At 41.4% G+C, this 54,100-nt stretch overlaps 2 protein-coding genes across 2 annotated transcripts; both read left to right on the top strand.

The window, feature by feature from the left end:
* The first annotated feature begins 18,980 nt into the window (after nt 1-18,980).
* Nucleotides 18,981-25,010, top strand: LOC148116272 (vomeronasal type-2 receptor 26-like). Its single transcript, XM_087883575.1, has 5 exons — nt 18,981-19,059; nt 19,327-19,622; nt 21,758-21,976; nt 23,210-23,252; nt 24,099-25,010. The coding sequence occupies exons 1-5, from the start codon at nt 18,981-18,983 to the stop codon at nt 25,001-25,003; spliced, it is 1,542 nt and encodes a 513-aa protein (XP_087739701.1). The 3' UTR covers nt 25,004-25,010.
* Nucleotides 25,011-33,559: 8,549 nt separating this feature from the next.
* LOC132712114 (vomeronasal type-2 receptor 116-like) lies at nt 33,560-53,379 on the top strand. Its single transcript, XM_087883574.1, has 5 exons — nt 33,560-33,676; nt 33,972-34,061; nt 36,553-36,771; nt 51,222-51,440; nt 52,357-53,379. The coding sequence occupies exons 1-5, from the start codon at nt 33,560-33,562 to the stop codon at nt 53,377-53,379; spliced, it is 1,668 nt and encodes a 555-aa protein (XP_087739700.1).
* Nucleotides 53,380-54,100: the final 721 nt, after the last annotated feature.

Here is a 54,100-nt window from a genome sequence, read left to right as displayed (position 1 = left end):
TTCAAGCTCTTGTTCTTCTAATTCTTGCTTTGACTTAAGTTCACCCCTTTCATTTAATAATTCACCATATCTAACAATTTGTTCCTTCCTAAATGTTATTGCATGTGAGACTGCTTCAATAGGTGATAACCAGACTGGAATTTTTAAATAGTAACATTGTTTGATCTTCTCCCAGTTTAATAACAAAAACTCTCATATCATATGTCTTCTGAAATAACTCTGTACTTTGGTACTTTTATACCACATAAAAGTGTGCCAACCCAACAGTAAATCATGTCCTTCTAAGGCCAGCAGCACACATTTTATTGAGCTTTTCAACCCCCAGTAGGCCAACCATGGATAAATCCAAGAGAAGAAAAAAGTTTCAGAATAAAACAAAATGTTTAATTCAACTACACAGGCTAGTTTTGTGGCCACTCAAGAAATAGTCAGGCACGGGAAGGGTTTTGTGGCTCCCGGTGTTTTCTTTTCTGTGGGAAATGGGTCCAAATGGCTCTTTGAGTGTTTAAGGTTGCAGACCCCTGGACCAGGGGAAGCAGGAGACCCACCACAGAATCCGTGGTGGTATTCAGCCGGTTTGGGCAAACCAGTAGTGGCAACCTGCGGGTGGGCCTGGCCACCCGCCCTGATGCTATGCCGTCCTATTTAGCCACATTTTCTAAGCTGTGCATATGCGTGCAAGCCACGCACGCGAGCAAAGTGTGTGCTCACATTTTTGGTGTGCGGTGAACTGGTGGTAAAATTATGTGACACCCACCTCTGTACAGAACGATCACCAACCAACTTAGCAGTTCCATAAAAATATCAGGATAGCGGGTATTAGAGGATGACAGATGAAAGGAAGTGGTGAAGGCAGGGGTGAAATCTACTTACCTTCTTTGCCAGTTTGGAAGTGTATGCGCCCTGCATGCGTGCGCACTTCACTCGTGTGCGTCACATGTGCGCAGACCCTATGCGCATGCAAAAAACCTTCTGCGCATGTGCAGAGGGTAAAAAACACATTAATCCTGGTTAAAACCAGGAAGTAACAACAACTGGGCGGGTGGGCAGAGCCTCGCACCACCATCGCTATCGGTTCTCTGAACCACCCGCCACGATCGCTACCGGATGTCAGCACTCCAAACTACATTTGTTCCAGTGCTGACATAAGGAGGAGAAGAGGGGGCAGCTGGCAAGAGGACGCTTGATTTTTCACCTACTTATTTTCCCTGAAGATAATATCCCCTAGGAGATGGGATGGGAGGGGGGACATTCCTGGGAGCTGAAGTAGTAGATATGGGGAGAGTGATTTGGAAGATGTCCAATGAGATGCAGAGAATTGGGGAACGGAAAGGGAAGGTTTGGGGTCAGGAAGCCAGTGTTGGCTGCGACGGAGTCGGGGACAGATTGTCGTGCTTAATAAATGAAAGATTTCATCAAAGACTATTTGTTTGGAAATGCAATTTATTTGAGACAACACCGAAACCTGACACCAGATTGGCTGAACTGATCCAAACCAGGAGCATTTCACCCCTGGGTGAAGGTCTTTACAATTAGAAGTGCCCTCATGACTACTTTTTCTTACCTTTCTTTCTTTTTTCCCTTCTTTTTTTCTTCACTGTGCTGATTATTTGGTCCTTGAATTCATGGAACAGGCTGTTCGCAACCTGGGAGAATCAGCTTTCTGATCCCTTACACTGGGGGCTCCATAACCTCTGGGCCGGAGCCCAGTGGTAGACTATGGCCGATTCAGAAGTGAGCCACAGAAGGGGTGGTTGAACAGTCATGTGTGCACACATGCAGCTGCATTTCTGAAACTAGTGCATGCATGAAACAATCCCTTCCCCCATCCATGAGCAACCACTACCATCTCCACTGGTCTGCCGAGTTGGAAAAGTTGGAGACTATGCCTTACACCTTCAACCACTCCAGTGGTGGGTTGCTACCGGTTCGCCCGGTTTTGTTGTGACTCCATTGCCTGAGCCTGGGCTATCGACAGATGCAGACTCTGAGAGTGAGGGAGAGGAGTTAGCAAGGCCTCCCTCTCCAGGACCCTCCTCTCTGGCAATGCCTCCAGAGGACACCGAAGGCCAAAAGATAGGCTCAGAGCCAAGCACGTCCCCGCAGCCACAGGTGGACAGCGACGAAGGAGATAAGTGCTGGCTGGACCCTCAGCAGAGGCGCAGGGAGAAGTGTGCGCAGCAGAGGGGAAGGCGTGCCAGAGATTAGCTGAGTCACTGGACCACACCCCACAGGGTATAAATGTGGGTGTGGTGGCCGGTTCAGTTTGTGACGAGCAAAAACTAGAAATAATCCATGATCTCTGCGTTACTGGACTTCTGCCTGCCTTGTCGGACTGCATTTGGACTAATCCTTGTATTGCTGAAACTTTGCCTGCTTTATCGGAATGCTTGCAGTCTAATCTTTTTTTGTGTGTGAGTAAAGTCTGAATTGGCAGCTAGCCACTGGGTTGCTGCCAGCTTTATCTTCAAAGATTTTGTCGTGTGGCTTATTAACTCCGGGCCGTCTGTGGGGGTGTGGGGGTGGGACGGGGACAGAACAGATTTAGGGGAACTGGAGCAGCAGCAGTGGGAGGCTCCGCCCACCTGCCTGGACATCATCAAATGCGCTCTGTGCATGCACAGAAGTGGCGCACGAGCGAACCAATTACAATCCCTCCCTGCCTAAAAGCAACTGAGGCCACTTCATTCAGTGAGACAATAGAAAAAAGGGGTTTAAACAGAATCACGGGGTTACTTTATGATTGACACCAAAGAGTCACACTCATCCCTCCAATAGAGCAATGGACAATTTTGAAATCATAGTTACCATATTTTCTGCAAAGGAATTTGGAAGTTTTTTCCCTTGCTATTCATTTTTATTTTTCCTTTCTGCACTTTTTATTTTTCTTTCTTTGCTTCTCTTTGTAATTAGTGTGTCAGGGTTCTGATAGATACCCTAATTAAATCATGAGCCTCGAGCCAAGCTTCAAAAGGAGCCTGAGTGGCGTAGAAGGCTAATGCCTCCTAAGGCAGCATTTAACATCCAGCTGCCTGCAATTACTGCGAGTTCAATTCTCACCAGGCTCAAGGTTGACTCAGCCTTCCATCCTTTCTAAGGTGGGTAAAATGAGGACCCGGTTTGTGGGGGCAATAAGCTGACTTTATATAAATATACAAAAGTATGAAGGCTTTGCTTAGCACATTGTAAGCTGCCGTGAGTCTCCGGAGAAGGGCGGCATATAAATCAAATTAAAAAAAAAAAAAGAAATCCAGTGATTTATTAGGAGCTTCATGGTGGCACATTCCAAGTGAAGCCAATTCTGACCCCATGTAATTTATGGCCCAGGCTTGACCCTGTTTCCCCCCCTCCCCCCAGGGTGTGTTATCAATCACATTCACCAAAAGAGCAATTTTGCGGGTTGTAGAGATCACTCCCCTCCGGCCGCTGTGGGTAACCCTGGGAGACACCCTTGAGAGAGATATGTCTGGAATATGCTTTTGTTTTTGGCTGCCATGCTGCTTCACCGTTTTCCCATCCCCCTTGCCTATGGCAACTCGAGAGCAGGCCAGGGATGTTTTGTGAGTTGACATAGTGTGTGCATTTATGAGTTGTTTGGTTTTTTTTTGCAAAACTTTTAATAGAAATATTTTTTTAAAAAATAGAGGTCAAACAAGGCAAGGAAACTAGAGGAAGAGCTGGAAAAAGAATACACAAGGTAGAGCTAATTGTTTCTGATTGGCAGGGATCCCTCCACCAATCAGATGTCCATCCCAACCAGGGGGAAGAGAAACATCTTGGAGGGAAAGATAAGGATGACAACAGGGTGCCACAGTTTTTTTTTCCCCCACCAAGGGATTTCCTATTAAGATATGTAAAGAGCTCATTTGATACAGTGGTGAAAGCACCAGACTAGAAACTGAAAGTCCAAGAATTTATAATTTGGCTCAGGCAAACTTTGGGCCTGTCGCTCTCAGTCTAGACAAGGAGAAATCACTTCTGAAAACACTTGCCTTGGAAACTACAGGGACCAGCAGTTGCCAGGAGTCAGCACTGTCTCCTGGCAACAGACAAGAGTCATAATAATAGATGCACGATGAGACTAGCCTGAATATGTCATAATTCTATGAAGCCAGGAGAGTTTTCATCTGGGCCTACTTGGTTGCAAAAGTTCAGTGACTTACTATATCACCTGCCACCTTTGCAATTAATAAATCATAATTTTGTTTCTCTCTGGTTATTGTCTCTGTTAAGTGAGCTTTTTTTTATTACACCACGATGGAAACTAGGAGTTCATTCTGCATTGAGATCCCCAGATCCCCAGAGACATCAGGTTCAACATCTGACAGCTGTGGCTACAAACTCCCTTGGCTGCCTTGGTTAGATGAAAGAGTTTGGATCTCTGCCAAAAGTAGGAATAAACATGATTAGCTCAGTCCGTAAGCGAGAGTTGGCCGCAGGTGCAGTTGCTCATAATAACTTTTTCTCCTGTTGTGTGTCAGAGGAGCTTGGAACTGTGCCAGGATTTCTCACCTCTATAATTAAAACACCGCTCAGGTGTTTTTGCTGCTGTAAGTTTGGCCAGGTGGCACCGAAGGGACTAAAGTAGAGAACCAAACTTTCTTTGCTCTCTTCCAGGCTGTCAACAACCAATTTCTCTGCATCCTCTCGATTAATACTTTGAATCCCAGTGTAATTATGCTTTAGGAAAATTCTTCAGGGAAAAAAAAAGTTCACTAAACTGAGATGAACTCATTCACAGATTCTGCCCAGAACTTTTTAGGAAGGGATTTTTGCATTTATCAAAGTTTGAGCTCTGCCTTATAGCTGTACTTTCTGTTTAAGATTTAATGATCCTTCCTTTATATGATTTTATTCTTATGTAAGGTTTTTGAATGCAGCTCAGAATCTGATAAATCCAATGAAATATGAGGCAACTGATTATCAGCTTTTATTGCTAGCTAGAAAGCAAAACTGTGTGATGCTTTCAGTCTCCCACCTTAAACAGCAGGCAGAAAGAAAAGCAAGTGCGCGCAAAAAAACATTTACTGAAACCTCTTATAGTTTACACAGCTTGGATAGATCATCATTGTATAGAAACATAATTTCATATCATGCAAACCTCATGATTTTTCTCAGCGCCCTGAAAACAATGGACCTTAGAACGGGAAAGAAATACATTTTCTGGCATACAGTAAAACCCAGAGCTTTGTCAGGGAATGCTATCTCACATTAGGTTCCTGAGAATATACATTTTAAGTCACAGCAAACAGGCAGAATTCACATTTTGCATTTCACAAGAAGTTACTTTAGCTAGGCTAAGCTTGGCAATTTGCCTAGAGGCTTTATCTTTGCAGTTGGCACATTAGGTTACAATGGAGCTCCTCTCAGCAGCAATTAACAAAAGCTGAATTAGGTTATACTCTGTGTATGCTCTAAGCCTTTCACTTCTTTTTGCAGAGGAGCTAAAGGGAGCATTCATAGCAGGGGTGGGTTCTACTTACCTTTATTACCGGTTCACATCGGGAGCGTGCGCTCATGCACAGATCACCTATGATGACGTCTGGTTCGGTGGGCGGAGCCTCCTGCTGGTTTTACTGCCGGTTCTTGCGAACTGGTCCAAACCGGGGGCAACCCACCACTGATTCATAGGGTTCCTTTCTTTCTTCATTCTCTTTGCCCTAGGACTCTAGGGCACTTTGTGTGGCGCTTTGTGTTGAGTGGAGTGACTAGTCCAAAATCACCTTGACAGCTTCCATAACTTAAGGGTACAGAAGAATACAGAGGAATTCATATTTAAAGATCACAAACTTGGCAAAAAAAAAATATCTCCTTAGGTCTCAGTATTGCGATATGATCAGGTTAACCAGTCTGAATAACATTGTAAAAGAACTTACTGCCTATAGTTCTGTAGAAAGTCAACACCCACCCCCTCCTAGAAGAATGAAATATTTTGAGAATATTAAAATAAATAAACTAGCTCATAGCATAGTTCAGCTCCCATTTTCCTCTCTTCTTTGTTAGAAGGGAGATTTTGCCAAATCTTGCTGGCTCCAGGGGATTATAAATGCTTCGTTGGGTGAGGGTGACTTCCCCGCCGCCTTGAAAGAGGTGGTGGTGAGGCCTCTCCTCAAGAAGCCTTCCCTGGACCCGGCAGTGTTGGCTAATTATCGTCCGGTCTCCAACCTTCGTTTTGTTGCGAAGGTTGTTGAGAGTGTGGTTGCGCAACAGCTTCCCCAGCACCTGGATGAAACGATGTATCTGGATCTGTTCCAGTCGGGCTTCAGGCCTGGGTACAGCATGGAAATGGCATTGGTCGCGTTGGTTGATGATCTCTGGAGGGCTTGGGACAGGGGGTGCTCCTCTGTCCTGGTCCTATTAGACCTCTCAACAGCTTTTGATACCATCGACCATAGTATCATGCTGCACCGGTTGGAAGAGTTAGGGGTGGGGGGCACTGTATTATGGTGGTTCTCCTCCTTTCTCTCCGACCGGTTGCAGTCTGTGTTGGCAGGGGGGCAGAGGTCGACCCTGAGGCCCCTTATATGTGGGGTGCCACAAGAGTCGGTCCTCTCGCCCCTTTTGTTCAACATTTATGTAAAGCTGCTGGGCGAGATCATCCGTGGTTTTGGGGTGAAGTACCACCAGTACGCTGATGACACCCAGCTGTACATCTCCACCCCGGACCATCCCAACAATGCCCTTGAAGTGATGTCCCGGTGTCTGGAGGCCGTGCGGATCTGGATGGGGAGGAACAGGCTCAGACTCAACCCATCCAAGACTGAGTGGCTGTGGTTTCCGACATCCCGATATAGTCAGTTGACGCCATCGCTGACTATTGGAGGCGAATCGCTGGCCCCCACGGAGAGGGCTCGCAACTTGGGTGTCCTCCTGGATTCACGGCTGTCTTTAGAAGAGCACTTGACGGTCGTGACCGGGAGGATTTTTCATCAGGTTCACCTGATTCGCCAGTTGCGTCCCTTTCTGGATCGGGACTCCCTACACACAGTCACTCATGCCCTCGTCACTTCCCGCCTGGACTACTGCAATGCTCTCTACATGGGGTCCCCCTTGAGGAGCACCCGGAGGCTCCAACTGGCGCAGAGTGAGGCCGTGCAGGTGGTTATGGGAGCAACATGGCGCTCCCGTGTGACACCTCTCCTGTGTGAGCTGCACTGGCTCCCGGTGGTCTTCTGGGTGCGCTTCAAGGTTTTGGTTACTACCTTTAGAGCGCTCCATGGCTTAGGACCTGGTTATTTACGGGACCGCCTACTACCACAAGCAGCCTCCCACCGGCCGGTATGGTCTCATAGAGAGGGGCTCCTCCGGGTGCCGTCAGCTAAACAATGTCGACTGGCAGCCCCCAGCGGGAGGGCCTTCTCTGTGGGGGCACCCACTATCTGGAACGAGCTCCCCCCAGAGATACGGAGGATCCCAGATCTATGCACTTTCCGCCGTGCTCTTAAGACCCTCCTATTCCAGCAAGCCGGCCTGACCTAATTTTCTCCCCTGTTTTAAAATTCTTTTAAATCGAAATTTTAATCTGTTTTAAATTATTGGGATTTTTTAATTGTCTCGGGCTAAATTATTTAATCTGGTTTTAATTATGTCTTTTAACTTTTGTATCTATGTATTTTATTTTGTGCCTGTTCACCGCCCTGAGTCCTTCAGGAGTAGGGCGGTATATAAATCTAATAAAACAAACAAAATAAAACAAACAAATAGTTTGCTGGAGTCAAGGTACACAATCAGCAGTGGGTTTCACATTATGTTACTACCAGTTTGCCGTGCATGCTACATTTTAGGAAGGACATTGATAAATTTTACCCAATGCATTTCTAAATTAGGAAATTATGCATGCATGAAATCTTTATGGCTGCTCACCTTGCATAGAGCAACTTTGGGGAGGTGACAAAATGCAAAACAAAAGAGCCAAGAAATATCAAATCCACAAAACCACAGCAGAATACAACACAGCCAAGGCCAAATCACAATCATATTAATTTTCCCCAAAATTATTCTCAATGCTGTAACCCATGGGTGTCAAACTCAATCGCATCATGAGCTGTCTCGGGATGTATCATGACATTTTTGCCTTTTCAAAGCTGGGGTGGGCATGATCTGCATGTGAAGCATCTGGACGTTGGGCCATCAGTTTGACAGGTGTGCTCTAGCCCAAGGAGTGGGTGAGGGAGAGGTGTTCAGGGGTTTCCCAAAGGCCTCTCAATTCAAAAGGTTGGGACCATTTGAATCTTTGAGAGTAAGTTGTTCCAAAGGGTAGGTGCCTCCAGACAGAAGACATAATTCTTGGGTCCCTCTAAGTGGTCCTTTTTCCTAGAAGGTATCCAAAACATGTCCATCTGACACAGGACAAGGTAAATCCTTGTCTATCTGGACAAGGTAAATATTATTGGAGCTATTTTGTGGTCTATTTTGTGGAGGACAAAAATATAGCCTATTGATCTATTGGATTCAATAAGGCCTATGTGGATGATAGCAGGCCCCAGGATAGAGACATGAACCAAAGTCTCCAGCTAGGATGATTTCATAATGTAATAGAAATATTTGTAATTTGCTAAGCAGTTGCAATTTGTGTAATATGATTTAGAAAAGTAGGAGGTTTCATGCAGGGGTGAAATCTACTTACCTTCCCAACCGGTTCAGAAGTTCACGTGCCGTACATGTGCACTCACTTCACTCACACACACATGTGCATCCTGTGCGCACTTGGACCCTCTGCGCATGTGCAGAGAGTAAAAAACAAGTTACTTCTTAGTTAAAACCAGGAAGTAACAATGACCGGGTGGGCGGGTGGGCGGAGCCTCATGCTGCCATCGCTACTGGTTCTCCGAACCACCGGATGCCATCACTACTGGTTCAGTTGAACCGGTCCGAACCAGGAGCATTTCACCCCTGATTTCATGGGTATATTTGAAACTAGAAAGATGAAACCGTGAGAAATAAGGAACTGAAAGTAACAGATGGATAGAGGTTTCAGATATACATGGTTGTATGTGGAGACTGATAGTCAGCAAGAAAGAACAAGGAAATAGGTTAGGTTAGAAAGTGATCATTTGTGGGTGTCCCTTAGAAGAAAGGTATAAAAAGTGGAGCCTGAAATCAGCTCGGGGCCACTGGTCTATAGCTGTCTTTACTGGACCAGCTATGTCAGTGGACCTCATTGCAATGATGTTGCATTGATGTAACTTGTGTTATGATGGTTGTTTATGTTCCAAATTATTACTGAAACAAACCTCTGAATTTCAAAGTAAGGATTATTGATTTGTGTTGATGTCTTCTGTTTCTTTGATTGGATTTTTCCATGACATCACCAGAAAGAAACTGCGGGTGCTTCTGGGATCACACTTTCCCACCTTGCTATATATATATGTGTGTATGTGTGTGTGTATAGAAAGATGATAGAGAAGATACATTAGACGATAGAGACAGACAGACAGAGAAATTATAGATAGTGATTAGAGATTAGATAGATAGATAGATAGATAGATAGATAGATAGATAGATAGATAGATAGATAGTGTTGTGGCTCCGTTACCTGAGCCTGTGTCATCGGCAGGAGAGGACTCCAAGAGTGAAGGAGAGGAGTTGGCAAGGCCTCCCTCTCCAGGGCCCTCCTCTCTGGTAATGCCTTCGGTGTCCGCCGAAGGGCAAGAGATAGGGCCGGGGCCAAGCATGTCCACGCAGCCACAGGTGGACAGTGATAAGGGAAATGAGTCTTGGCTGGATCCTTGGCAGCATCACAGAGATAAGCGCGTGCAACAGAAGAAAAGGCGTGCCAGAGATTAAGCTGAGTCACTGGACCACACCCTACAGGGTATAAAAGGGGGTGAGGTGGCCATTCAGACTCTGTGACAGACAAAACTACTATCGAGTCACATTGCATCTTTGAAAACAACATTATCTGCCTTGGATTTATTTTACGAACTGGACAATGCTTGAACTGTGTGTATTTTGTTTATGAGTAAAGTTCTTGGCAAGCAGCTACTGGGTTGCTGCCAAGCCTTTTATCAGAAGAATTGGTTGTCTGCCAGCATATTTATCCCCGGCTGTCTATTTGTGTGCGTGTGTGAGATGGGGACAGAATAGATAGATAGATAGATAGATAGATAGATAGGTAGGTAGGTAGGTAGGTAGGTAGGTAGGTAGGTAGGTAGGTAGATACTATGTTTTCCCGAAAATAAGACCCTGGCTTATATTTTTTTGAACCCTGAAATAAGCGCTTGGCCTTATTGCCATGCACTCAAAAGCCCGATTGGGCTTATTATCAGGGGATGTCTTATTTTGGGGAAAACAGGGTAGAGAATAGAATAGAACAGAACAGAACAGAACAGAACAGAACAGAACAGAACAGAACAGAATAGAATAGAATAGAATAACAGAGTTGGAAGGGACCTTGGAGGTCTTCTAGTCCAACACCCTGCCCAGGCAGGAAACCCTACACCACTTCAGACAAATGGTTATCTAACATCTTCTTAAAAACTTCCAGTGTTGGACCATTCACAACTTCTGGAGGCAAGTTTTTCCACTGATTAATTGTTCTCACTGTCAGGAAATTTCTCCTTAGTTCTAAGTTGCTTCTCTCCTTGATTAGTTTCCACCCATTGCGTCTTATCCTGCTTTCTGATGCTTTGGAGAATAGCTTGACATCCTCTTCTTTGTGGCAGCCCCTGAGATATTGGAACACTGCTATCCTGTCTCCCCTAGTCCTTCTTTTCATTAAACTAGACATACCCAGTTCCTGCAACTGTTCTTCATATATTTTAGCCTCCAGTCCCCTAATCATCTTCGTTTCTCTGAATATTCTGAATATTTCCAACACTCTTCACCAAGAAGAAAAATAAATTAATAAATAAATACAAAGTGAGAAAGGACAATTCATTAGAAATTGTGCTAGCCTTGAAAGAATGCAGACAAGAGCAACAAAGATAATCAGGGGAGACACGATAGCAGTCTTCCAATATTTGAGGGGCTGTCACAGAGAGGAGGGAGTCTACCTATTTGCAAAAGCATCTGAAGGCCAGACAAGGAATAATGGACGGAAAGTGATCAAGGAGAGATTCAACCTGGAAATAAATATTTTCTGACAGTAAGAACAAGCAATGGAATAGCTTGCCTTCGGAAGTTGTGGGGGCTCCATCATTGGAAGCTTTTAAGAAGAGATTGGACTGCCATTTGTCAAAAATGGTGTAGGGTCTCCTGCTTGGGCAGGGATTTGGACTAAATGACCTACAAGGCCCCTTCCAACTCTGTTATTCTGTTCTAATCAAGAAGAGGCAGTCTAGATCTAAATTGAAATTTCCCGTCAGAGAGAACAATTAATCCATGCAAAAGCTTGCTTCCAGAAGTTGTGGGTGCTCCAACACTGAAGCTTTTAAAAAAGAGACTGCCCACCACTTGTCTGAAATGACATAGGATCTTTTGCTTGAACAGGGAGTTGAACTAAAAGACCTCTAAGGTCCCTTCCAGCTCTATTCTGATTGATTGATTGATTGATTGATTGATTGATTGATTGATACGTTGCTGTCCAGTAACACCGTGTTAACTTCATCAGAATACATGAACTTTCCTGTAATGTTTCTGAATGCTTTTTTTCACTCTAGTTTTATACCGAAGAACTACCAGAATTTCATGGCCTTGGTGTTTTCAGTCAAAGAGGTGAACAAAGATTTTGTTCTTCTCCCAAACATTACATTTGGCTTCCACATTTATAGCAATGACCAGGATGATTGATCCGTTTCCTCAAACAGCCTTTATCTGCTGTCCACACGAGGCCGCATGGTTCCAGGTTATAAATGTGACAAGCATCATAAGGTTATAAATGTGATCTCACTTCACATTTCTCATGGCTAATGGCCTCCATCTTCGGTGTCTTCAAGGTCCCACAGGTAAGGGGATTGCCCTGGATATACTATGGAGTGGGAAAACAGCAGGAACACGTACAGAAGCTAAAAAGATGAAACTAGAGGTATTTAGGGAGGTAGATCCTGAGTATGTGACTTTGAGAATGAGTGTGTAAAAACTTCATTTTTATATTTTATCTGTCAAGATAAAATGTTAGGTAACCCCCAAAGAAATTGGGTAATGAGATGATTCTGAAATTAACTGCATCTGCAAAAAGGAATTCCTTTTTCAGTGCAGAGTTTAAATTAGCCTTATATCGTGAATATCCCACTCCCTATTTGTAAGAGGTATAAGAGAAATGAGCTTTGATATCATCCCTAACCATGTAAGAATCAACAAAACACTTCTTCTACAAACACCTGCATTATTGACCACTTTTACAAGACTTCATCACCATGCTTAGCCCTATATGAAAAAAAAAAAAATAGGCATAGGCCACACTCCATCTTGGGTGCAGTTGCTCAGGGGTTTCAGATAGGCCAGATGATCTGTCCCCGTCCCCATCCACACACACACACAAACACAGCCAGCCGAGGGTTAAGGAAACACTTTGGAACGCACCCAGTTTCTTTATCTCCGACTTGGCAGCGATAGACACACCGTCTGCCAAGTGCCTTTATTTTCACAGAAAAACAGACAGATAAAATACTCAGCTTCCAAATGTCCGACAACAATAATTATTTCTCTCCGCAGTTCCGAACGAGGCTTTAGTGACTATCCAAGGTTAGTTTTGTTCGTCACAAGGATCACTGACCACTACCCTCTATTATATAGTCTCTGGGGTTTGGTCCAGTGACTCAGTTCTAATCCCTAGCACGCCTCCTAAGCTGCTGCAATCGTTTATCACGCCTTCGGAGGCGTGCGTCCAGGAATGATGTTTCTTCGTCACTCTGATCCGAGCCACCTGTCTCCCTGCTAATCTCCTCTCCCTCGGCCGGCACCTGAGACAATGCCAGAGGGGAGGGGCCTGGAGAGGGAGGCCTGGCTGACTCCTCTTCCTCATGCTCAGAGCTTTCTTCCTCCGATGGGACAGGCTCAGAGGGCGGGGCCACAACACCAAATCCCACCTGGACCCTGACCCTCAATTCCATCTGCTTGAAGAACAAGAGACACCAATATGTTTTTCCCCTTCTGGTACATGTAGGAAAGCTATTGCTAAGTGGGTAGGATGTTAGTCTTCCTTGCAATTATCAGAAGTACACTAATTCTTAATGTATCCCCCATAGATTTTTACCCACAAAAGTCTTCCAAGGTAAAACCTGTCTAGATGAAATAAAGTCTGAGCTCTCCCAAGAAGAACTGAACATTTCACCTCAGTTTTTTTTGCAAACAAGTAATTTCTTGCGATCCATGAAACTGAACTGGGCTCAATTTTGTCTTCAGTGACAACTTTTGCAAGCCAACAAGAAAGACACAGACTCAGAGGATGATTAGAACTTCAGGAAAAACAATTGCTACCAACCTGCCTTCCCTTGAGGACCTGTATACTGCTTGAGTCGAAAAGAGGACTGTGAAAATACTGAGAGACCCCTCACATCCTAGACATAAACTGTTTCAACTTCTACCCTCAAAACGATGCTATTGAGCACTGCACACCAGAACAACTAGACACAAGAACAGTTTTTTCCTGAATGCCATCACTCTGCTAAACAAATAATTCTGTCAACACTGTCAAACTATTTACTAAATCTGCACTATTATTAATCTTCTCATCGTTCCTATCAGCCATCTCCTTCCACTTATGACTGTATGACTGTTACCTTGTTGCTGGTTTCTTTATGATTCATATTGATTGTTTCCTAATATGTTTTGATAGCTTATTTATTCCCTATGACTATCATTAAGTGTTGTACCTTATGATTCTTGACGAATGTATCTTTTCTTTTTATGTACACCGAGAGCGTATGCACTAAGACAAATTCCTTGTGTGTCCAATCACACTTGGCCAATAAAGAATTCTTTTCTATTCTATTCTAACTCAAACTAGGTAAGAGAAAGCACCCTTGATATTAATTAGCCTTAAGGCCACCCATGTGGCACAGCCTGTTTCTTCTCTTCTAAAGCCTTGGTGGGATTTTGTGGAAGTCACCTGCAGTTCAGCTTCTCAACCAACTTTGATATATGGTCTAAAAAGGAAGTGAGAAGTATGAATAGGCTTGCTGTCCTGCTCCTTCTCTTTTGGATCCTGCCTTCAACAAGGCATAAGATTTTGCAAACTGTATGTGTAGCGAGGAACCCTCTGCGAACTGTGGAGGACTATTACAAGCCTGGAGATCTCATTATTGGGGGGAATTTGCTCCTGGAAAAGTTTGCTCCCTTTAGAATGATAGAGTTTAACCATCAGCCATCAAAGACAAGAATTACAAAAAGGTATGTTTTACTCAGAAGGAAATAGATTCAAAGAGTTTCTGCAATTTGGGGATTCAGAAGATGCTTTTCATAAATTAATATTCTTTTTTTCCCCATGTTTTATTTGTTTTAATTATATAACACTCAATTTTCATCAAACAGTGTGTATTCTGGGTACAGTTATATTATGATAGTCATATTTATACATCTTCGTTATGTTTGGTCATCACCATCATATTAATAATATAATAACATTATGATATAATAACCTTAATAATTAACATTTAATATCATCTTCTTCTTTTTTTCCCCAGCGGGTTTTTTTTAAATTTCTTCTTCTTTGCAGTAAGTACTTGGTGTTTAATTACTTGACTTTTACATGGTTCAATCTCAGAGACCTCACTAACTTGCTGAGTCTTTAGGTGTATTGTTTATATATATATATATATATATATATATATATATATATATATATATATATATATATATATATATATATATATATATAAATTTTTTATTTTCAAAAAAACCAAAACAAAACACAATATAAAAACCATTATCATTCCATACAATCAAAGACAGTGTAACAGTCGGTGACATTTTTTGTGCTCCTCCTTTCTTCAATTTATCACTAAACATTTTAACTTATTTTCAAAAAATTTCAACATCGATTTGTATCATAATTATCTCTAATTCTTATTCTCTATCCTTTGGTAAAATAAATCCCATATCAAATAATATTGTCTATCTTCCTGTTCTCTTATTTCAGATGTCAATTTGCTCATTTCAGCACCATCCATCATTTTCTTAATAATTTCTTCATCATTAGGTAACTTTTCTCCTTTCCAGTTTTTAGCAAATACAATTCTAGCTGTTGTCAAGAGATTCATGATTAAATATTGCAGTTCTTTATTGTATATCTCCAGTACGATCCCTAATAAAAATATCTCTGGTTTAAAATCAATATGTCTCTTTATCATTTTTTCCAACCACATGTGTATCTTAGTCCAATATCTCCTTGCTTCTATGCATGTCCACCATATGTGGTAGTAGGATCCTGGGGTCTGATGACATTTCCAACATTTCTCCGATTTATTCTGGAACATTCTGGCTATTCTCGAGGGGATAAATGCCACTTGTAAAACATCTTATACAAATTCTCTTTTTATGCTGTAGACATTGTCATTTTTTAATTATGTGACCACAATTTTTGCTATTTCTCTAAATCAATACCATAGCCAAAATTCTTCCCCCATGCTATCATTGATTCTTTAACTTGTTCTTCCTCCAATTTAACTTCTAGCATATAACCATATAGCTTTTTAATTACATGATCATCAGAACCTGTCAAAATCTTATCCAAATTAGTCAATACATTATAAAACCCTTCTTGTTTAAGATCTTCTCGATATCTAGAAAGTATTTGCATATATGTAAACCAATCCATTTTATACCCTTGATCTTCTATATCTTGCTTTAATTTAAGTTCACCCTTTTCATCCAATAGTTCCTTATGATTTGTTTCCATTTAAACGTCCTTGGATATGAAAATGCTTCAATTGTAGATACCCAGACTGGTATCTTCAAATAGTGTCCTTTTTTTATCTTCTCCCAGTTCAACCATAAGGCTTCACGTATTTTATGTCTTCTAAAATACCCCTGTATTTTAGTTCCTTTATACCACAAAAAGGCATGCCATCCCAACAAATCATGTCCCTCCAAATTTAACAAACTACTATTTCCTAATGATATCCATTCTTTAATCCACATTAAACTAGCTACTTGGTAATAAAATTCAAAGTTAGGTAAGCCAAAACCACCCCTCATTTTAGCATCTTGTAACAGCTTCATTTCTATTCTTGCCTTTTCCCCCTGCCAAATATATTTCAGTATCATTTTATTCAAATCTATAAAAAATTCCTTGTCCAGCTTTATCTGAATCATTTGGAATAAATATAGAATTCTAAGCAAAATGTTTATCTTAATGGTTGCAATTCTCCCAATTATAGTTGCAAATTTCCCCATTTTTCCAAAACTTGTCCTATCTGTCGCTTAATATAGTTATCTTCTTTGAGAGAGCTACATGTTGCTGTTAATTGTATACCCAGATATTTTACCTTATTCGTAATCTGGATACTTGAAATCTCCATCAGTTCTTCTTTTTGCTTTTTCAGCATATTTTTAGTCAATATCTTTGTCTTTTCTTTATTAATTTTTAGACCAGCCACTTCTCTGAACTCTCCAATTCTTTCTAGCAATTTATTTATTCATGTTAAAGTTTCTTCCATAATGAAAACCAAATTGTCTGCAAAAGCTTGTAACTTATATTCCTCTTGCTGAATTTTCATACCTTTTATCTCCTAAACTAATGGCTGCTGCTCCACTGCTGGAAAAAGGGCTTTCCTGGCTCAACCAGGGACTTAGTGATGTCCCTGGGACCCTCAGGACGTGCCCTCTACTAACACAGTCAAAACGAGACTGTGTGGTCCAGTTTGGACTGTCCAACAGCGGAGTTTCTCAGCGAAGTTCCAGGAGCCCTAGAAACCCTGCGCGTCTCGCTGCAGCACCAACTTCCCTTTCTCATCACCATCATATTAATAATATAATAACATTATGATATAATAACCTTAATACTTAACATTTAACATTGTCTTCTTTTTAATGACTCTCCTCTGTACCATTTCCTCCCTTTATATCTCTTCCTTTCTAACTTCTGTTTCTATTACCAAGCCATTGATTAAATGTGTCCCATATCAAAAAATATTCTGTTTCTTCTTTATCCTTAATAGCAAGTGTTAATCTATCCATTTCTGCACAATCTAAGAATATCACATGTGGTGTTCATGCCCAAGAGCTAGAAAACATTGGATAAAAATACAGACATGGCTGGAAAAAAATGATAAAACTACATATAGATCTGAAACCAGAGATATTTTTGCTGGGTCTTCTACCAAAAAAATATCATAAAAAGACTGCATATTTGATTTTACATATATTAACGGCAGCCAGAATTTATTTGCACAACAATGGAAAAGTGATGAGACCCTGTCTGAGGAGAATGTAGTTAAAAAACATAAATTATTATTCTACTGAGGCTTGCAGGTTCTGCTGTAGTTCAGAAGCCTTGGTGCTTTCCTGGATAAAGAAACCTTCTTATAGAATAGGGTAGAATGTTCCAGTTTCTTCAGGAAGATGATAAACAGCACAATAAGTGAGGAAGGGTATACGTGTCAGAAACTGTGCTGGCTTAGTGAGAAAGGCCATTTCTATTATTCGTTTGGACAAAAAAGTCATGCTGGAAAATTCAGAGAAAAGACAAATCTATTTACAATGGATAGCTAATCAATCTTGTTGCCTTCAGTGGAATATTCTGAACAGAGTGGTTCCCAGAGCTGAAATACCGTATTTTTCAGAGTATAAGACACACTTTTGCCCCCTAAAAGAGGGTGAAAATTTGGGTGCATCTTATACACTGAATGTAGCCTCACCCACCCACCGGCCCCCAATCTTTGGCCTCTGTGCATCCTCTCAAACGGAGCTTTTGGATGCTGCAAATGTAGCCTCTCAAACAGAATTTTTTCCCTTATTTTCTTCCCCTCAAAACAAGGTGTTTCTTATACTGTGGAGCTTCTGAAAAATACGGTACCCTTCAAAGGGATCATCAAACTGCTAAATCTATTAAAGATATTTCTCATGTGGATGAGTCATGGCTGTTTAGGATTGTAAATCTGTAAACGACTCAGCCCCTCTCTACATGGACCATGGTTTCACGAGGATGGTCCATCCACATAATCTTCTTAATCACATTTTCTTGTCCAAGGACACACAACAAATATATTCACCACCTCAAAGTCCGGGAGATCACCCCTACAAATACACTTAAGGAAAGCCAACCTCCCTTAGCACCCAAAATGTTCTCTCTAATATTTCCCAATGTTTTCTCATTACAGCATTGAATTCAAGAATTATCCGCTAATTCTGGCCTTGGTACATGCAATCACAAAAATCAACAAGGATTTGGTTCTGCTGCCCAACATCACTCTTGGCTTCCATATTTATGACAATAAGGAGACTGTTAGGAGGATTTCCTGGAACAGCCTCTCTCTTCTGTCCACACCAGGCCGAATGGTTCCATCTTACAAATGTGACAAGCAGGATACATTGCTCTCTGTTGTTGGAGATGTCAATTCCCAATACTCAAGGCAGATGGCCTCCATCTTCAGCATCTTCAAGGTCCCACAGGTAAAGGGGTTATATAGGGGACCTACATAAAAATAAAAAATATATTTATTAGTGCTTAAGCAAAGTACACTTGTAGAATAAACCAATCTCGTGTATACATAGCAAAGAAAAAGCATTCAGCTGCATGATTTTCACACAACATTTGAAATTGGAATTTTTAATTGTAACTAGAAGCCTTTCACTCCATTCGAAGTGAATCAATTGAACAAGCAGGGCAGAAAGGTACTGATACTGACCCTTAACATGAGTATATAATATTGTTATAAAAATTATGACAAGACGCTCCTTTTCTGCAGCTAGGTTTCCACTTCCTCAAGTTCACTCAGGAAGACAGAACTGTGTTTCCTTCCTTTTTCCGGATCAGCCCCAATGAACTTCCTCAGTATGAGGGTTTAGTCCGGCTGCTCCTGCATTTCCAGTGGAACTGGGTTGGGCTTGTGGCCCCTAAAAATGACAATGGAGAACTTTTCATCTCAACTCTGAGGCCGATGCTCGAGGAGAAGGAGATCTGCCTGGCCTTCACTCACCTGTTGGAATCTGTATCTGCTATCTTTTCAACGGAAAAGTGTATGTCTTTAATCCCAACGTGGAATAAAGCTAAGGTGATTATTGTATTTGGAGAATCCAAGTGTATTAAAACTATATATGCATCTCTGCATTATTTTAAAAAATCCAGTAATTCTGCAGTTAAAATTGTTTGGATCCTGACTTCCCATTGGGAGATAAGCGCATCTCACCAAATGCTGACATTTCTAAAGCCTTTCCATGGTGCTTTGCATTTCAGGGATCATAGTTATGATATCTCTGAATTCAGGCATGTTCTTCTATCTTTAGACCCCTTGAACCCCCAAGAAGACCCCTTTCTCCCTCTGTGGTGGGAAAGCATGTTTGGCTGCAAGATCCAGAAACCAGGAGAGAGACTTAAAAAGGGGAAAAAACAATGTACGGGAAAGGAGAATTTAAAGGATGTGCCATCTTACATGTTTGAACCAAGCATGACAGGTCAAAGTTACAACATCTACAATGCCATTTATGCTGTGGCACACGCTTTACATACCATGCATGGATCAGGAACACAACCAGCCATGATAAGGCTTGGAAAAAGGATCACAAATGTCTGGTCATGGCAGGTAATTTCTTTGAATTTTACCCTGTCCACAGATCCTTAGAACTTCCCATAGACATTTCTTCCTGAAATTAGAATAGAATAGAATAGAATAGAATAGAATAGAATTGAATTGAATTGAATTGAATTGAATTTGATAATAAATTTGATAATAAATAATAATAAAATAAATAGAATTCTTTATTGGCCAAGTGTGATTGGATACACAAAGAATTTGTCTTTGGTGCATAGGCTCTCAGTGCACATAAAAAGACAAGATACATTTGTCAAGAATCATAAGGTACAACACTTAATGATAGTCATAGGTACAATCAAATCATACGAGGAAACAATCAATATAAATCGTAAGGGTACAGCAACAAGTTACAGTCACACAGTCTTACGTGGGAGGAGATGGTAGCCTTGGTAGTACAGTGGTTTAATGCACCCTGTTATTAACACAGCTGCCTGCAATTTCCGCAGGTTCGAATCTCACCAGGCTCTAGGTTGACTCAGCCTTCCATCCTTTCTAAGGTAGGTTAAATGAGGACCCAGTTTGTGGGGGCAATAAGCTGACTTTGTATAAATATACAAAAGTATGAAGGCTATTGCTTAACGCATTGTAAGCCGCCCTGAGTCTCTGAAGAAGGGCGGCATATAAATCAAATTTAAAAAAAATGGGTGATAGGAAGGATGAGAAGATTAATAGTAATGCAGACTTACTTAATAGTTTGACACTGTTGAGGGAATTATTTGTTTAGCAGAGTGATGGCGTTTGGGAAGAAAATGTTCTTCTGTCTAGTTGTTCTGTTGTGCAGTGCTCTATAGCATCTTTTTAAGGGTAGAAGTTTAACAGTTTATGTCCAAGATGCAAGGGGTCTGTAGATATTTTCACAGCCCTCTTTTTGACTCGTGCAGTATACAGGTCCTGGAAGGCAAGTTGGTAGTAATTGTTTTTTCTGCAGTTAATTTATGAAATATGTCCATGTTACTCATCTAATCATATCTGAAAATAAACTAAAGTATAAAATAGCAAACAGCAAACAAAGAACCATTATTAAAATATGATAAAATAACTATAATGATTTGATTAAAAAGACAACGCATAACTAAAGCAGTTTTCAATAAGATCCTCGAAGAAAAATTCTTCCTATAAGGTCCTGAAAGATCTTGAATGGTTATCTGATTTTCATGGGATGAAACCCTATTCCAGGTAGGAGGTGTCAACCCCCAGACCAAGAGAGGTAAGATCTGGTTTCCTTAATGCAAGATGTTTCAAAAGGCCAGTGGAAGTCCTGGCCACATTTGAAGAACCACCAAAGTTTCTTTTTGCATGCTGCCTGCATCCAACTAACCTGTAATAAGATGCTAGGCTTAATTTATTTTGACCTGCTTTGTTTTTAATGGCTTACTATCCTGGGTGAACATGGTCCATTTGTTTAGCTGCTTTCTTTGTGCTGCTCAGCTTACTGTGTGAAGGGAGCCCCTGTGAATCTCAGCACTCACCGAAGGGCTCCAATGCAAAGTGATCAAAAGATCTCCTTTTTCTTTTGAGATTTGTCTGGCTGTTCTGCAATTAAGGCTTATTAGCAATAGAATTAGCATTTAGACTTATGTACAGCTTCACTATGAGTTACAGCCCTCTCTAAGTGGTTTACAGAGTCAATATATAGCCCCCAACAATCTGTGTCTTTGTTTTACCTACCTCAGAAGGATGGAAGGCTGAGTTAACCTTGAGCCGGTGAGAATTGAACTGTCAAACTGCTAGCAATCAGCAATCAGGAGAAGTAGCCTGCAATGCTGCATTCTAACCACTGTGCCACCAAGGCTCATTAATCTAGGTTCCCTTTTCAATACATCAGAATAGAGCTGGAAGGGACCTTCCTTAGAGGTCTTCTAGAAAACCTCTAGTAATGAAGCACCCACAACTTCTGAAGGCAAACTGTTCCATTGGTTAATTAGCCTCACTGTTAGGGGTGAAGATTCATCTCTAATTCTCCAATACGAGATTCCTATGATTTCACGCTTTTCCCGATCACTCAGTTATACCCCAATCTAACATTAAAGATTGGCAATTATCTCCAATCTGGCAGAGAATGATAGAATCCGTGATGTCTCATTTTTAATTACTCCACTTTCCAAGGGTCTCTTTTCTTTCAGCTTCTTGCCTATTTGAAGAATGTCAGGTTCAATAACAGTGCTGGAAATGAAGTCTCGTTCTTAGAAAATGGACCCATGTCTGCTCGCTATGATCTTTTCAACTGGATTTTCCTCCCCAATCAATCTTTTGTCCACATGAAAGTCGGGCAAATGGATCCCGGGGTTTCCCAAGGCCAGGATTTTACCATCAACTCCAACGCAATCATCTGGGCCAAAAAGGTGGGCTGGAAGGAAATGTCCTGAATTCAGAAAAAGGTTCATGTTCTCCTGGACATGCATAGAGCTTTCTTCCCAAGGTCACTCATGGTGGTTTATTCCTTGTGAAAAAGCCTCACGTAGACCACAGTTTCCTCCCAAATGGCCTGGCTGGGCTTGCTTCCTCAGGAGAAAAAATATGGTGCAGGTCAGCTGAGGGAGCAGATAATTGCAGGCACTTAAACTGCAGGGTGATGATGGTGGATGCAGTTGGGTCTTTGCACCATGACTTTGGCTGGGATGACTGGGGGCTTTACGCTTTGAGGCTATGCTGGAGCAGCAGGGGCTTCATGCTTTGCTACAATGCTGGGACATCTAAAGCTTTCTGCTACACTGTGGCTCAAGGGTTAGTGCCTCAATTCGGTTCAATAAGTGGGGACTACCTTTAGCAATAGCAATAGCATTTAGGCTTATATACCACTTCATAGTATATACCACTTATATACCACTTCATAGTGCTTTACAGACATCTCTAAGCTGTTTACAGAGTCAGCATATTGCCCCCAACAATGTGGGTCCTCAGTTGGATGCAAGGATGGAAGGCTAAGTAACTTTGAACAGGGGAGAATTGAACTGTTGTCAGTTGGAAGAATTAGCCTGAAAAGTTGCACTCTAACCACTGTGCCATCAAGGCTTTTAAAGAATAGGATGGGATAGGATAGGATAGGATAGGATAGGATAGGATAGGATAGGATAGGATAGGATAGGGGAGAGGAGGGAAGGGAAGGGAAGGGAAGGGAAGGGAAGGGAAGAGAAGAGAAGAGAAGAGAAGAGAAGAGAAGAGAAGAGAAGAGAAGAGAAGAGAAGAGAAGAGAAGAGAAGAGAAATTTCTCCTTAGTTCTAAGTTGCTTCTCTCATTGATTAGTTTCCACCCACTGCTTCTTGTCCTGCCTTCAGGTGCTTTGGAGAATAAATTGACTCCCCCTTCTTTGTGGCAGCTCCTGAGATATTGGAACACTGCTAACATGTGACCCCTAGTCCTTCCTTTCATCATGAGATAAGTGCCAGTCCCAAACATCAATTGGTTAGCTGGTTGTGCCACTGGTTTCAAATCTCCAGGAACTCTTCTGGTTGATGTTTCAGGATGGTGAACCTGTTCTTCTAAAGACCTTTTGAAGATGGAGCTCTCAAGGGGGAAATTAAATGATGTATGACCATCAAATAGGCCATCTCAATCTTTTCTCTTTTCTCTCTCAGAAAGTGCCCTTTTCCAGGTGTGGCAGGAAGAGGTGCCAGGCAGGTGAGAAGAGAACTGTTCCAGAGGGTGAGCAGGTTTGCTGCTACAAATGTGACCCTTGTCCAGAAGGCACCATTTCTAATCAGACAGGTAGAGCAACCTTCAAATGTAGATCTTTCACGTTCAGGGAAACCATTCAATATATTAAAATATTAAGAGATTTTGGTGATTTGTGGTAGGTCTGACATGCTTCACAATAGAGATGCAAATTGTTGTGCCCCCACCAGCCTAATTTCCCATTTCTGAGGAACTAGGATTGGCAAGATTGCTCTCTTCCCCAAATTTACAAGGTGCATTCAAGACAAATATTTGCTGATTTCTTGCTCTCTTTTCCATTCCTCTTATCACATACCAATAGGAAAAGCAACTATGATCATTTCCCTGAATGTATAGTACAACGTGGTTGGGTGTTCCAATTTTGTATTATTTCACCCCTGGTTTGTGTGCATTTGTGTGTTACCTTATGATTTTATAACACTCCGAATGATGATGAAGCTAAGCAGCAAAAAGCAGGATTCCTGATGGAGAGAGCAGTCAATCTTCTTAGGCTTCCATTACAAAGTGGAGGGAAAATCAAGTGCCAACCCTCCTCTCCCTCGGAAAAAAGTTGCAAAATTTGGTACAGGTGATTACAGAGACAGAGATCTCAATATCTGAACAATTGATCCTCCAGGCTTATTTTGAACAAAAAACGAGTTGATTTTTACAGGGCAGGATAAGCTGCCCAGGGTGTCCTTTCTTATTGAATTGACAGATGTGGAAAGGAGTCATATCTGAGATGTGTGGCAGGAGGTATAATTCTTACTATGCTTGCTCCAGAAATATTTAGATGAAGACTCTTCATTTCAGATGCAGCTCGCTGTGACTCCTGCCCAGAAGACCAATATCCCAACATGGACAAGGACCAATGCATTGCGAAGAAGATCCACTTCCTTGCCTATCAAGACACCCTGGGATACTCTTTAGCATCTCTCGCTCTTTCTCTCTCTTTGATCACATTGACAGTCCTAGTAATTTTCCATAAGCATCGTGACACACCGATCGTCAAGGCCAACAATCGAGATCTGACATATATCCTCCTGGTCTCCCTCCTGCTCTGCTTCCTCTGCTCCTTCCTCTTCATTGGACAACCAAGGAAGCTTACCTGTCTCTTACGGCAAACTGCCTTTGCCATTCTCTTTTCCCTTGCAGTTTCCTCTGTCTTGGCAAAAACTGTCATGGTGGTTCTGGCCTTCATGGCCACCAAGCCAGGGAACAAGACGAGGAAACTCTTAGGAAAACCTCTGACGAATTCCATTGTCTTAGCCTGTCCCCTGGTCCAAGCTCTTCTTTGTGCCACCTGGCTGGCAACTTCTCCCCCATTTCCCAGGTTGGATTTCCATTCCTTGGGAGGAGAGACAATCTTGGAATGTAATGAAGGCTCAGCTTCAATGTTTTATGCTGTCCTTGCCTTCCTGGGTTTTTTGGCCCTTGTCTGTTTCACTGTGGCCTTTCTGGCTAGGAAATTGCCTGATAGTTTTAATGAAGCCAAGTTCATTACCTTCAGCATGCTGGTCTTTTGCAGTGTTTGGATCACCTTCCTCCCTACCTACCTGAGCACCAAAGGGAAGTCCATGGTGGCTGTGGAGATCTTCTCCATTTTGGCCTCTGGGGCTGGTCTCTTGGCTTGTATCTTTTTCCCCAAATGCTACATTATCCTCTTTAAACCCAATCTCAATAGTAGAGAGAATATAATGAGGCACAAGAATCTTTAATTCATGCAGCCATAGGAAACATGCATATTTATCTTGTTGACATACTTACAATATGATGACATTTTAAAAACATGAAAACAGAAGAGGAACATGTTCATTAAATAATGCCTTTTAAAATGCTTCAACTGGTTACAGTAAGACTCTCTTTGTTGAGTGCAGCAGATATAAAAATTGAATGAACGAATGGATGGATGAACAGATGCATGATGGATGTTCCTATTGTGTTAATTACTAAATTGGAAATGGGTCTTTTCAACAGAATAGTGGAAGACATACCTCTGCAGATAAGGAGACAATGTGATGCATTCATTTCAAAAATTAAGAGAAAATGACATAAGAAAGGAGAGTTGATTGGCTATGAAAATGCTCCCACACATTGGTTTAATCCTTCCATCAGGTACTATGGAGAATAAATTGATGCCCTTTTCCCTGTTACAGTCCTTCAAGTGTTGGAGGACTGCTATCATATCACCGCTAATCCTTCTCATCATTAGAATAGGCATACCTAATTCCTTCGATTGTGCATCATATGATTTAGCCTTCAGACCCTGAGTGGGTAGATGTGGCCAGCTCAATATCCTGCAGCCCTCTGCCAGTGAAAATGGAGCCCAGGAGGGCTGCCTGTGGCCCTTCTTGGCTTCTTTTTTGGGTGTAACAACCTCCTGCAGCTGGTCTCTTGGCTTGTATCTTTTCCCCCAAATGCTACATTATCCTACTGAGGCCCCGTCTGAATTGTAGAGAGAATATGATGAGGCACAAGAATGTCTGTTTTATGCAGGGTTTGAGAACTTTTATTTTGATTTGAGGGCTTTTTGTATTTGATCTGATTTCTAGAATGTCATGAAATGAGACATGAGCTTCTTCATTAAAGCACTGGAGATTTTGTCATGTGACTAACCAAAAAGTATCTGTTCATTTCCTGCTCTGTGAGCCTTACTACTGATTTATTCTTTCCAACTATTGGGCAGGTGAGGAAGGAATGTGTGATGAGGTCTACTCATTACTGAATAGGGAGGAAAACACTTTTATATATAGATGACGTTATGTTGTTTAAGGACTCAAATATTTGGGGTCAAATGTTCCCTAATCAATATATATATTCATTGTGAACATGTATTTGAGTAGATAGATCAATCAATCAGAATACAGCTGGAAGAGACCTTGGAGGTCCCCTGATCAAGCAGGAGACCAATGGGGGGTTGCTACCAGTTCGGTCTGGTTCTACCAAATAGGTAGTAACTTTAGAAACTAGTTCTCTGAGTTGGTAGTAACAGCAGCCTGGCCATGCCCCTGAACTGGTCCCCCAGTCGCTGCTCGCTCGCCCACCCAATGCGTCCTTCGGACGGTAAGCTGACCAGAGCAAAGAAGCCTCTCAGCTGCCTGGCTGCAGGGCACTGAAAAGTCCTTCAGCTGGTGAGAAGAAAGCTGTGCATGCATGAAGATGGCGGCAGTGACCAGAAGTCTTTCTGGGTGGAAAAGAAGCCTCTCAGCTTTCAAGTTCAGCAGCAGGCTCAGTCCCTTCAGAGGGTCGCTTTTCTCCTCGCCCAAGAAAGATAAAAAGGCGCAGAGCAGCTTTTCATGACAAAGTCGGTGTGGCTGCCTAGACGAAGTAAAAGAAAACAAACCACTGAGGGAAGGAGCCGAAGCTGCCAGTGTTGCAGCAGCCCCCACCTCCCCGCAGCTTGGAGTTCCAAGCAGAAGAGGTCCTCAGCTGTTGTGAAGAAGCAGCACTCTGGGTGCTCCACACCCACTTCTTTCTCTTTGACAGTTGCTTTGCAAACAAGGTGCAAAGTGGCTCTTAAAGAGAATGAAGCAGGTGTGACCCACCCAGAGCTGCCACTTCTTCATGACAGCCGAGGATGGAAGAGTTCACTCAGGAGCGACGCCAGCAAGGAAGGCAGCTGGGTCAGAGGGAGGCATAGCACGAGCTCTCTGGGACAGGTAAACAAGTGTGGGGAGGTGAAGAGAAGCAGATTCAGCCTCTCATGTGTTGCACCCCCCTCCCTGCCTTTGCCAGTGCCTCCATGCTACCAGCATCTCCCAAAGCCGCCACCATTGGAGCCGTGACAGGGATGGGGGCAGCTCAGTAACCTGGGTGCTCAAAAATGGCATGGAGTGGGTTGCTCCGGCTGCAATCACGAAGAAGTGATTCTCACCGTCAGAGGTGAGAAGGGGCAGTTTTCGACCAGGAGGGGAACAGAGGAAAAGCCGAGATGACCACCGCCACCCCACTGCATCCTGACCTGGAAATGGGGCCAGAGTGTCAAAAAAAAAGTGTCAAAAAGTCCCAAAAATTTTAGCCACCTTTTCGGTGGGTGCGGCTTAGGGGGAGTCATGTGACTGAGTGCATGAGTGATGTCATGTTGGCCACGCCCAATCAGTCACGCCTCCCCCTAGCCACACCCACAGAACTGGTAGTAAAAAATTTTAGAACCCACCACTGCAGGAGACCTATACCATTTCAGACAAGTGACTGTCTAGTCTCTTCTTAGAAAACCCCCAGTGATGAAATACCCACAACGACTGAAAGCAAACTGTTCCACTGGCTAATTGTCCTCACTGTTAGGATGTTCCTCCCTAGTTACAGGTTGCTTCTCTCCTTGATTAGCTTCCATCCATTGTTTCTTTTCCTGCCTTCTTGTTCTGTCCCCGTCTCACACACGCACATCCATAGTCGGCCAAGAGTTAAATAAACCAGCAGACAAGAATTCCTTTGATAACAGGATTGGCAGCAACCCACTGGCTGCCTGCCAACAGTCTTTACTTACAAAGGGAGTTTTTTCTCCTCCGTCCGAAACATCAAAGCAAATCCACAGAAGCTAATAGATTAGTCAAATTCAGTCCAAAAGGTCAATCCAAGCAGGGCATATACAAAGTTCCAGCCACACAGAAAGACTTCCTAGCTTTTCAATTTTGTTCGTCACAAGGCTTGAATGGCCACTACACCCCCTTTTATCCCCTGTGGGGTGTGGTCCAGTGACTCAGCTTATGGCATGCCTCTTCCTCTGCTGCGAATGCTTATCTTTGCGGCGCTGTCAGGGGTCCAGCCAAGACTCATCTTCATCACTGCCCAACTGTGGCTGCTCGGAAGTGCTTGGCCCCTGGCCTATCTCTTGGCCTTCGGAGGACACCTGAGGCATTGCCAGAGAGGACAGTCCTGGAGAGGGAGGCCTTGCCAACTCCTCTCCTTCACTCCTTCAAATACTTCAAATACTGGAATACTGCTATCATGTCCCCACTAGTCCTTCTTTCCTCAATTCACACTTGTAATGGAATTGATACAGTCAATTGTCTATGGGGCCTATATAGGGCTATCATTATAGGGCCATCAAAATTGATTGCTTATGTCTATGGAGATTCTCAGACATCCAGGTCCCAAAGTTCTTGTTGGTTGTTGTTTTTTAAGAGCAACTGGACTTTTTGAAGATGTTGCACTTCCAGTCCAAGAAGCTTCTAAAGTACTGACTGAATGCTGGAAAATGGAAGAATTTATATTCCTTTCACTCATCTGGTTGTAAGTACTCTTTCACAGAGTCGTTGAGGCAACTTGGAGGTTTATCTGATTCTTCAGGGTCATCTGAATAGTGCAAATTGGTGTGGAATCTTCTTGGAACTGCTGAAAGGGTTGGTTGTTTATAAACTATCAAGTCAGTGTCAATTCTTAGTGGCCACAAAGATTGATTTTCTAACGTAGCATCTGTCCTCAGTCTGGTCGCGAAGCTCTTCCAATGAAGTGAAACATCTTCAAAGAAAAACCAGAAAGTCCAGTTGTCTCTTGAAAAAGTATCTTTGGGACAACCTTGACCTGGTTGACTGAGAATCTCCCTAGATATTTAGCTATGCACTTTGGGATGAACACTCTTTGAATGTTGTGGGAGCATGAACGGACTTCCAGAAAAATTGCAGACTTACAGGAACCATTTGCTCTTCCGTTTGAGATGCAGAAAAGACGGACTCATCACCAAGAGCCTGTGTCTGTCTTCAACAGTGAAGGGACACAGGGCAGAAAAACTGCATCCTGTAGCCAAGAAGGCTCCACACCCTTTTGCACCCCTCAGGTGATCCTGACAACACAAATAAACTGCCAAGTGGCCTCAATGACTCTTTAAAAGAATGCAAATGACCAGCGGTCTGTAAGGAATATAAATCCTTGCATTCCCCACCATCCAGTCAGATCTGAGGAAGATTATTGGATGAGAAGTGAAACATCTTCAAAGAAAAACAGGAAAGTCCAGTTGCCTCCTGAAAAAGCACCTTTGGGACAACCATGACCTGGATGACTGAGAATGTCCACAGACACTTCCGGTGCAGAGTTTAAATTAGCCTTGTATCTTGAATACCCCCTCACTGTTTGTAAGAGGTATAAGAGAAATGAGCTTCTATATCATCCCTAACCATGTAAGAATCAATAAAACACTTCTTCTACCAACACCTGCATTATTGACCACTTTTACAAGGCTACAATTCATTACCATGCTTAGCCCTATATGAAAAAAAAAAATCAGGCATAGGCCACACTCCATCTTGGGTGCAATTGCTCAGGGGTTTCAGGTAGGCCAAATCCCACCTGGACCCTGACCCTCAATTCCATCTGCTTGAAGAACAAGAGACACCAATATGTTTTTCCCCTTCTGGTACATGTAGGAAAGTAATTGCTAAGAAGGTAGGATGTTACTCTTCCCTGCAATTATCAGAAGTACAGTAATTCTTAATGTATCCCCCATAGATTTTTACCCACAAAAGTCTTCCAAGGTAAAACCTGTCTAAATGAAATAAGGTCTGAGCTCTCCCAAGAAGAACTGGACATTTCACCTCAGGTTCTAATTTCTTGCAATCCATGAAACTGAACTGGGCTCAATTTTGTCTTCTGTGACAACTTCTGCAACCCAGCAAGAAAGACACAGACTCAGAGGAAATTTTAGAACTACAGAAAAAACAATGGCTACCAACCTGCCTTCCATTGAGGACCTGTATACTGCATGAGTCGAAAAGAGGGCTATGACAATATTGCCAGACCCCTCACGTCCTGGACGTAAACTGTTTCTATTCCTACCTTCAAAATGATGCTTTAGAGCACTGCACACCAGAACAACTAGACACAAGGACAGTTTTTTCCTGAACGCCATCACTCTGCTAAACAAATAATTCCCTCAACACTGTCAAACTATTTACTAAGTCTGCACTACTATTAATCTTCTCATCGTTCTTATCAGCCATCTCCTTCCACTTATGACTGTATGACTGTAACCTTGTTGCTGGTTTCTTTATGATTCATATTGACTGTTTCCTAATATGTTTTGATAGCTTATTTGCTCCCTATGACTATCATTAAGTGTTGTACCTTATGATTCTTGACGAATGTATCTTTTCTTTTTATATACACCGAAAACATATGCACCAAGACAAATTCCTTGTGTGTCCAATCACACTTGGCCAATAAAGAATTCTATTCTATTCTATTCTATTCTAACTCAAACTAGGTAAGGGAAAGCACCCTTGATATGAATTAGCCTCAATGCCACCCATGTAGCACAGCCTGTTTCTTCTCTCCTAAAGTCTTGGTGGAATTTTTTGGAAGTCACCTGCAGTTCAGCTTCTCAATGAACTTTGATATATGGTCTAAGAAGGAAGTGAGAAGTATGAATGGGCTGGCTGTCCTGCTCCTTCTCTTTTGGCTCCTGCCTTCAACAGCTCATAAAATTATGCAAACTGGATGTGTAGTGAGGAACCCTCTGCGAACTGTGGAGGACTATTACAAACCTGGAGATCTCATTATTGGGGGGAATTTGATCCTGGAAAAGTTTGCTCTCTTTGAAATGATGGAGTTTGACCGTCAGCCATCAAAGACAAGAATTACAAAAAGGTATGTTTTACTCAGAAGGAAATAGATTCGAAGAGTTTCTGCATTTTGGAGATTCAGGAGATTCATTTCATAAATAAATATTCTTGTTTTCCCCATGTTTTATTTGTTTTATTTTATGTTATAATATATTATTGTATAACATTATAACACTAAATTTTCATTAAAGTGTGTCTTCTGGGTTAAAATATATTTTGATAGTCATATTTATACATCTTCATTATATTTAGTCATCACCATCATATTAATAATATAATAACATTATGTTATAATAACCTTAATACTTAACATTTAACATCATCTTCTTAATGACTTTCCTCTGTACCATTTCCTCTCTTTATATCTCTTTCTTTCTGTTTCTATTATCTAGCCATTGATAAAATGTGTCCTATATCAAAAAATATTCTGTTTCTTCTTTATCCTTAATAGCAAGTGTTAATCTATCCATTTCTGCACAATCTAATAATATCACATACCCAAGAGCTAGAAAACATTGGATAAAAATACAGACATGGCTGGAAAAAATGATAAAACTACATATAGATCTGAAACTAGAGATATTTTTGCTGGGCATTCTACCAGAAAAATATGATAAAAAGACTGCATATTTGATTTTGCATATATTAACGGCAGCCAGAATTGTATTTGCACAACAATGGAAAAGTGATGAGACCCCTTTCTGAGGAGAATGTAATTAAAAAAACATAAATGTTTATTCTACTGAGGCTTGCAGGTTCTGCTGTAGTTCAGAAGCCTTGGTGCTTTCCTGGATAAAGAAACCTTCTTATCGAATAGGGTAGAATGTTCCAGTTTCTTCAGGAAGATGATAAACAGCACAATAAGTGAGGAAGGGTATACATGTCAGAAACTGTGCTGGCTTAGTGAAAAAGGTCATTTCTATTATTTATTTGGACAAAAAAGTCATGCTGGAAAACTCAAAGAAAAGGCAAATCTAGTTACAATGGATAGCTAATCAATCTAATCAATCAATCAAGACCGAGTGGCTGTGGTTTCCGACGTCCCAATATAGTCAGTTGGTGCCATCACTGACTATTGGGGATGAGTCATTGCCCCCCACGGAGAGGGTTCGCAACTTAGGCGTCCTCTTGGACTCACGGCTGTCTTTAGAAGAACACTTGACGGCTGTGGCCGGGAGGTCTTTTTATCAGGTTCGCCTGATTCGCCAGTTGCGTCCCTTTCTGGATCGGGACTCATTAAATACGGTCACTCATGCCCTCATCACTTCACGCCTGGACTACTGTAATGCTCTCTACATGGGGCTCCCCTTGAGGAGCACCTGGAAGCTCCAGCTGGTCCAGAATGCGGCTGTGTGGGTAGTTATGGGAGCAGCATGGCGCTCCCATATGGCTCCCCTCCTGTGCGAGCTGCACTGGCTCCCTGTGGTCTTCTGGGTGCGCTTCAAGGTCTTAGTTACCACCTTTAGAGCGCTCCATGGCTTAGGACTGGGGTACTTACGAGACCGCCTTCTGCCACCAATAGCCTCTCACCGCCCAGTACGCTCTCATAGAGAGGGGCTTCTCAGGGTGCCGTCAGCCAAACAGAGTCGACTGGCGGCCCCCAGGGGGAGAGCCCTTTCTGTGAGGGCACCCACCATCTGGAACGAGCTCCCTCCAGAGATACAGAAGATTCCAGATCTGCGCACTTTCTGCCGTGCCTCAAAACATTCCTGTTTCAGCAGGCCGGCCTGGTCTAACTTTCCCTTTATATTGCTTTTGATTTTATTTTAAACGGGGATGTCTTGAATTATCTAGGACCAGAGTGTTTAATATATTTTAATTGGTTTTTTTAACGTTTGTATTACATGTATTTTTATCGTTCGCTGTTCACCGCCCTGAGTCTCTCGGGAATAGGGCAGTATATAAATTTAATAAATAAGCAAATAAATAAATCTTGTGGCCTTCAGTGGAGTATTGTGAACAGAGTGGTTCCCAGAGCTGAAATACTGTATTTTTCAGAGTATAAAACAGACTTTTCCCCCCTAAAAGAGGATGAACATTTGGGTGTGTCTTATACACTCAATGTAGCCCCACACAACCACCAGCCCCCAACCTTTGGCCTCTGCAAGTCCTCTCAAACGGAGCTTTTGGATGCTGCAAACGCAGCCTCTCAAACAGAATTTTTTTCCTTATTTTCCTCCCTCCAAAATAAGGTGTGTTTTATACTCCGGACCATCTTATACTCAAAAAAATACGGTACTCTTTAAAGGGATAATCAAACTGCTAAATCTATTAAAGATATTTCTCATGTGGATGAGTCATGGTTGCTTAGGGTTGTAAATGTGTAAATGTCTCAGCCGCTCTCTACATGGACCATGGTTTCATGAGGATGGTCCATCCACACAATCTTCTTAATCACATTTTCTTGTCCAAGGACACACAACAAATATATTCACCACCTCAAAGTCTGGGAGAGCACCCCTACAAACACACTTAAGGAAAGGCAACCTCCCTTAGCACCCAAAATGTTCTCTCTAATATTTCCCAATGTTTTCTCATTTCAGCATTGAATTCAAGAATTATCCACTAATTCTGGCCTTGGTACATGCAGTCACAAAAATCAACAAGGATTTGGTTCTGCTGCCCAACATCACACTCGGCTTCCATATTTATGACAATAAGGAGACTGTTAGGAGGATTTCTTGGAACAGCCTCTCTCTTCTGTCCACACGAGGCCAAATGGTTCCAGATTACAAATGTGACAAGCAGGATACATTGCTCTCTGTTGTTGGAGATGTCAACTCTCAATACTCAAGGCAGTTGGCCTCCATCTTCAGCATCTTCAAGGTCCCACAGGTAAAGGGGTCATGTAGGGTCCCTACATAAAAATAAAAATTATATTTATTAGTGCTTAAGCAAAGTACACTTGTAGAATAAACCAATCTCGTGTATACATAGCAAAGAAAAAGCATTCAGCTGCATGATTTTCACACAACATTTGAAATTGGAATTTTTAATTGTAACTAGAAGCCTTTCACTCCATTCGAAGTGAATCGATCGAATTGGGAGGAGAAAAAACTACTAATACTGAACCTTAACATGAAGATATAATAACGTCATAAAAAACTGTGACAACTCTCCTTTTCTGCAGCTCGGTTTCCACTTCCTCAAGTTCACTCAGGAAGACAGAACTGTGTTCCCTTCCTTTTTCCGGATCAGCCCCAATGAACTTCCTCAGTATGTGGGTTTAGTCCGGCTGCTCCTGCATTTCCAGTGGAACTGGGTTGGGCTGGTGGCCCCTGAAAATGACAATGGAGAACTTTTCATCTCAACTCTGAGGCCGATGCTCCAGGAGAAGGAGATCTGCCTGGCCTTCACTCACCTGTTAGAATCTGTATCTGTTGCCTTTTCAGTGAACAAATGTCGTTCTTTAATCCCAACGTGGAATAAAGCTGAGGTGATTATTGTATTTGGAGAATCCAAGTGTATTAAAACTATATATGCATCTCTGCATTATTTTAAAAAATCCAGTAATTCTGCAGTTAAAATTGTTTGGATCCTGACTTCCCATTGGGAGATAAGTGCATCTCACCAAATGTTGAATTATCTAAAGCCTTTCCATGGTGCTTTGCATTTCAGGGATCACAGCCATGATATCCCAGAATTCAGGCATGTTCTTCTATCTTTAGACCCCTTGAACCCTCAAGGAGATGTCTTTCTCCCGCTATGGTGGGAAAGGATTTTTGGCTGCAAGATCCATAAACCAGGAGTGAGACTTAAAAAGGGGGGAAAACAATGTACGGGAAAGGAGAATTTAAAGGATGTGCCATCTTACATGTTTGAAACAAGCATGACAGGCGAAAGTTACAATATCTACAATGCTGTTTATGCTGTGGCACATGCTTTACATACCATGCGTGGATCAGGAGCACAATCAGCCATGATGAGGCTTGGAAAAAGGATCACAAATGTCCAGTCATGGCAGGTAATTTCTCTAAATTTTACCCAGTCCACAGATCCTTATAATGTCCCATGGACATTTCTTCCTGGAATAGAATAGAATAGAATAGAATAGAATAGAATAGAATAGAATAGAATAGAATAGAATAGAATAGAATAGAATAGAATAGAATAGAATTCTTTATTGGCCAAGTATGATTGAACATACAAAGAATTTGTCTTTGGTGCATATGCTCTCAGTGCACATCAAAAGACAAGATACATTTGTCAAGAATCATAAGGTACAACACTTAATGATAGTCATAGGGTACAATCAAATCATACTAGGAAACAATCAATATAAATCATAAGGATACAGCAACAAGTTACAGTCTCACACAGTCTTAAGTGGGAGGAGATGGGTGATAGGAAGGATGAGAAGATTAATAGTAATGCAGACTTACTTAATAGTTTGACACAGTTGAGGGAATTATTTGTTTAGCAGAGTGATGGCGTTCGGAGAAAAACTGTTCTTTTGTCTAGTTGTTCTGGTGTGCAGTGCTCTATGGAATTGTTTTGAGGATAGGAGTTGAAACAATTTATGTCCAGGATGCAAAGGGTCTGTAGATATTTTCACAGCCCTCTTTTTGACTCATGCAATATACAGTTCCTGGAAGGCAAGTTGGTAGTAATTGTTTTTTTCTGCAGTTAATTTATGAAATATGTCCATGTTGCCCATCTAACCATAGCTGAAAATAAACTAAAGTATAAAATAGCAAACAGCAAACAAATAACCATTATTAAAATATGATAAAATAACTATAATGATTTGATTAAAAAGACAATGCATAACTTAACCAGTTTTCAATAAGATCCATAAAGAAACATTCTTCCTATAAGGTCCTGAAAGATCTTGAATGGTTATCTGATTTTCATGGGATGAAACCCTATTCCAGGTAGGAGATGTCAATCCCCAGACCAAGGGAGGCAAGATCTGGTTTCCTTAATGCAAGATGTTTCAAAAGGCCAGTGGAAGTCCTGGCCACATTTAAAGAACCACCAAAGTTTCTTTTTGCATGCTGCCTGCATCCAACTAACCTGTAATAAGATGCTAGGCTTAATTTATTTTGACCTGTTTTGTTTTTAATGGCTTACTATCCTGGGTGAACATGGTCCATTTGTTTAGCTGCTTTCTTTGTGCTGCTCAGCTTACTGTGTGACGGGAACCCCTGTGAATCTCAGCACTCACCGAAGGGCTCCAATGCAAAGTGAATCAAAGATCTCCTTTTTTTTCTTTTGAGATTTGTCTGGCTGTTCTGCAATTAAGGCTTATTAGCAATAGAATTAGCATTTAGACTTATGTACTAATTCACTATGAGTTACAGCCCTCTCTAAGTGGTTTACAGAGTCAATATATAGCCCCCAACAATCTGTGTCTTTGTTTTACCTACCTCAGAAGGATGAAAGGCTGAGTTAACCTTGAGCCGGTGAGAATCGAACTGTCAAACTGCTGGCAATCAGCAATCGGGAGAAATAGCCTGCAATACTGCATTCTAACCACTGGGCCACCACGGCTCATTAATCTGTTAGGGCGGGGGATCCATCTCTAATTCTCCAATATGAGATTCACATGATTTCATGATGTTCTCGATCACTCAGTTATCCATCAAGCTAACATGTAAAGCTTTAAAGATTTGTAATTATCTCCTAAAATGATGGTCAGCAGAGAATGATAGAATCCATGATGTCTCATTTTTAATTACTCCACTATCCAAGAGTCTCTTTTCTTTCAGCTTCTTGCCTATTTGAAGAATGTCAGGTTCAATAACAGTGCTGGAAATGAAGTCTCGTTCTTAGAAAATGGACCCATGTCTGCTCGTTACGATCTTCTCAACTGGATTTTCCTCCCCAATCAAACTTTTGTCCACATGAAAGTCGGGCAAATGGATCCCAGGGTTTCCCAAGGCCAGGATTTTACCATCAACTCCAATGCAATCGTCTGGGCCAAAAAGGTGGGCTGGAAGGAAATGTCCTGAAATCAGAAAAAGGTTCATGTTCTCCTGGACATGCATAGAGCTTTCTTCCCAAGGTCGCTCATGCTGCTTTACCCCTTGTGAAAAAGCCTCATGTAGACCACAGTTTCCTCCCAAATGTCCTGGCTGGGCTTGCTTCCTCAGGAGAAAAAATATGGTGCAGGTCAGCTGAGGGAGCAGATAATTGCAGGCACTTAAACTGCAGGGTGATGATGATGGATACAGTTGGGTCTTTGCACAATGACTCTCGCTGGGATGACTGGGGGCTTTACGCTTTGAGGCTATGCTGGAGCAGCAGTGGCTTCATGCTGTTCTACAATGCTGGGACATTTAAAGCTTTTGGCTACACTGTGGCTCAAGGGTTATTTATTTATTTATTTATTTATTTATTTATTTATTTATTTATTTATTTATTTATTTATTTATTTATTTATTTATTTATTTATTTATTTATTTATTTATTTATATTTATATACCATCCTTTTCCCGAAGGACTCGGGTGGTTAACAGCCAACAGATAAAACACAAGAAATACAAAATTTAAAAACAGTATTAAAATCCAATTAAATTAATTTGGCCCACAATTAAAACACCCCTATATTAAGACCGATAATTAACAATTTAAGAATTAAAACAATTTAAAAGAGTTAGGCCAATCTGGCTTGCTGGGATAAAAACGTCTTTAGGGAACGGCGAAAAGTGCAAAGATCCGGGATCCTCCGTATCTCCGGGGACAGCTCATTCCAGAGTGTAGGTGCCCCCACAGAGAAGGCTCTCCCCCTGGGGGCCACAAGTCAACATGTTTGACCGACGGCACCCTGAGGAGGCCCTCTCTGTGGGAGCGCACTGGTCGGTGGGAGGCTATCGGTGGCAGAAGGCGGTCTCGTAAATACCCGGGTCCTAAGCCATGGAGCGCTCTAAAGGTGTAACCAATACCTTGAAGCACACCCGGAAGACCACCGGGAGCCAGTGCAGCTCGCGCAGGAGATGTGTTGCATGGGAGCGCCGAGTCGCCCTCATAACCACCCGTGCGGCCGCATTCTGGACCAGCTGAAGCCTCCGGGTGCTCCTCAAGGGGAGCCCCATGTAGAGAGCATTACAGTAGTCCAGGCAGGATGTGACGAGAGCATGAGTGACTGTGACTAAGGCATCCCGATCCAGAAAGGGACACAACTGGCAGATCAGGCAAACCTGATAAAAAGCCCCTCTGGCCACAGCCCTCATATGCTCTTCTAAAGACAGCCGTGCATCCAGGAGGACGCCCAAGTTTAGTGCCTCAATTAGGTTCAATAAGTGGGGAGTACCTTTAGCAATAGCAATAGCACTTAGGCTTATGTACCACTTCATAGTGCTTTATAGCCATCTCTAAGCTGTTTACAGAGTCAGAAGGATGGAAGGCTGAGTCAACTTTGAAGAGGGGAGAATTGAACTGTTGTCGGTTGGAAAAGTTGCACTTTAACCACTGTGCCACCAAGGCTTTTAAAGAAGAGAAGAGAAGAGAAGAGAAGAGAAGAGAAGAGAAGAGAAGAGAAGAGAAGAGAAGAGAAGAGAAGAGAAGAGAAGAGAAGAGAAGAGAAGAGAATTTCTCCTTAGTTCTAGGTTGCTTCTCTCCTTGATTAGTTTCCACCCATTGCTTCTTCTCCTGCCTTCAAGTGCTTTGGAGAATAAATTGACTCCCCCTTCTTTGTGGCAGCTCCTGAGATATTGGAACACTGCTAACATGTGAGCCCTCATCCTTCTTTTCATCATGAGATAAGTGCCAGTCCCAAACATCAATTGGTTAGCTGGTTGTGCCACTGGTTTCAAATCTCCAGGAACTCTTCTGGTTGATGTTTCATGATGGTGAACCTGTTCTTCTAAAGACCTTTTGAAGATAGAGCTTTCAAGGGGGAAATTAAATGATGCATGACCATCAAATAGGCCATCTCAATCTTTTATCTTTTGTCTTTTAGAAGGTGCCCTTTGCCAGGTGTGGCATGAAGAGGTGCCAGGCAGGAGAGAGGAGAAGAGTTCCAGAGGGTGAGCAGGTTTGCTGCTACAAATGTGACCCTTGTCCAGAAGGCACCATTTCTAATCAGACAGGTAGAGCAATCTTCAAATGTAGATCTTTCACGTTCAGGGAAACCATTCAATATATTAAAATATTAAGTAATTTTAGTGATTTGTGGTAGGTCTGACATGCTTCACAACAGAGATGCAAATTGTTGTGCCCCCACCAGCCTAATTTCCCATAGGATTGGCAAGATTGCTCTCTTCCCCAAATTTACAAGGTGTATTCAAGACAAAAATTTGCAGATTTCTTGCTCTCTTTTCCATTCCTCTAATCACATACCAATAGGAAAAGCAACTATGATCATTTCCCTGAATGTATGGTACAATGTGGTTGGGTGTTCCAATTTTGTATTATTTCACCCCTGGTTTTTGTGCATTTGTGTGTTACCTTATGATTTTATAACACTCCGAATGATGATGAAACTAAGTAGCAAAAAGCAGGATTCCTGATTGAGAGAGCAGTCAATCTTCTTAGGCTTCCATTACAAAGTGGGGGGGAAAATCAAGTGCCAACCCTTCTCTCCCTCAGAAAAAAATTGCAAAATGTGGTACAGATGATTACAGAGACAGAGATCTCAATATTTGAACAACTGATCCTCCAGTCTCATTTTGAACCAAAAACAAGTTGATTTTTACAGGGCAGGATAAGCTGCCCAGGGTGTCCTTTCTTATTGAATTGATAGATGTGGAAAGGAGTCATATCTGAGATGTGAGGCAAGAGGTATAATTCTTACTATGCTTGCTCTAGAAATATTTAGACAAAGACTCTTCATTTCAGATGCAGCCCGCTGTGACTCCTGCCCAGAAGACCAATATCCCAACATGGACAAGGACCAATGCATTGCGAAGAAGATCCACTTCCTTGCCTATCAAGACACTCTGGGATACTCTTTAGCATCTCTCACTCTTTCTCTCTCTTTGATCACATTGGCAGTCCTAGCAATTTTCCATAAGCATCGTGACACACCAATCGTCAAGGCCAACAATCGAGATCTGACATATATCCTCCTGCTCTCCCTCCTGCTCTGTTTCCTCTGCTCTTTCCTCTTCATTGATCAACCTGGGAAGTTCACCTGTCTTTTACGGCAAACTGCCTTTGCCATTCTCTTTTCCCTTGCAGTTTCCTCTGTCTTGGCAAAAACTGTCATGGTGGTTCTGGCCTTCATGGCCACCAAGCCAGGAAACAAAACAAGGAAACTCTTAGGAAAACCACTGACCAACTCCATTGTCATAGTGTGTCCCCTGGTCCAAGCACTTCTTTGTGCCACCTGGCTGGCAACTTCTCCCCCATTTCCCAGATTGGACTTCCATTCCTTGGGAGGAGAGACAATCTTGGAATGTAATGAAGGCTCAGCTTCAATGTTTTATGCTGTCCTTGCCTTCCTGGGTTTTTTGGCCCTCATCTGTTTCACTGTGGCCTTTTTGGCTAGGAAATTGCCCGACAGTTTTAATGAAGCCAAGTTCATTACTTTTAGCATGCTGGTCTTTTGCAGTGTTTGGATCACCTTCCTCCCCACCTACCTGAGCACGAAAGGGAAGTCCATGGTGGCCGTGGAGATCTTCTCCATTTTGGCCTCTGGAGCTGCTCTTTTGACTTGTATTTTTTTCCCCAAATGCTACATTATCCTACTAAGACCCAATCTGAATTGTAGGGAAAATATGATAAGAAACAAAAATCTTTGACCTTTTTCTCGTTATTTATATTTTGAAAGAAAGTTTTCTTATTATTCTCTTGACTTTTGTCTTTATTCATTCTGAGCCTTCTCTTTCCTGTCTTCATTTTGCAGCTTTGGGCTATCTGCTGATATTCTGCCTTAGTTAAGTGTCCCTCTTTCCATTTTTTTGAACTTGTCCTTTGAAACATATAAGGTAGACAGTACACTGCAGTAAACCATCAAGAAAATCTAGGTATTTAAGGTAAAGGTTCCCCTCACACATATGTGCTAGTCGTTCCCAACTCTAGGGGGCAGTGCTCATCTCCGAGCAGTTAGCACTGTCTGAAGACGTCTCTGTCGTCATGCCAAAGGCACACAGAACACTGTTACCTTCCCACCAAAGGTGGCCCCTATTTTTCTACTTGCATTTTTTATATGCTTTTGAACTGCTAGGTTGGCAGAAGCTGGGACAAGTAATGGGACCTCACTCCGTTCCACAGCACTAGGGATTCAAACTGCTGAACTGCCGACCTTTCGATTGACAAGCTCATTGAACCACTGTGTCCCTTATCTAGGTGTTTACTAGGAGTCAAAAACAACCTGATGACATTTTAAAAAATCCTCAGTAAGAATCTATGTATGAGAGGCCTGAAATATCTCTAAACATTTTACATTTCTGCTTTAGGAAATTGGTTCCATTGTTGGGCTGCAGAGACACCTAGTAAGGGTCAGGGCCGGATTTTCCTATAGGCTAACTAGGCTTCAGCCTAGGGCCTCAAGATCAAGAGGGGCCTACATTCAAATTGTTAGCAAAATTAAAATTACACTTTCACTATAGGTGAAAGGGCCTCATAAGTGGAATAGCCTAGGGCCTCTTTTCATCTAAATCCGGCCCTGGTAAGGGTTTACCACACAGGTGGGTTCTACTTACCTTTACTACCAGTTCGCAATGGGGCCGCACTCTGCATATGCAGAGGCTTCCTGATGACGTCTGGGTCAGTGGGCAGAGCTTCTTACTGGTTTTACTATCGGTTCTTGTGAACCAGTTTGAACCGGGGGCAACCCACCACTGGTTTACCAATCTTGCAACAATTCCCCTCACATCCTGGACATAAACTGTTTCAACTCCTACACTCCTGCATTGCACACCCGAACAACTAGACACAAGAACAGTTTTTCCCCGAACACCATCACTCTGCTAAACAAATAATTCCCTCAACACTGTCAAACTAGTTACTAAGTCTGCACTGCTATTAATCTTCTCATCGTTCCCATTACCCATCTCCTTCCACTTATGACTGTATGACTGTAACTTTGTTGCTTGTATTCTTCCAATTTAGATCGATATTGCTTCCTGATTGCTTATTTGTACCCTATGACTATCATTAAGTGTTGTACCTTATGATTCTTGACGAATGGATCTTTTCTTTTATGTACACTGAGAGCATATGCACCAAGACAAATTCCTTGTGTGTCCAATCACACTTGGCCAATAAAAAAATTCTATTCTATTCTATTCTATTCTATTCTATTCTATTCTATTCTATTCTATTCTATTCTATTCTATTCTATTCTATTCCATTCCATTCCATTCCATTCCATTCCATTCCATTCCATTCCATATTTTCCATGTAAACCTAGAAATAGCCTTTTGCCATTGTTTCAATGAAATATCAGCACCACTACTGGTAGAGTCTGGAATAAAAAACAGTCTGGTAAAAACCTTCAGCATAATTACACTCAAAAAAGTGTAAATGTTGTAGTTGTAAGAGTCACCTCGAGGTATCTGACCTTTTACGTCACCTTAAAATGTGATGTCTTTATCAAAAATTCATAATCTTTAGTCCTATTTTAAACCAGCATTTTTTCCTGTTTATTTTAAAACTGGTTAAGTCCCAATATTGGTCCTCCTTTCATATCCAACAACCTTTCAGGTATTGGGACAAAATTTCTTTATCAGAAAAATATAGCATAACACTTTTTCTGGTTTCAACTACTTTAAACTAGTATTAACATCTTGTGAGATCTTGCTACCTAATTTTAACTTCTATGGGAGAAATTAATTTCTAATTTTACCCCTGACAAGTATAAGTAAATCAGTTATTTGGTACAAATTTTGGAATGATTGTTCAAACTTACTAGAATACCACTCACTGTCCTGAGCCACTATGTCCCACTAGCACTCAATACTATCCAAACAAACTATGGCTCAGATGAAACTCCATCTTGTTTCCAGGGATTCAGTTTGATGTAGGTCAAATACCCAACTTCACCTTGACTCTCAAGTCTATCTGCACTAGGTATTAACAACAAGGGACACAAACATGTTTTCTTCATTCTGGTTTATAAATAAAATCTATCGCTGAGTGAGTAGGAGGATTCCTTTTCTTTGCAATTGTCAGAAGAGTAATTCTTAATGTATCCCTCTGGATTTCTGTCCTCCAAATTATTCCAGGATAAAAGCTGCTTTGAAAATATGTTCCAAAGTCTTCCACTAGGGGCAGGATATGACAAATTAGCTTGTTTTGAAAAGAGTCATTCTTGGGTTTGTTGAGACTCAGCTATCCTTACTTTTCTCTTTGTTCATGCCTGCAATTCAGCTTCTGCACGAATCTTGATTTCTGACTTAGGAAGGACAAGAATGACTGGGCTGCCTCTCCTGCTGCTGCTCTTCTGCCTCTCTCCTCCAACTGCTGCTAAGAGGAGGCAAACCGTATGTGTGTTGAGGAATTTGTTCAAGCCTTATGGAAAATGGAACTATTACAGGCCTGGTGATCTCATTATTGGTGGGAATTTACCCCTGGGAACTCTTATGTCCTCCAGTGTCCCACGTTTTCAGAAGGAACCATTCCGGCTTCCTTTTAAAATTTTGTAAGTTTCACCTGGCAGGGAAAGATGCGTGAATTTCTGGTTGTGTTCTGGATTCAGGGATTCCTTTTAGAAATCCTTGTTCTACTGTTCTAATGTTCTAGTGTAGTTCTTCTTGTCTTTGATCATAAAACAGGTTAGGATTCTCAATCATTCTAGAACTCTATATCCGGAAAGTGATAGACCATATAAAAAGTGAGGAAGGAACGACAAATTTGAAACTGTGCTGGCCTAAAACAAAGTTGACATAATGTTCATTTGGGAAGAAAAGCATGGTAGAAAACTCAAAGAAAAGCTTAATCATTTTTCAATGTTTGGTACTGTAATAAGACCAGTTTTGTGTTGTGGTGACCAGTACAAAAATATTTTGAGACATTGGAAAGCATCCAGAGAAGAGCCACAAAGATGATTACGGGACTGAAGGCTAACATGTACAAAGAATGGTTACAGAAATGGGGTCTAATGAAAAGAAGAAGTAGGGGGGGGACATGATAGCACTGTTCCAATATTTAAAGAGCTTCTACAAAGACAAGAGGATCAAACTATTTTCCAAAGCACCAAGATAAGAAACAACAGACAGAAGATAGAGTAATTAATAATTTTATGGAATGTGCAGAAATGGACAAACTTACAAAAGAATTACAAGATAAAGAGGAACATGATTATTATCTAGTATGGGAAAAGTGGTATACCTGGTTGAAAAATAGAAAAAGGAAAAAAGAATAGGGAGTAATTGGAGTTACAGAAACAGGAACATAAATCACTAACATAAATTAACAATGAATCATAAAGATAGATGTATGAGTAAGATCAAACAGGGAAGAGTCAAAACACAAATAAGAACATACATTACTGTTGTTTATTTGACAATATATATTTGACAAAATGTATATTTTAAATCTTTGTTTACATGTTTTGTTCTGTATGTTTTGTTGTCACTAGTTCTGTTTTGTTTGTACTTTTAAACAAATAAAAATTTATTTAATTAAAAAAAATGATTGATGCCATTAAATTTCCCATCCATAGTCTGGCAAAAATTTAATATTACAAATTTAGGTGATATGTGTATGTTTATATGTGATGAATATAATTTCAATACAGATCTGGTGTCCTTTTTGTTTTTGCTTTTGGCATGACTTTAAGATTCATCTTCCAAACTTTCCTGGATTTGAATGCCCAGGATGATGGATGAAAGTCACTGAAATATGGGTATGCCATCTAGTAAATGCTTGATTACCAATTGGATATCAATATTTTTCTTAGAAATATATTGACATGTCATTAATTGTGATTGTAATTCATCTACCATGTTCTTCAAAGTAGCATATTAGAATCTGGTGCCAAATAACTTCTTAAATTGCTTGTGAACAAGATATTTTCCATTGGAGAAGGAAAAAATGAGACCATTTACAGTAAATGTCAAATACGTTATTGGAATATAATTGAATTTCATTAAAAATAATCATTCCATTCAAAAAAAAGAAAAAGAAAAAAAAAGAAACAACCACTGGAAACTAACCAAGGAGAAAAACAACTTAGAACTAAGAAGAAATTTCCTAATGGTGAAAGCAATTAACTAATGGCACAGCTTGCCTTTCTCCTTTGTTGCTAAGCCATACAATTTTAATCAAATGGCATCTATGAAAACAACAACAACACACAACTCAATGAAATCTGTGAATTGCTGAATGTCCCCAGCACACACTTCTCCCCTGTAATGTTTCCAATGTTTTCTTTACTATAGACCCATACTCAAGAAATACCAGCAGTTCCTGGCCTTAGTGTTCGCAGTCACAGAGATCAACAAAGATTTGGTTCTCCTCCCCAACATCAGCCTTGGCTTCCAGATTTGTGACAATGTTCGGATGGAGAGGAAGATTTCTTTAATCAGCCTCTCCTTTCTCTCCACACGAGGCCAAATGGTTCCAGGTTACAAATGTGACAGGCAGGACAATCTGCTCTCTGTCATTGGAGGTGATAATCCCAAATCCTCAAGGCAGATGGCCTCCATCTTCAACATCTACAAGGTCCCACAAGTAAGAGGGATCCATTGGATACAGTATGGTGTAGACAAAGAATGGAAACACACACAGAAGACAAGAATGTAGATGATGTTGCTGAGGAGAAAATCCTATTCATTTGTTTTATTTTATGTTTCAAGATATATAACTCCAACAGACCGATAATGAAATAATTCTGTACTTGCCAAGAAGAATTAATTTCTAACTTTCATAAAAGTTTACCCACCATTTCATTGCAATTTATTACCTGTATCAGGTTAACAATTTCTTAGCTTTTGAAATCTTACAACCAGACAAAATATACTGCTCAAAAAAATAAAGGGAAGACAAGCAGAAGACATCCGAGATCTGAATGAATGAAATAGCCTTATTAAGTACTTTGTTCGTTACATACAGTAGTTTATACACTGCTCAAACAACTAAAGGGAACACAAAACTACTGTATGTAACGAACAAAGTATTTAATAAGGCTATTTCATTCATTCAGATCTCGGATGTCTTCTGCTTGTCTTCCCTTTATTTTTTTGAGCAGTGTATATAACTATCAGCTCTTCCTAGGAAGAGAAGCAGCTTAATCTTATTTTAATCAAAAGTAGGACTGCCCGACTGCTAGGTAAAAAAGCATACAATAGGGATCCCTAAAGTCAGCACAAAACTTTACTTTGTCTTTGAAAGAGAAATCTCTGTTTCTGCAGCTCGGTGTTGGCTTCGAGTTCCCTCAGGAATACAAACCAGTTTATCCTTCCTTCTTCCGGATTAATCCCAGTGACTTTCCTGAATGTGTGGGTTTAGTCCAGCTGCTCCTGCATTTCCAGTGGAACTGGGTTGGCCTTGTGACTTCTGAAGATGACAGTGGAGAACATTTCATCTCATCTCTGATGCCAATGCTGAAGGAGAAGGAGATCTGCCTGGCCTTCAATGAAAAGTGGAAATCTCAAAAATTTACTGTTGCACTAAATAAACTAATGTTCAAAATTTTGTTTAAAGTTGAAGTCATTATTCTGTTTGGAGACTCCACTGATATTGCAAATTTTTTGACAGTTCTGAACGTTTGTGTAAAATATAGAAAGGTCGAGAATGTTTGGATCCTAACATCTCATTGGAAATTTACTCTGGTTGGAGACCTTTTTCAAGGTGTAAAGATCTTGCATGGGGCTTTGCAGTTTAAGGACCAGACTGGCAATGTCTCAGAATTCAACCACTTCCTCCTGTCTTTAGACCATTTGATCAAAGAAGGCGACGTGTTTCTCATGAATTGGTGGGAAATGCTCTTTGATTGCCTTAGTCCTAAACCAGGCAGGGTCCTTCCAAAAGGGGAACAACAATGTACAGGAAAGGAGAATTTACAGGATCTTCCAGATGTAATTTTTGAAATGAACATGACAGGTGAAAGTTACAATATCTACAATGCCATTTATGCAGTGGCACACGCATTGCATGCGATTTATGGATCAGTAGCGCGACCAGCTATGCTGAAGCTTGGAAAGAGGATCTCAAATGTCCATCCATGGCAGGTAATCTCTGCGACATTTTATCCAGTCCACAGATCAATAGAGAGGAAGCTTCTCATACGCATTTCTTGATATCGTATCAAGGGATATCATATCATTGCATCTCTGAACAGATTAAAACAGCAATTAGTTTAACAAAGCAATAATATGAATTAAATATAATACCGTATTTTTTGGAGTATAAGATGCACCTTTTCCCCCCAAAAAAGTGGGTGAAAATCAGGGTGTGCCTTATACTCCGAATGCCCAGCTTCTCAAAGGGAGGTTTCAGAGGCTGAAAAAAGCATCAGAAATGAAGCTTCAGAAAAAAACGTTTCCAAACAGAGCTTAGAAAAGAAGCCCCCAAACAGAGCTTCAGAAAAGAAGCCCCCAAACAAAGCTTCAGAGGCTTTTTTTCTGAAGCTCTGTTTCGGAGGCTTTCAGAGGCAGATTTTTTTTTTTTTCCTGAAACAGAGTTTCAGAAGTTTCAAAGGCAGAAAAAAAAGCAAAAAAAAAAAAAAAAAAAGCAAGGCACAGAGCTCACAACCAAGGAACTTGTTGCTAAAATTCACCTCTGGGAACAGCTGATTGAGGTATTCCGGGAGGCCTCCACCTGTCAATCAGCTTTTTTCTTATTTTCCTCCCAAAAAGCTAAGGTGTGTCTTATTCTCCGAAAAATACGGTACTTTGTTGAAAGAGGGGACAAAAGAAAAGTCATCTAAACCACTTGTGCATAATATCCATAGAGGGAAAATCTTCGTATATGGTCCTGAAAAGGTACTCAACAGTTTCCTGAGTTTCAGGTGGTGACCAGGGAGGAGATGTCATTCCAGAACATTATGATAATCTGGGTGCATTTCAGGGATGGGTTCTAAAACTTTTTACTACCGGTTCTGTGGGTGTGGCTTATTTTGTGGGCATGGCTTGATGGTCATGTGACAATTATTTAGGATTTAGCAGAGGTACTGGTTTACCAGGCTTTTAACTGCTTCCAGAGCTGTACCGATCTACCCATTTATTTTTTGCAGGCACTGGTCTACCCATTTATTTCTGCAGGCACTGATCTACTCATGTATTTTTGCAGGCACTGGTTTACCCATTTATTTTTGCAGGCACTGATCTACTCATGTATTTTTGCAGGCACTGGTCTACTCATTTGTTTTCTTTTAACACTGATCAGCTGTAGGGCGGCCCTTTGAAGCCCTGTGGCAAGAGTTTAAACCGTTTTTTTCCCTCTAGCCATCAGCTGGGACTCAGGAGGCAGCAATAGATTGGGGGTGGGGCCAAATAAAAGGTAAGAATAACACGGGGGTGGGGGGGCACAGGGGGTGGGGGGCACTGGGGGGGCAGAACCGGTTCGGTGATGTCATATCGTCACTGCTACCGGCTTGGGAGAACCGGGCTGAACCAGGAGGAACCCACCACTGGTGCATTTGTGCAAGATGCAAGATGTTTCAGCAGGACAGTTGAGGTCCTAATGGGTATATCTGCAGAACCTCCTCAGTTTCCCTCAGTATTTAGCTTGAATCCAGCCTGTAAAAGATACTCAGCTCAATTCATTTTAACCTCAAATTATGTTTCTATGAGTTACCATCTTGTGTGACTCCACCCCATTTGTTTAGTTTGCTGTTTCTTGTAGTGTTCAGCTTCTTAACAGAACAGAATGACAGAATTGGAAGAGACTTTGGAGGTCTTCTAGTCCAACCCCCTACTCAAGCAGGAAGCCTTTATAGCATTTCAGATAAAAGACTGTCCAATCTCTTCTTACAAACCTCCAGTGTTGAAGCACCCCACAACTTCTGGAGGCAGATTGTTCCACTGATTAATAGTAACTTCTAACTGTCAGGAAATTTCTCCTTAGTTCTAGGTTGATTCTCTCCTTGGTTAGTTTCCATCCATTGTTTCTTGTCCTGCCTTCCAAATATCACGTGAGGAAAACCATACAATGAAAAATTGGGATGTGGTTTTAAAATCTTTGTGTGTAAGTACAGGTAGTCCTTGAGTTACAACAGTTCCTTTAGTGACCATTCAAAGATACAACAGCATCAGTGGTGGGATTCAACCAGTTCGCACCACTTCGGCAGAACCGGTTGTTAAATTGCTGGCTGGCCCCTCCCCTCCCTGCCCAGCCCCTTCCAGAAGTCCCCATGCACCCCGTTTTGGCTCCCAGGAGGCTGCAGGGAGGCCTACTAGGCCCAAAACGGGGCAGGTGGGAGGAACGCCCCCCCCCAGCCTGTTTTTGCTCCCAGGAGGCTGCAGGGAGGCCTACTAGGCCCAAAACGGAGCGGGTGGGAGGAACCCCTCCCCCACAGCCTGTTTTTGCTCCCAGGAGGCTGCAGGGAGGCCTACTAGACCCAAAACGGGGTGGGTGGGAGGAAACCCCCCCCCACAGCCTGTTTTTGCTCCCAGGGGGGTGCAGGAAGCCGAGTGCTGCCTGTCACACCCACCATGGCCACGCCCACCCAGCCAGCCATTAGGGTAGAGAACCGGTTGTTAAATTATTTGAATCCCACCACTGAACAGCATTGAAAAAAGCGACTGATGACCATTTTTCACACTTACAACCATTCAGCATCCAAATGGACATGGGATCAGAATCAGATGCTTGGCAACTGACTCATATTTATTAAAAGTGTCACATTTATTTTACTTTTATTTTATTTTATCATATTTGTATACCACCCTACTCCCGGAGGACTCAGGGCGGTGAACAGCCAAGATAAAAATGCAAAGGACATACAAAAGTTAAAAACTATTAAAAATAAATTAAATAATTTGGGCTCAAAAAACAAATTTAAGACATCCAATTTATATAAAACATTTAAAACCCAATTTAAAAGGGAGAGTTAGGCCAGACCAGCCTGTTGGAATAAAAACGTTTTTAGGGCGCGGCGGAAGATAATCCCCTTTTGTAACTATCTGACAAGATAAATCAAGATAAATCAATGGGGACACCAAATTCACTTAATTCAATTCAAATCTTTACTGTCACTGCACAACATATGGGCAATGAGATTGGTGGAGCTCCCTCAGTGCACCCCCTCCCCCTCCAACACAATACAACTCACAGTGAAGACAGAAAATCCCTAACCTAATAAATCATATTAACAAAACACCCAGTCCTATTGCACCAGTGTGAACATGTTACACATTACCCCGGCCCTGCAGTCCATCATACTACGTAGTCATGATTTTATTTCTCATTCAGGAGTCTGACAGCCCACGGATTAAAAACTGTTCTTCAGTTTGTTTGTGTGGCTGGCTATACTTCTATATCTCCTTCGTGATGGTAGGAGGGTAAAGAAATGATGACTAGGGTGAGAGTCATCCCTGAGGATTTTCCTCACTCTTCCAAGGCAACGAGCCCTACATTACTATGTTAACTACGTTACTAAGTTAACAACTGCAGTGATTCCCTAACAACTGTGGCAAGAAAGGGCAAAACTCACTTAACAAATATCTCACTTTGCAACAGAAAGTTTGGGTTCTATCGTGGTCATAAATTGAGGGCTACCTGTAATTCTGTCATTTGGTTAAAACTGGGGTTGTGGAAGCCAAAATCCAAATGCCCAATGATAAAGAGAATCTTTTTTTTTAATTTTAATTTTTTATTTTTAAACAAACATACATAAAACCATCTTCAATTGCAAACTGTGTCGTTTGGTTACAAGTCTTTTGTGCATCATTCACCGAATTCATAGCTTACAATTTACAATTTACCTAGATTCTCATATCATCGATCTAATATATATCTATATATTGTTATCCTCATTAATCATTTATTTAACTATGACTATTTCTTCCCTCATTATCATTCAAAGTATTCTAAGATTTGAGTTAATTTTTATTATAACATTCATTTCAGCCTCCTGAATCTATCCAATAATAATACGTCTACATGTTATATTTCACATACTGTAGTTCTACAATTCTTGTATTGTGAAAGTCTCTACCATATTTCATTTCCATATTTTTTTATCTAACCATTGATAAAATAGGTCCCATATCTTATAGTATTGTTTATCTTTTTGTTCTCTAATTTCAAATGTCAATTTGCTCATTTCAGCACATTCCAATATTTTCTTAATAACTTCATCCTGCGTTGGTATTTTCTCATTTTTCCAATTTTTTGATAAAGAGAATCTTTTGTATTGTTGGGAAATGAGTCAAATATCTGATGTTACTCTTGATTGTTCAGATCTCAAATAAGGGAGCAACTGTAGCTTTTCAGATGTACACATATCTCCTAAACTGATGGCCAGCATAGAATGATAGAAGCCACGATCTCTCATTTCTGCCTTTCAGCTAATTGCTCCAATTTTTGAAGATCCCTTTTCTTTCAGCTTCTTGCCAATTTGAGGAATGTGCACTTCAACAACAGTGCGGGAGATGAAGTCTCCTTCTCACAAAACGGACTGAGAACTGTTCGTTATGATATCGTCAACTGGGTTGTCCACCCCAATAAATCTTTAATCTCTATGAAAGTTGGGAAAAAGAATCCCAGGGCTGCCCCAGGCCAGGATTTCACCGTTAACTCTGATGCAATCATCTGGGCCACAAAGGTGAGCTCAGGAAGGAAATGTTGTAAATTTAGGAAGATAATCGCTTTCTCCTGGGGATGCTGAACATACTTCTAAGGTGAAAACAAGGTCTATAGATGCAGAAAAGACCTTTGGTATTTGATGAATTCCCTGCACTTGAGGTTAACAGATTTCAGATCAAATTTGTGAAAGCTCCGACAATGGGTGGGAACGGGAAGAACTTCTGCTTGAAACCAAGATGCTATTAGATCAGGCAGTGATTTCCATGGACCATTCCTGTTCAGTTGGATCTTCATCATTCCTTCTTTTAGAAAAACTGTAGCTCAATGTAACAAGCCTTCCTTTGCACACTGAGGTTCAAGATTCAAACTTTAGCATCCATTGGTGAGTCTGGCCTGATTCTCCCATGACCTTTTCCAAGTTTCTGTAACACTTTGGTGAACAATTTCTTATGATAACATTCTCAACAGGAAAATAGGAATTGGAAATGAATAAATATAGAATCTTCATTGCACAGGCCACCTCAAACACTTCCCTTTTCTCTTTTAGAAGGTGCCCTTTGCCAGGTGTGGCATGAAGAGGTGCCATGCAGGAGAAAGGAGAAGAGTTCCAGAGGGCAAGCCAGTTTGCTGCTACCAATGTGCCCCTTGTCCAGAAAGAACCATCTCAAATCAGACAGGTAGAACACTTTTCAAATGAAGATCTTCCAGGATCTAGGAAGTCATTCAGTAGAGAAAGATGTTAATGTTGTCATTTTCGTTGGGAATACACTACATCAGAGTATTTATTCTTTTCAGCAGAAACTGTCAATTTATGGATCTGAGCTGTCCTGACCCGACAGGCCATTTTTCTGCTCCTCAATAATTTGATGCAGGATAATTTTAGGGCATAATGCATGGTTTCCCTAGTAACCATACCAACTGTCATATCCCATCAGGAAAACTATCATCATTTGTGGCTTGGCCAGAGGAGTAAAAGGACACTCATGTCACCCTTGGGAAGGGTGCTCATGACAGATATCCCTGCAATACTTACACAAATATTCTTAATTTCAGATGCAGCCCGCTGTGATCTTTGCCCAGAAGATCAATATCCCAACAAGGACAAGGACCGCTGCATTGCCAAGAAGATCCACTTCCTTTCCTATCAAGAGACCCTGGGATACATTTTAGCTTCTTTAGCTCTTTTCCTTTCGCTGATCACAACTGCTGTCCTGGTGATTTTCTGTAAACATCACAACACACCAATTGTCAAGGCCAACAACCGAGATCTCACCTATGTCCTCCTGGTCTCCCTCCTGCTCTGCTTCCTCTGTTCCTTCCTCTTCATTGGTCGACCTGGGAAGATCATCTGTCTCTTCCAACAATCTGCCTTTGCCATTCTCTTTTCCCTTGCAGTTTCCTCTGTGTTGGCAAAAACTGTCATGGTGGTTCTGGCCTTCATGGCCACCAAGCCAGGGAACAAGACAAGGAAACTCTTAGGAAAACCACTGACCAACTCCATTATCATAGCCTGTCCCCTGATACAAGCAGTTCTTTGTGCCACCTGGCTAGTAACCTCTCCCCCATTTCCCAACTTTGACTTCCACTCCTTGGTAGGAGAAGTCATCTTGGAATGTGATGAAGGCTCAGATTCAATGTTTTACATTGTCCTTGCCTATCTGGGTTTCCTTGCTGTCATCAGTTTCATGGTAGCCTTTCTGGCCAGGAAATTGCCTGACAGCTTTAATGAAGCCAAGTTCATTACATTTAGCATGCTGGTGTTTTCCTGCGTTTGGGTCACCTTCCTCCCTGCCTATCTGAGCACCAAAGGGAAGTCCATGGTAGCTGTGGAGATCTTCTCCATCTTGGCTTCTGGAGCCAGTCTCTTGGCCTGTATTTTTTTCCCCAAGTGCTACATTATTCTACTAAGACCGAATCTGAATTGTAGAGAGAATATAATGAGGCACAAGAATCTCTGATTTTTTTGCAGAATTTAGAACTTCTTTTTGGTTTTGGGAATTACCTGCCTTTTTCACTAATTCCATTTTTTCCCACTGAGATCCCAGTGATTAACTTGGAAAATACTCATAGATATTAAAGATATGGATATTTACAGTATTTCCACCTAGTTTCACACTTTATTATAATCAAATGAATCTTTAAAAATAGGTTGGGTTAAGTTCACGATCAATGTTTTTTAGCCTGTTCATTTTCTTACATCCCTGAGGCTTGCTGTTTTCCTACTAAATTTTGCATTCAATCATCCATTAAAGGTTTAAATGAACCACATTATTCTACTCTCTATTAATTAATTGAGATACATATTTATTATTAAATATGATCATGTAAAGTAGACATTGAGGACACTTTCTTTCCCTTGTTATTTTTATTACTTAATTATTACGATGAAAGAAGGATGCGGACATAGACGGAAGAAAGGAATGAAGGATGGATGAGAATAAATGACTGGTTGTGACTTGTTCATTACTAAGGTGGGAGGAAAACAAGGTTATATGACGGTCTCTTGCTTGTTTAACAAACTTACACATAAAAATACACAAAATGCTTAAAAATTGGTTATTTGGAGAGCAAAATTTCTGTTTAATATAACAGAACAACCGAATTGGAGGTCTTCTAGTCCAATCCCCTGCTCAACCACAAAACCCTATATCGTTTCAGACCTCTTCTTAAAAACTTCAA

Source organism: Pantherophis guttatus, chromosome 1, assembly GCF_059756535.1.
Source record: "Pantherophis guttatus breed Tessera chromosome 1, ASM5975653v1, whole genome shotgun sequence".
Classification (NCBI taxonomy): Eukaryota; Metazoa; Chordata; class Lepidosauria; order Squamata; family Colubridae; genus Pantherophis; species Pantherophis guttatus.
Note: the sequence above shows the minus strand (reverse complement) of the source record. Positions and strands in the feature narration are given on the sequence as shown.

Excerpts from the sequence above, each read along its gene's own strand:
- LOC132712114 (XM_087883574.1), top strand. The coding sequence starts at position 33,560 with ATGGTTCCAGATTACAAATGTGACAAGCAGGATACATTGCTCTCTGTT. Across the intron at positions 33,677-33,971 it reads GCATCTTCAAGGTCCCACAG|CTCGGTTTCCACTTCCTCAA; the intron begins GTAAAGGGGTCA and ends CCTTTTCTGCAG. Across the intron at positions 36,772-51,221 it reads CAATCGTCTGGGCCAAAAAG|CTTCTTGCCAATTTGAGGAA; the intron begins GTGGGCTGGAAG and ends CTTTTCTTTCAG.
- LOC148116272 (XM_087883575.1), top strand. The coding sequence starts at position 18,981 with ATGCTCGAGGAGAAGGAGATCTGCCTGGCCTTCACTCACCTGTTGGAA. Across the intron at positions 19,623-21,757 it reads CAAATGTCTGGTCATGGCAG|CTTCTTGCCTATTTGAAGAA; the intron begins GTAATTTCTTTG and ends CTTTTCTTTCAG. Across the intron at positions 23,253-24,098 it reads CAGGAAGAGGTGCCAGGCAG|ATGCAGCTCGCTGTGACTCC; the intron begins GTGAGAAGAGAA and ends TCTTCATTTCAG.